Source organism: Sarcophilus harrisii, chromosome 5 (genome assembly GCF_902635505.1).
Source record: "Sarcophilus harrisii chromosome 5, mSarHar1.11, whole genome shotgun sequence".
Lineage (NCBI taxonomy): Eukaryota > Metazoa > Chordata > Mammalia > Dasyuromorphia > Dasyuridae > Sarcophilus > Sarcophilus harrisii.
The window spans coordinates 89,866,994-89,934,409 of record NC_045430.1 but is presented as its reverse complement, the minus strand read 5'-3'; the positions used below and the strand labels follow the sequence as shown (position 1 = coordinate 89,934,409).

The window sequence follows — 67,416 nt, the reverse complement described above, 5'->3', positions numbered from 1 at the left end:
GAAAAAAAAGAAACTTAAATGACTTCTAAGATCCATTCCAACTAGTGTAGGGATTAAAAATGAATTACAAATCATTCCCTTCTTCTGAGAGTTTACAATCTAAAATTACCTCTTGAAATGCAGATGATCCTGGCAAAGGTAACTCATTAAGTCATTATCAGTCATTACCACCTTAGCTGGAATTAGTTTATCAGATCCTTTACAACCTGCCAGTTAGTCTTAAATAAGAATGAGACACCCAGTGTTTGTTATTATTGCTGCTGCTGACAATAGTGGAGAAAAATAGAGAAAATAGAATTACCCAAGGAGGGGCAGATGTGTAAGACAGCCATATGGGTACCCCAAGGAATGGGCAACAGATAGATGTGTGTCCTGGGGATGAGGTATGGGGGTGGGGAAATGTTGCCAAAAAGAGAATGATGGGGTTGGGGGGGGGCATAACAAAGACAATCTATTCTATGAGAGCAGATATAGTGATTTACTTTATGTTCTCTTCCCAATGTCAGAATTTACTATATACTTAATAAGTGATGAAAGAAAGGGAGGGAAGGAAGGAAGGAAGGAAGGAAGGAAGGAAGGAAGGAAGGAAGGAAGGAAGGAAGGAAGGAGGAAAAAGGGAGGGATTACAAAGGAAATCAATTATATAATAAAATCACTTTAAGTGCAATGGTGCTCAATCCCATAGTCAAGAATTTCTGATTGGTTAGTGATTAGGACTTTTATTTCTGGATGGGACCTAATTTTCTTGTGATCAAATTAGTAAAACTTGTCTTCTCCTTATCCATTTTGATACCTTCAATATTCACCTTTTAATTCTCTAGTAATAATGGCTAGGAAACACACCCAGGAGACAGACAGAAACAGACAAGGACTTATGCTGGGGGAAAGAATATAAATTAAGGATATCCCATCAAGGTAAAGGAGAGGGGAGGAGAGATTTAAATTAAGAAATAGAGTTGGGCAAACTAATTCAGGAAATTTCCCTTGAAGGAGGCTATTTGGATCCAATCCTTTAAGGTGGGTTGGCAAATAGATTTAAACAGAGGATTCTAGGCTAAAGAAAGGTTCTGACTGAAGGATTAGAGGCAAAAACAAGCAAGTCACTTGTGTGGAATGGGGGAAACAGGTAAGTAACCTCAAGTAGAGTAGACAAACCATGTTGGCATTACAAACATCATAAAATAAACAAAAACCATGAAAGTGCACAAGATGCAGCAGAAAGAAGTTGGGGTTTGGAAACCAGTAACGGGTTCAAATTGGATTTGCTACCTACTAGGCAAGTCATTTCTCTCTGAGATATCCCTAAAACAAAGATCTGCCTGTCATTTCCCTACTCATAATTATTGAGTAACTTTCTATTGCTTCTAGAATCAAATATAAAAATCCTTAGTCTGAAATCTAAAATTCTCCATTATATTAGTTCTAGTTCACCTTTCCACAAAAGGAAAGATTTAGAGTTGGAAAGTTTTTTATTGAGTCAAACCCTCTCATTTTTCAGATGAAAACTGAATCACTGAAAGGTTAAATAAAGTGCCACACAGGTAATAAGTATCTGAGGCAAGATATAAATTCAGATTTTCCTGACTCCGGGGAGAGCCCTAGTCACTGAGCCAGCCTTTGAGCCTTCCAATCTGTTTCATATCAGTCCTCTTCATGCACTTCTTGTTCCAATACAAATTAGCTGGCTTGCCCTTTTCTATACATGACATTCTGTCTTATCTCTATGGCTTTGCCTAGTGGCTTCCCACTTCTGTACTGCTCTTTCTCTTCATCTTCTAGAATCTGTAGTTTACTTCAAACCCCAGCTAAAATACAGTCTCTTAAACTAGGCTTTTCTTATTATCCTCGAACTGATTGTTCTCCCCACTTTTTCTCTCTCCTTTCTCTTCCTCTCTTTCCCCTCCTTTTCCTCTTCCTCTTTCTTCCTCCTTCTCCTTCTCTTCCTTCTCCTTTCTTCTTCTTCTTCTCCTCCTCCTCCTCCTCCTCCTCCTCCTCCTTCTTCTTCTCCTTCTCTTTGTCTCTGTCTCTCTTCTTCCTTCCTTCCTTCCTTCCTTCCTTCCTTTCTATATCTCTCTGCCCCTCTCATTTTCTTAATATATTTGAATGTATTCAGACTATAAAGAAAGAAAATATGAATGTATGGGTGTATATAATTATTTGTATATATGCTTTATCACTCCAGGAAAATGTAAACTTTTTTTGAAGGCAAGGGTTGAAGGAGGGAGTGTAAGCTTCATATTTCCAGTGCCTGGTATATAATAGATATTTAATAAATGTTAAAAATGAATTGAACTGAGAGACTGAACTTAGATGTCCTGTAAGCCCCCTGATTGTTATAAATCCTTTAACCTGGTTGAGTCAGAATGTCCCACAGGTTGCTAAGAGAAGATGAGGGGCCCCAATTCAAAGTTTCTGAATACCCTCAGTGTATATACATGATGGATGGAAGAGGATTCAAGAGTGTGAAGAAGCTGGAGACAACAAGAAGAGAATAAAGCAAATTGTTTACTAAGCAAATAGTTGCATACCCCCTCCCCAGAAAAAGAAATTAAAATGAATTAATGATGATAATCTCAATGACCTCAGCTCCTATCCCTACAGTTTCTCATTGCTTTGAAAGACAGAATTTAAAGTGTTTCATTCCCAAGTTGGGTGAGACCAGCACACCTCAGCAGCCCACGTTGGGTCTTTCAAAGCCCTTCCTTCATCCTGTAGTTTCTGGCAAGAGCCACTGAAGATTGGCTCAGCTCACCCCACTCCCCCTTGGGGATCACCCCCACAATCTGAGCAGCTCATCTATGGGGCGGACCCAGTCACTCAACAGGTTTAATTCTGGCACTACGGTAGGTGGGTGACCTCATCATGGAAGAGTGTTGTATATATCACTAGTGCTTTAGGTTTGGGATTGGAACAAAAGAAGACCCTTGTAGAACATCTGTTAACAAAAGGAGATTTACATTATTCTCCAAAACTGAAGATGAAACATGCTACTCTGAGAAATGACGGACTCAAGATACAGATTAAGGCAGACATTTTCAATTCAAGAAATAGGTATCTTTATAATATTATATATTATAACACAAAAATATTAAAATATAAATTCCCACATTAGCTATATAAGTAGTGTGTATATTTATATAGATAGATAAACATATACATATGTGTTGGCCATATGTACATGCATATACATATATATACATAAATGGTGAGTATATATGTATTTGTGTATGTATATATATATACATACACAAATACACACATTACCACATTGGATATTTATTTATCCCCACATTGGGGATCTATTTTGCTTGACTGCACATATTTGTTACTGGGCTTTTGTTTTTCTTCTTTTTTCCTCCAAAGGCAATGGGTAAGAAGTACTTCCTGATTGATAAAAAATAAATTAAACAAAGAAACAAAAGCAGGTTTCCTTGACCATAGTAAAGAAAGGAGAGTCAGTAAGAATACCTTGTTGAAAGACTATAGTGCTGATTCAAGGCCTATGTTGGCCATGTTGGTATTCTTGTCAAGCCTTCAGGAGCTACTACTTTTCCTGGACTGGTTTTTGTATAAACCAACTGGGAAGCTAAGCCAAAAAGCTTAAGCCTTCATTCCCTGAGCCATTTTAAGTCTTGAGGAAAGCCTCAGTACTTTTCTTTGGTTTTAACATGTAATTTTTAGTTGGTGGAGCTGTGAACAAATCCAACCATTCTGGAGAGCAATCTGGAATTATGCCCAAAAAGTTATCAAACTGTGCATACCCTTTGATCCAGCAGTGTTTCTGCTGGGCTTATACCCCAAGGAGATACTAAAGAAGGGAAAGGGACCAGTATGTGCCAAAATGTTTGTGGCAGCCCTGTTTGTAGCGGCTAGAAGCTGGAAACTGAGTGGATGCCCATCAATTGGAGAATGGTTGGGTAAATTGTGGTATATGAATGTTATGGAATATTATTGTTCTGTAAGAAATGACCAGCAAGATGAATACAGAGAAGCTTGGAGAGAATTACATGAACTGATGCTAAGTGAAATGAGCAGAACCAAGAGATCATTATATACATCAACAACGATACTGTATGAAGATGTATTCTGATGGAAGTGGATTTCTTTGACAAAGAGACCTAATTCAGTTTCAATTGATCAATGATGGACAGAAGAAGCTACACACAAAGAAAAAACACTGGGAAATGAATGTAAACTGTTTGCATTTTTGTTTTTCTTCCCGGGTTATTTCTACCTTCTGAATCCAATTCTCCCTGTACAACAAGAAAACTGTTTGGATCTGCACACATACATTGTATCTAGGATATACTAGGACATATTCAACATATATAGGACTGCTTGCCATTTAGGGGAGGGGGTAGAGGGTGGGAGGGAAAAATTGGAACAGAAGTGAGTGCAAGGGATAATGTTTTTAAAAAAAAAAATTACCCTGGCATGGATTCTGTCAATAAAAAGTTACTATAATAAAAAAAAACATGCAATTTTTATTTTATATTTTCTTAATTACATGTAAACAATTTTTAAAATTAAGTTCCATATTCTCTCCCTCCCTCCTCTCCCTTTCTTGAGAAAGCAAGCCATTTGATAATATATAAGCAGTCAGGCAAAACATTTCCACATTAGCCATATTGCAAAGAAAATGCAGACGGAAAACCAAGAATAATAAAGGAAGAATAATAAAGGAAGTAATAAAAATGTGCTTCAATCTGCATTCAGTTCTTTCTTGAGAAATGGATAGCATTTTCCTCATAAGTCCTTTGGAACTGGCTCAATGTCTCTGAAGGAAATTTACCCACCACACAGGGTATTGGAAGTGTTCACCTGCAGTCTAGGGAAATAAAAAGGACAAGTAGAGAACTTCCTTGCCACAGGGCGTTGAACTCTGTACCTGGTTGGAGAGAGGGCATCAGAAGGTTTTCTTCCATTACCTGTTCTATTTCTCCCATAGCCTTTCTCACTCCTACATGAACAACTTTCCATTTATGGGGTGTTCCAAAAGTCTTGGTGCACTTAAAAGCTATTGTGCTAGTTCGTGACTGTGATGTATTTTTGTTTGGTGTATGAATGTTTACATATGATCACACACCTATATCCCTGGTCTCCAAGAACTGAAACTGTTTCTGAGGGTAAGCCTGTCTGTATATATCTAAGCAGACTTATGTCAGAAGCTTTACAGGCAAGCACTCAGCATTGAATTCCATTTTTGACACAACCCAGAAACTAGCACATAATAAGCACTTAATAAATTCTTATTGACTAATTAGCTGACACTTGGGCAATCCTTAATCACTCTCTAAATTTCAATGTCATTCTCTGTTTTCTTTCTTTCCAACATTAGAGTATTAAAGTATTAAAGAAATGTGAGTGATTCTTCTGGATCTCTTTTTGTTTTTCCAAGTGACCATGATTGTGTGACTGAGTAGTAATATACAGATTCCAGTGAATCTGTATATCCACAGCTGAGAAGGTTTCCCTTCTGCCCTACTCCCAAAGCTCAGTCCTCATTCTCCTGCTCCTCTCTCTTCAGCTACTTCTTCATAATGCTTACCTCTTCAGGGTAGCTAGATTGCATAGTGAATTAATCTCTGGTCCTTAGGTCAGGAAGACCTGAGTTCAAATAAGGTTTCCAACCCTTACTAATTGTGTGATATGGAGGAAGTCGCCTTAATCTCTGTCTACCTTGGTTTTCCCATTTGCAATATGGGAATAATAATAGCACTCATCTCCCAGGATTGTTATGAGAATCATATGAGATAATATTTGTATAGCCCATCACATAGTAAGTACTTCATTCCTCTCTTGATTACAACTGTCCTTACCCTCAACTGAGTTCCACAATCTTATCTTCACTTGTCATAAGATATTTCAACCTAGAATGTTCTACTGCAATCAAAAACTTGACATACCAATAACTAAATTTATTATCTTCTTCTCTACAGAAGCAACCCCTAGCAATTTCTCTTTACTGCCAATAAAACTGCCACTGTGCCATCCAACTAATAGAAATTCACTACAAAGATAAGAAGGACTCAGGAGTGTATGAAGTAAGTTGATTTAATTATAATTTTTGCAAGAAGCAGCAGTTGTCCAAGGGGCAGTTCCTGGGAAGGTCTGCCCTAATAGACATGAGAATGAGCCTTTTATTTCCTATCCCAAAGTGCAAGATTCCTCCCTCATCATCTCATTGGCTGGGGATGACAAAGTTAACAGATTTCCTGGTCCTCCCATTGCAAGTTCCTCCTTAACATGTTCCCCTTCCTTCATCATACAACCTATGTTCCAAAACAGTGACAAACTCTTCCTTTAGGGAGAAGTTACTATTACTTAACTCATTAAGCATGCTCACTCAATGCTTGCAGTTACCTTTCACCCACTTCTTGTTTTTTGTTTGATTTTTATCAGTTTCAGTTCAGTGACTCAATATCTAGTTTTGTGCAACTAAGTCAACTAACATGGCTTTACGTCTTTGTCCCTATATGAAAATATAATTCTATAGTTTGCTCACAATCCTGTATACTCAATCACCTGCTATTTCTTTTTGTGAAGTGTCTCACATATATACCCATCCCTTTATCTCCACAGACACCATCCTACTTCCACATGCTCATTATAACCTGGCTCCTTCTTGCCAATTCCTCCCCCACTGAGCAGTCTAGATAGTTTTGTCAGATGCCATTTTGAATTTGTCACTTCCCTGATCCAGAGTATATAAGTTCCTTGTTAGATCAGACCCAATTGTCCTGTTAGATCCAACTCAGAAGTCTCAGAATCTAACACTCAAAACATTCTATCGAGGTGGACCATGTCCCATGTGGAGATGGAAAGCACATCAGTGTGAAGACCAGGCTTTGAACTATTTTGTCTTTTACTATCATTAAGGGAATTTTTCATTTCATTTTATTATTTAGGACTCAAGGCTCTTGAAATTTTTGGTAAGTAAAAAGCTGTTTCAATATTATCCTCACCTGAACAAAAGCTGTTTTATGGAATGTAAATTTTACTTCAAGCCTTAAGCATTTCTTATATAAGAAACTGGAGAAAGAACCTCAACTGTCCCCAACTGTTTGGCAACATGTAAATCCTCCTTCTCAATCAGCCTATTTATGAATCCTTTAAATATAGATTAATCTGTAACTTGACTCAGTTTACCTACAGTTTGTATGATAAAGTTTGTTTCCTTAGGTGATGTATGAGATTATGACTGTTTAAATTTGTTCAATTGAAGGAAGTATGGAATTATTCATCTATTTTCTCTATAACTTTTATTGCCTAGGTAGAATGTTGTCATTCAGTCATTTCAGTCATGTCTGACTCTTTATTAATCCATTTGGGGTTTTCTTGGTAAAGATACTCAGGTGGTTTGCCAGTTCCTTCTCTGGCTCATTTTACAGATGAGGAACTGAGGTAAACAGGGTTAAATCACACAGCTAGTGTGTGAGTCTAGATTTGAATTCACAAAGATGAGTCTTCCTGACTTCAAGTCTGGCACTCCATCCACTGTGCCAACTATGTGCCAAAGGGAAATGTGCAAATGTGTAACTATATATAATATATATTCCACCCGTTTTTCTCTCTTTGGAATGTTTGTATGCACATTTCTATGTATAAATAATTATATATATATATATATATATATTATGGATATACATATAGAGACATGTGTATTGAGACAAGAAAGAGGAGAAGAGAAGAGAAGAGAAGAGAAGAGAAGAGAAGAGAAGAGAAGAGAAGAGAAGAGAAGAGAAGAGAAGAGAAGAGAAGAGAAGAGAAGAGAAGAGAAGAGAGGAGAGGAGAGGAAAGGGGAAAGGAAGGGAGGGGAGAAAAATAGCCAAATGTGTGTTTATGTGTGTATATGTGTGTGTGTGTGTGTGTGTGTGTATATATATATATATATATATATATATATATATATATATATATACTAACTATATATATATGTGTACTAACTAACTAAGAGGAAATATGAGAAAGATATTGTAGAGAAACATGTTTTTAGGCAGTGGATCATATATGAAGAGCAAGTGAGAGATGAGTGGAGGGTGACATCAAATCAAGGTTATAAATCTCTATGATGGGGAGGTTGGTGGGACCCTTGGCAGCAATGGGGAAGTTCATTTTATAGGTGAGAAAACTGGGGACCCTTGGCAGCAATGGGGAAGTTCATTTTATAGGTGAGAAAACTGAAGCTGAGAGAAGTGATTTTCCCACAATCAGCTCGGTTCCTGATTCCCTGGAAAGCAAGAAATGTCAGAATGATAGGATCTTTGAACCAAAGACAAGATGCCAGAAGGTCATCTGGTTCATTTTTATCATTTTATAAATGAGGAAACTGAGGTTAAGTTATCCCTCAGGATAGCACTGAGGAAGCAAATGTTGGAGCAAGAATTCAAACCCAACTGAGATAATTGTCAAAACCTGACTGAAATCTGGTAACTGTTAAGGAGAGCAAACTTCCTACTAGGGTGTAGGCTAGCTATCCCAGCTACTATTTTATCTTGCACATCTAAAAGGAAAACAGCAGAGGACCATGGCCAGTGAGCCTCCAAAGGATTCTCTTGAAGGAAGGAAATTGGTCCACAAGAGGTAACTAGATCTAGTCTTTTTCCTTCCTTGAATAGTATGTGCTGCTCCTTTTTGTCCTTTTCTTGTCTTTGCCTTTACTGTAAAGCTTCAGAAGAGGGCCCAGGAGCCATGGATTTATGGCCTTCTTTTTTTATTAAAGCTTTTTTATTTACAAAAAACATATGCATGGATAATTTTTTCAACATTAACCCTTGCAAAACCTTTTATTCCAAATTTTCCCCTCTTTCCCCCCACCCTCTCCCCTAGCTGACAGGTAATCCAATACATGTTAAATAAGTTGAAATACATGTTAAATCCAATATATGTATACATATATAGTTATCTTGCTGAACAAGAAAAATCAGATCAAAAAGGAAGAAAAAGAAAAACTAAGAAAGAAAACATAATGCAAGCAAATAACAGCAGAGAATGAGAATGCTATGTTGTGTTCCACACTCTGTTCCCATGGTTCTCTCTCTGGGAATAGATGGCTCACTTCATCACTGAACAAGTGGAACTAGTTTGAATCATCTCAATGTTGAAGAGAGCCACATCCATCAGAATTGATCTTAGTATAGTCTTGTTGTAGCATGTATAATGATCTCCTGGTTCTGCTCATTTCACTTAACATCAGTTCATGTAAGTCTCTCCTGAAATCATTCTGCTGATCATTTCTTACAGAACAATAATATTCCATAGCATTTACATATCATAATTTATTCAACCATTCTCCAATTGATGGGCATCCACTCAGTTTCCAGATTCTTGCCACTATGAGAAGAGCTGCTACAAACACTTTAGCACATGTGGGTCCTTTTCCATCCTTTAAGATCTCTTTGGGATATAAATCCAGTAGAAACATTGATGGATCAAAGGGTATGCACAGTTTGATAACTTTTTGAGTGTAATTGCAAACTGCTCTCCAGAATGGCTGGATCCATTCAGTTTCACCAACAATGTATCAGTGTTCCAGTTTTTCCACATCCCCTACAACATTTGTCGTTATCTTTTCCTGTCATCTTAGCCAATCTCACTGGTGTGTAGTGATATCTCAGAGTTGTCTTACTTTTCATTTCTCCGATCAACAGTGATTTGGAGCAAAAGATGCTTCATCTGAATTTTCTTCAGCTCAAAATTGTCTGTTCATATCCTTTGGCCATTTATCAATTGGAAAATTGCTTGAACTATTACAAATTTGAGTCGATACCCTATGTGTTTTAGAAATGAGGCCTTTATCATATCCTTTGGATGTAAAAGTGTTTTCCCAATTTATTACTTCCCTTTTAATCTTGTCTTCATTAATTTTGTTCCTACAAAAACTTTTTAACTTCATATAATCAAAATTATCTATTTTGTGATCAATACAAATTTTGGTATGTTGTCTCATGATTGTCATTCTCTTGAATGAAATTATTTACTGTGTCTGTGATTTGCTTTTTCACCCATTCATTCTTTAGGATGAGATTATTTAGGTTCCAATTATCTTTTGGTCTATTTTCCCCTGGTCTTTTATTGAATATAATTTTTATTGCGTTGTTATCTGAAAAAAATGCATTTACTATTTTTGCCTTTCTGCATTTGATTTTAAGGTCTTTATGTCCTAATATATGGTCAGTTAGATTCCATGAAGTGCCAAGAAGAAAGTGTACTGCTTTCTGTCTCCATTCAATTTTCTCCAAAGATCTATCATATCTAGCTTTTCTAGTATTATATTTACCTCTTTAACTTCTTTCTCATTTATTTTGTGATTTGATTTAGCTAGTTCTGAGAGAGCAAGGTTGAGATCTGCTGCTATTAATAGTTTTGCTGTCTATTCTTGCAAGTCTCATAATTTTTCCTTTAGAAATTTAGATGCTACACCACTTGGTACATATATGCTTAATATCTATATTGCTACATTATCTATGGTACCCTTTACCAATATCTAGTTTCCTTCCTAATCTCTTTTAATTAGATCAATTTTTGCTTTTGTTTGATCTGAGATCAAGATGGCTCCCCCTCCTTTTTTTTTTTTACTTCACCTGAACCATAATAGATTTTTGCTCCAGCCTTTTACCTTTATTCTCTATGTATCACTCTGCTTTAAATGTGTTTCTTGTAAACAACATATTGTAGGATTCTGGCTTTTAATCCAGTCTGCTATCTGCTTACGTTTTATGGGAGAATTCACCCCATTCACATTTATAGTTAAAACTACTAAGTCTGTATTTCCTGCCATCTTATTAACCCCATATTATACTTTTCTCTTTTCTTTTCCCCTTTCTTTCCTCCCCAGTATTTTACTTATGAGCACTACTTACCTCAAGCAATCCTTCCCTTTTAAAGACCCTTCCCCTTACTTTCCCCTACTATTTCTATTTTCCCTTTTATTTTATTTTATTTATTATTTTATTTATTATTATTCCCTTCCCTTTTTGCCTTTCCCCTCCCACTTTTCTATAAGGTGAGAAAAGTTTCTCGGTGAAACCAAATATATCTAATATTCTTTTTTTTGAGCCATATTGGATGAGAGTAAGATTAACACAATATTTATCACCCTTCCTTCTTTCCTTCAATTATAGTAGGTTTTCTTTGCCTCTTCCTGAGATGTAATTTCCCTTATTTTACCTCCACTTTCCCCCTTTTTCTGTTACAATCCCCTTTCCACCTCTAGTTTCTTTTTTATAACAGTAAAATCAAATTATACATGTATTCTCTATGTATACCCATAACAGAAATAGTCCTCAAGAGTTTTTTTTCTTTTTACGTTTTTATGCTTCTCTTGAGTTCTATATTTGGAGATCAAATTTTTTGTTTAGCTCTGATCTTTTCATCAAAAATAAATGGATTTCACCAGTTTCACTGAATGTCCATCTTCTTCCTTGAAAGAAAATGTTCAGTTTAGCAGGGTAATTTATTCTTGGCTGCATTCCAGGTTCCTTCACTTTTCAGAATATCAGATTCCAGGCTCTTCAAGCCTTTAAAGAGGAAGCTGCTAGATCCTGAGTAATCCTTATGGTGGCTCCTCAGTATTTGAATTGTTTCTTTCTGGCTATTTGTAATATTTTTTCCTAAATTTCTGAAATTTAGCCATAATATTCTAGGGGTTTTAATTTTGGGGTCTCTTTCAGGACGTGTTAGTTGAATTTTTTCAGTGGTCATTTTACCTTCTGATTCTATGACATCCAGGCAATTCTCTTTGATGATTTCCTGAAATATAGTGTCTAGGCTCTTTTTTTTCATCATGGATTTCAGGGAGTCCAATAATTCTTAGATTGTGTCTCCTAGATCTATTTTCCAGATCAGTTGTTTTCCCAATTAGGTATTTTATTTTTTCCTATCTTTTCATTCTTTTGGTTTTGCTTCAATGATTCTTGTCTGATTGAGTCATTCATTGCCATTTGTTCAGTTCTGAATTTTAGTGAATTATTTTCTTCATTTACTTTTTTTTACTTTTTTTTGTATTTGTCCAATTGAATTTTTAAATGAGTTGTTTTGTTCTATAGATTTTCTTCCATTTCACAAATTCTGTTTTTTTAAGGAGTTATTTTCTTTTTCTGTTTCACAAATTTTATTTTTCTGGGAGTTGCTTTCTTTTTCCATTTTATCAAATCTATCTTTTAATGAGTTATATGCCTTTTCCAAACCCTCTTGCAAAGTGTTCATTTTCTTTCCCCATTTTTCTTCTAGCTCTTTTTTAACATTGTTTTTAATTTCTTCTAGGAAAGCTTTGTGTGATGGGGATCAGGTTATATCACCTTTTGGGGCTTCATCTGGAGACAATCTGCCTTTAGTCTCCTCAGAGTTTGATATCTATTCTTTTCTTTCACCATAGAAGCTGTCTATCATCAGAGTTCTCTTTACTTTCTTACTCATTTTTAAAACAAGTTAAAGTCTGCTTCTAGGGCAGGAGAGGTTTTCCAAGCTTCCTCTGCAAGCAGCAGCTTCCTCTATACGAGTTCCACAGCTGCGCTGGGTCAGTGCTGACTCACTTGTGGTGCTGTGTGGGTGTGGCCAGGTCCCATGAGACTCTGTGTTTCAGGGTTCACTGTCTTTATCTTTTGTGTTTGTGTTGGATGTTTTATAATTTCTCTGCTGATCTACTAGCTTGCATCTAGGACAGAGTGGCCAACATTGCTGTAGATTCCTGTAGATTCCTCCCCATAGATCCTTCACCATGCAAAGTCTGTACCACCTCATGGAGTCCACACCTTCCTGGGGCTCTGTACTGTCTGTGCTGGCATTTGTGCTCAGCAGCTTGTGCTTGTCTGTCTCCCTCTATTTCCAGTTGAAATAGATCTTTTCTGGCAATCTTCAAAATAATCTTCTGATAATTTGTTGCAATCCCAATATTGGTGGATTCTGCTGGTCCAGAGCTAATTCAGAGGCTGGATTTGTTCATTAATCTGAAGTTGTAGGAGGTCAGAGAGAAACGTGTATCACCTCCACCATCTTGGCTACACCCTGGATGTCCAGATTTATGGTCTTCTTAATGAAATTTTTAATGCATATAGAATGCCACAGATGCTATGGAGCACACATGGCAGGGAGAAGAAAGAATGAATACAGTGGTCTAGAATTGCTTTAGTAGATCACTTTCTGGTTCTGGCCTATACATTTAAGTAGATTTTCTGAATGAGAACTCAAACACATTTTCATGCAGACAAATAACTTTATGATTAAATCAAAAGTCTGTTACTGCATTAAATTACTGGATAGGATTCCACCACAGGTCAAGAGAAACAATGGGAATGGTTTTCTTTGGAAGCACTCAGCCATGTCAGTCCAGTGGAATTAGGCCAATTCTCAATAATGTTTTGATTGTTAATTTTATCTATCTATAAGCTACACTGAATCATATTAAAACAGACTAATTAAATGCTTTTTTTTAATTTTTTAACTTTTTTTTAATGTTTTATTTTTGGACAACAAAGACTTGATAATTTTTCACATCTTGGGACAACACTCCCTTGTCTTTATTCATTGTTGCCTTTTTATGAACACCTTGATCCTGGAGGGGACAGTTTCAGACAGAACTCAGGTAATTGCTGACTCTGCAAAGTACAAAAAACTGACATAGCTACAAATGTGTCTAGTTAATATGTACTATTAGTCAATCTCTCTGGGCAAGTTTTCTTAGACTCTCTGTTCATTATGGCTCACATTTATGTGCTGAGTAAATAACTAGTAAATATTTCCAAAATTTATGAAAATTAGACCTTCAACTTTGGAACATATCATATAGTTAAGATGTCATGTGGAATAAATAACACTTAAGGGCTATTTTACTCTGGAGTCACATGTAAAACTACTTTACCTCCTTAAAATGTCAAGTTAATTTATCCAATAAATGTCTAGTCTTCAAACTCATAATGGCTTTTTATAGAATGGGTTATAAATGAGCATCAAGGAGATCATTTAAGTCTCCCATCTGCCATATGCTGCCTGAGCTACTGCTTAAGAAATCCGTAAGCAAATTTCCCCTTAGTGCCCCATGTTACCCTCCATAACAGTTTGTGAAATGTTTTATTTCATACTCTCCAGAAGCTTCATGAGTATGAACGAATAAAAAGAATGTAAACTCTTTGAGAGTAGGGATTGTCTCAATCTTTGTATTCCCAGCACAGTGCCTGATACATAGGAGGTGTTTAATAAGTGTTCATTGATTCAAAAAATAAAAAAAATCAAACCTCAGTACCTTTGCTCCAAATACAAATTGATTTCCACTATATCACATCCTCACTGAACATCTGAGGTCCTTTACCACTGCAAGCTTCTACAATTTTATAATTATGTATGTGTGTATATGTGTGTGTATTTTTAATTATATATTATATTATATATTATATTATTGTATAATATGGAGGCAGCTAGTAGATAGAATCAGGAAGATATGAGTTCAAATCCAACTTCAGACACTTACAAGCTATGTGACTTTGGGTAAATCACTTTTCCTTTATGTCTGTTTTCCTTAATCCATTAGAGTAGGAAATTTTTTTTTAATTAAAAAGCTTTTTATTTTCAAAACATGCATAGATAATTTTTCAACATTGACTCTTGCAAAACTCTGTGTTCCAAATTTTCCCCTCCTTCCTCCCACCCCTTCCCTACACGGCAGGTAATCCAATATATGTTAAACATCTAAAATATATGTTAAATCCAATACATGTATACATAATTTATTCAGTGATCTTGTTGCACCAGAAAAATCAGATCAAAAAGGAAAAAAATGAGAAAGAAAACAAAATGCGAGCAAACAACAACAAAAAGAATGAAAATGATGTATTGTGATCCACATTCAGTCCCCACAGTTGTCTCTCTGGGTGTAGATGGTTCTCTTCATCATAAAATCATCGGAACTGGCTCAATCATCTCATTTTTGGAAAGAGTCGTGTCCATCAGAATTGATCACTGTACAATCTTGTTATTTCTGTGTATAATGATCTCCTGGTTCTGCTCATTTCACTTAGTATCAGTTCATGTAAATCTCTGCAGGCCTCTCTAAAATCATCTGGCTGATCATTTCTTATAGAACAATAATATCCCATAACATTCATATGCTATAACTTATTCAGCCATTCTCCAGCTGATGAGCATCCACTCAGTTTCTAAATTTTTTGCCACTACAAAAAGAGCTGCCACAAACATTTTTGCATATGTGAGTCTCTTTCCCTTCTTTAAGATTAGAGTAGGAAATGTCAAAGCACTCCAGTATCTTTGCCAAGAAAAAGCCCATGAACAGAATTGCTGTGCCATGGTCCATGGGTTCACAAAGAGTCAGGCACAACTAAACAATTACAATTATATATTATGATATATTTTGTAATTGTATATATATATGTAATTTTATAACTGCATATATATGTAATTGCACAGGCACACCTCATTTTATTGCTCTTCACTTTATTGCACTTTGCACAGATTGCATTTTTTACAAATTGAAGGTTTGTGGCAATCCAGCTTTAAGCAAGTCTTAACAGCAGGATGTTCACACTGTGTATCTGTCATATTATGGTAATACTCATAATATCAAGCTTTTTCATTATCATTCTATCTGTTATGGTGATCTGTGATCAGTGATCTTTGATATTACTATTGTGATTTTCTTAGGGTACCATGAACCAGGCCCATGTAAGATGGTGAACTTAAATTACAAATGTTGTATGGCTGGCCCTTCTGGAAGCCTTTCCCCATCTCTAATTGAAATTAGACCAACTTATAATGCTACTATGGCCTCTAGGTGTTCAATTAAAAGGTCAATATATACAGCAAACTTGATATTTGTCTTATTTTGAGAAATTGTACAACCACCCAAACCTTTAGCAATCACCATGCTGATCAGTCAGCAGTCATCAACATGGAGACAAGACCCTCCACCAGCAAAAAGATTATGACTAATTAATAATTATAAATTTTAGCAATAAAGTATTTTAAGCAAGATATGTACATTGGTTTTTTTTAAACATATTATTGCACTCTTAGTAGGCTATTGCATAGTGTAAACATAACTTTCATATGTACTGGGAAACCAAAAAATTCATGTGACTCACTTTATTGTGATATTCATCTTGTTCTGAATCCACAATAACTTCAAGTAATACCTGTGTATTTCCCTCAGTTTATGCCATATTAATATATGTCTGCAGGTATCCTCCACCATGACACTGGGAGTTCCCCAAAAGCAATGACCTTATTTCTTCCTTCCTATGAAACCTTTCCCCTCATCCTGATTCTCATCAATTTTTATCTCCAAGACAAAATGGCATATACATAAGTCCATCGGATGCCAGCTCTAACATTTCTTCCATGACTTTGGGGCAAATCACATAATTTCTATTAATTTTCATTTTCTTATCTGTTAGACTGAGATAGTATCTTCATTCCCTATGTCACAGGTTTGTTGTGAAAAGAGAACTTTTGAAAATTGTAAGCCCTCTTAAGTGAGTCAACCATAAAGTTTGACAGAAAGTTGGGCTAATTGAAAACATAACCCCGTTGAAGTTACTCTAGTGCAGTTTATTTAATATACAGTAGCTGTAACTTAGAATCATCAACAATAAGCAAAGGATAACAATAAGCAAAGAGCACACTAGTTATTTAGGGAATATTTACACACAGAGTTAGAGATGCTCAGATCTGGGCATTACTGCCCAGGGGCCAAAGGAGAAAATTATATTCACTGAACACAGCTCATGACTTTCTCTAGAAGCAAAAAAGCATTGAAAAACTAGGAGTTATTGAGGGGATGACCCCAGAGAGATCAAGGACAAAATTCACAGACCCAAAGACTTTAAGATGACCTGACCTACTGAACGTTGCTGAAGTTGCCAATCATTTTTTCCATTCACTTTATGTTAAGGGAAAAGAATAAATAAAAACATAGAAAATCCAAAACATTTTTGGACTGGTCTTTGTGACAATGTATATATCTGATGGGCTGAGAAATCACAGCCTTTCACAAGCAATAACAAAATTACCCTGTGAAGGCTTGAGCCATGGAAGCTGGCCAACTTTTCCCTCATTGACCCACTGCTTCCTTCTTCCTGCTAGTAAGGGGCAACATCATCTCTCAAACAGTTATTAAGCATCTTCCAAGTTATAACTGTTCTCCCTCTCTCTTTTTAAGTATCTATCTTCTTTAAAAATTCTTTAGGACAAAGGATATACTTATAAATTTCACTTTTAAAGGTTTACTTCAGTATTGAAGTCTCCAAAGAAATAAAAGGCAAAAATTTCAAAGGGAAGATATTTGTAATCAGTGACAATTTGGAATCATGATAGGTCACACAGTAGAGTGACCAAAGTTGATTCTAAATGCTCTAGTGACTTGGGAATCATGGGTATTTTAGGACAGCAACAGTTAGAGTAGATATCATCTTCAGGCTGCGGGCAGAAAGCATCGTCTTCCACAGTGCCATCATGAATGGGACCAGAAAGCTTATCTGGTAGTTTTCTTGGCTGGAGAACTGGCCGAGGAGGTCCTAGTCAGGGAGTTCTTGGGGTCACCCACTCCTTCTCCTTTTGTTTTGGTTTCAACACTTCGGGCACTGGTAGAGCTGCTTGACCTAATTCCACTGCCATAGCTGGTGCTGATTGAACTAGGCCGGTAGCCATAACTACTCCCGCTGCTGCTACTGATCACAGCTGTGGAGACAAAACCAAAATTAAAAAGGCCAGTGGTAGTGGGCCAGACTGTATGACAAACAGTAAAACCAAGAAGGGATGCTGGGTAGGCAATAGGAGGTGGAAAATAGATGGTAAGTTTACTTTATTCCCATAAGTGAATTAGTTTCCTTTGCAGCAAAGGGCTTTTGATTAGAAATGAAGTTAAACTTTCCAACCATAAAGATTAGGAAATCATGGGAAGCTGTAGAGTTTACTGTTCTGGATCTTAAAAAAAAAACAAAAAAAACTCTCATGCAGCAACAATATTGGAATCAACAGTTCTACTAATGGAATCATAGGCAATATCCACATGAGCTCATACAACAGTGTATTGATTAAAAAATATCAAACAAATAAACGGCTATGTTAGGAAAATTCATTTGTGGAAATAGAGGCCTTTATGAAGGCAATTCATGATTAGGTCATTGCCACTAAAAATTACAAAAAGCTTATCCTTAAAGATCCAGGACTTAGTGGTCAATGTAGATTATACAAGGTACCAGAAAAACTATGAAACACATTACTGCAAGCCATAAAAGATTGGCACTAACTGAATATCTAGCAAGATATGGCTTCACAATGTTTCATTGATTTACGGACCACAAATTCCCATACTACAAATATATACTCAAAATATTCTTGATAAAGTACCTAATAAACTGTGTTGGCAGCAGACTCAGACCAAATTGTTGCTCTTAATTGTCCTAATCAAAACTTAAGAACAATGTTTTTAATAGCTGTGGCACACTAAAGAACTGCTCCTAAAATGCATGGAAGAAATAAAAAGCTTCCTAAATATAAAGGCCTAACAGAGGAATTCAAAACCATATGGGAACAGGAATATGTGTGTTCATGTACATATGTGTATTTTCAAATATCCCCATCATCCAGTTGTCTTTTTAAAGTTCATCACGTTATACCTGGATTGTGATAGCTTGCTGGTGGGTCTACCAGTCAAATCCATTTTCCATTCAGACACTAAAGGGATTTTCCTAAAATTCAGGTCAGATCATGTCACCCCCTTAATAACAACATGGCTTCCTGTTCCCTCCAGGATCAAATGCAAAATTCCCTATTTTATGTTCAAATCATAACCCCCTCCTACCTTTCTAGTCTTCTTATTATCTTACTCCCCGACATGTATTTTTGATTCAGTGATACTGACCTCCTTGTCAATTCTACAAACAAAGCCCTCTATCTTTCAATTCCTAGCATTTTCTCTGCCTGTCCTCCATGCCTGAAACACAATTCCTACTCTATGCCTTAGTTTCTTTTAAGTCCCAACTAAACTCCTTTTTTTTACTGGAAATTCGTTGATGACTTCCTATTGATCCTAAGGATAGTGATTGACCCCTAGAACATTTCCTTCTGAATTTCATCAAAAAAAGAATAGACTTTTTATATAATAATAGTAACTTAAAGTTTATAGAAATAAAAAGTTTGTGAGCATAATTAAGAAACAGGTGACTATCATAAAAAATTATAGAAAAATGATCTTAAAATAGTCCAGATTCATTGATTGATGTGGATCATTCAATGAAGTGGCAGAAACTGCAAGAAAATATTTAGTATCTGCCATACACTTAGAAAGTCCCATTGAAATTACTGAAATTCTATAGCAGATGTTCACTATTCTTTATAAAATCACAGATGACAATTCCCATTTTACAAAAAGAAATTTTGAAATGTTCTTGAGAAATCAACAAATAAACTATTGAAAATTCAACATCATTACAAAAAAACTGATACCCTCAACCTCCTGGACATATTTGATCTATTAAATTTTAAGAATAAAGATTTTAATAGTGTTTGCCGCGCTGACGACTTATAATATCCCAATTAGATGGGGTGAAAGGCTTTCAAAATATAGTCATAGGAAGAGATTAAAAACATGTGGGGACAGGACAAGATACATATCACCCCACTTTCATCATTTACTGGAGCTATCTCAAAGGTTCTTTCAGTGAGTTGGCAGAATTTAAGTTTATACCCCAATACTATTATTCAACTACAAGAAATAGTCATTTTACCCATCTGCAGAGCAGGGCACAAAATGTTAACTATAAATGAATAATAGGAGAAGTGACACTTCACCTCTGCCTGCCTCAGTTTCCTCAGCTGTAAAATGGGAATAATAATAATATCCACCTTCCAAAGTCTTTGCAAGTATCAAACGAGATAATAGTTATAAAGTGCTTAGCACAATGCCTGACACATAATAAGCATTTAATAAATGCTTGTTTCCTTTCTTCGTATAATAGCTCAATGGCCTCAGGTAATTTCTAAAAACTCTTTGAGTTGCACAAGTAGTTGCTACTTGCATTGGTAGAGGGAGTTTCATCACTGGGAACTACCTATATGAAATCACAAGTCCAAAGGAGGTGGGGGGGAGGGTAGGAAGAAGCCTACTCATCCTTCCTTATGGTGTGTGTGTAGTTGACCCTGGGTCCTTGCCAGTTCTGTACAAGTACCGGCAGGCCCTTCTAAACAGGATGGATTCAGTGCCACACTAGCTCACCACCAGAGGGTGACAGTTTGCAGCCGAGACTCGGGAAGACCTCTCCCAAGGCCACAGTAACTGGCAGGTGTGCCCAAGTTCACAAAGCCAGAGATCACCTGGAGCATCACTGACAGCAGCTCACCTTCCTGGGAGGTGTTATAATTTACAAAAAGCTTTTCTCAAAAAAACCTAGGGAGGCGAGCATCCTATAAGTCAGTCTTGCCTGGGAGCAAGAAGAAAGAAAAAGGGATCCCAAGGCTTCTGACTGTCAGAACAGTCTGTCTGTCTAATTTCATCTTTGGATCCAGTGTGAAACACAGTGCAGAGAGGAAGGAATTTCTTGTTCTTAAAGTTGTTATGTCATCTTTGTTTCTTTCCAGAACCCTAAAATCCATACATCTTCTAATCAAATACTTACAGATGCTCACAGAGGAGGGATTCTCACCAGACATCCTGTAAAAGAGAACAACATGAAACTCCAAGAAGTATATTGACAGATTTGATTTAAATTTGGGGCCATGGCACTTTGAGGAAGAGCCCAAGAGTGTCCAGGAAACTACTGTATAATCAATTAGCCAACAGTATTCATTTTCTCTTTTTTCCTCTCTTATCCTTCCTCCACCTTTCGTTCTTCCTTTCTTCTTCTCCATCCTTCTTTCCTCCCCTCTTTCTTCCTCCAGATTTCTCTCCTTTCTTTCCGTTTCCCTTCTTCCCCTTCCTTCCCTCTTTCTTCCCTTCCTCCTTTATTCCTGTCTCCCATCATTCTTCCTCTCCATAAATTATCTTTTCCTTTCCTTCCTTTTGATTCCTCTTTCTCCTCTACTCCCTCTTTTCCTTCCTTCTTTCCTCTCTTCCTCCCTCCCTCCCTCCCTTTCTTCTTCCCCTCCTCCCTCTTTTCTTTCCTTACTTCCTCACTCCCCTCCATAACTTATCTTTTCTTTTCCTTTCCTTCCTTCCCTTCCTTCCTTCCTTTCTTTCTTCCTCCCTTTCTCCCTTCTTCCCTCCCTCTCTCTTTCCTCCATTTTATCTTCAAGTGTTTTGTCTGTTGATTTTCATGACCCTACTTCAACCAAGCTAATTATCATACAACAAAGGAGTCAAGAGACCTTGATCTCACTCATTCAACCCCATTTCACCTGCACTCCTCTCCCTCCAGAAGTTTCCTGTAGGTAGCAATCTCCACATCCAGAGCCAGTTTGGTGCTCATCAACTCCTGGTAGTCCCTCAGCAGGCGAGCCAGCTCCTCTTTGGCACCATGCAAGGCACCCTCCAGTTCATCCAACTTGGCTCTGGCATCTTTTAGAGCACAGTCACCTCTCTGCTCAGCATCTGCGATGGCTGTTTCCAGGTTGGAGCACTGTGGAATAAAGAGGAGGCAATTGATTATAGTCAGTATTTTAAAGCTGAAATATTAATAGCTCACATTTCTTTATCACTTGAAACTTTACAAAATGATATCCTTTCTTGTCTGAACAGATGCAAAGAGAAGAAAGCAGAAGCAGAAGGATAATATACATAATAACTATAATAATGTAAATGAAACAATTTTAAATGGCAATTTGATTCAGATTAAATGTAATTAACCAATAATCAATCAATAAGTATTTATTAAGCACCTTTAAGTACCAGATGCTATGCTAGGCACAGGGACTATGAAAAAAGACAAAAGACAGCTCCTCCCTCAAGAAGTTTACAATTTAATGGAGGAAGTTACAATATAATTATCAATATGACCCAGAACAAATGTTCTTGATCTTTTTTTAAAAAAATATGTCTTTGGCCACTTTGGAAACCTGTTAAAACTTCTATCCACTTTTCAGAACCATTTTTAAATCTCTGAAGAAATTACCAAATTTACATTTGATATTAGCAACAAATAAATGTATAAATTAATAAATGAAGATTGAATGAATGAATGAACTAATGAACAAATAAATAAATACATGAATGAATAAATAAATAAATGGATAAGTAAAAGTAATTTTTCCCATCCAACTTCACGGACTTCCTGAAATCTAAACATGTTGACCATGAACCACTGGTCTACATGATGAAATACACTTCTTTCCTGTGCAGGTGAGAATAAAGACTGGATATCATAGATATCATAGAAGCTGAAAGATACTGTAACTAAATCCATGGGTTTTACATGACTGTTACATGACCAGATGATTCTATCACAGGATTTGGGAGATGGTATATCCTGAAATGACTATAGGATAAAAAGAAAATACTTTTGCCTTTAAAAATAATGCTTTAACCATCTCCTGACATAGAAAGTACAAATATTATTCTTATTTTACACATGAGGAAACTGAAGAGCCAGAACTAAGCTGAGTCAGGAAAATCTGAATTCAAATCCTATCCTCAAACATTTAGTGGCAGGTTCTTTATCTGTAAAATAAAGCTAACAATAATAACATTTCACAGGGTTGCTGGTGGATCATATGACTGTACATGTAAAGCACTTTGCACCTTACAATGCTATACAAATACTAGATGTTATTGTTCATAAAAGAGACTAAATGACTTTTCCTTGGTCACAAAGACAGGAAGTCAGAGTCAAGATTGAAATAAAGTCAGGTCTTCTGATTTCAAACCTAGTGCCCTTTCCACTATACATGCTAAGACAAGTGGAAGGTAGAAAGCCTGGTCTTGCTGCTCCCCATTCTGGAAAGGTGAGGATATAATCATGATAAAGGAGAACCCAGTAATACATCAATCAGTCAACAATTATTAAGCCCAGGCTATGTGCCAGTAACTGAGCTAGATCCTGGGGTTATAAATACAATAAATGAAACAATTTCTACTCATATGTGTTCAATTTATGTTGCAATCCCACCCCATCTCCCCTCTGTACCCCATTCTGAGCCCTGTCCTGAGATCTCAAAGAAGGGTGAATTATGGGCCTTGCATTCAGGGGGCTCCTATCTTGTGGGGTTCACTCTAGAGAGGCAATCTGGATCAAGCCAGTAGAGTTTTTAAAAGGCAGCCCAGGTTCTGAGAGTGTGAGATTGTAAAGGGGTCAATCAATTCTTCCTGGAGGAGTAATGTGTGGAGGAGGCATGGGAAAGCCAATGAGCAAAAGGAAGGAGCAGAAGAAAGGGCATGATGCAGCCTGCTCAGACTGGCTTTCAAGAATTAATAGTTTCAGTTTCAGTGAATTTATATTCAGTATTCAGTGTATTTCAGAGTACTTATACCTCAGAAAAGGAATTGACTTATTGTTTTGTTGATTGTCTAGACTTTTAAAAGTGATAGAAAAAAAAGTTTATAATGTAAATTAAGTTTTAAAAAGATGTTAGGTGTACTTTTTTTTGAAAGTTAGTTGTTAAACATTTACCAGCACACCTCTGGAGAAGGGATGGAGGACCATGTGATCAGAGACACTTATGTGTACAAGTACAAGGAATTAGTTTACCTGAGTGAAGCAGTGATTCTATATTAGAAAATTTAGGATGTCGAAGTATAGGTTCTGGAGGCAGTAAGTGAAGAAATCCTGAACTGGGAATCAGGTCCTGAACACCAAGGACTTCAGCTGCACCTTGGTCATTTTGTTCCTTGTGGTGTTAGAAGAAGAGCTTCAACCTACCTGCTTTTTCACATTGCCAATCTCACAGCGAAGTCTTTGGATGAGCCGGTTCAACTCTGAGATCTCATTTTTGGTGTGTTTGAGGTCATCCCCATGACGTCCAGCAGCCAACTGAAGCTCCTGGATCTGGTTTTCAAAAAATAGGAGATGGTGAAAAAAAGCATGACATGATTTGCTCTGGGAGCTCTTCCAGAAGGTTGCTGGGGATGGGTCAGGCTGCCCACCTCTCAACAATGTATCATAAATAAATAAATGGTTGCACAGGGACGGATCCAAGAGAGCAATTTGTTTTATACAGAGAAATTTGAGGACCCAGGAACATGAGCCTCCCAACAAGCTTTCTATCCATGTGGTAACAATGCCTCTGACTATAATGGGACTTATAAATGGTTGAGTTTCAGTGGGGTCTTTTCTGATGCCTTCATTTTACATTTATTGAAACCCAATGATTTGCCCAAGATCACATAGGTAGCAAGTATCAAGATTATAGCAAATGTTTTGTTACTTTTATCACGATGTCTTTCAGTGTTGTGCATATTTTCCCCCATGGTGTGTCTTAGATTTAAAAATCAATGAACATGTTCTTTGTGAGTATCACAATGGAAATTAAAGGAATAAGGGATAAGAAGAGCTCACACATTGTTCCACACTGATATGGGCTAAAATTCCAAAAGACACCAGAATAAAGGTTTCAAGGCAAGCTGGGAAAGGACAGAAAGATGGTTTGTTACTGTCTGATCTGGATCCGGGGAATTCTCTTTGAGTGGCCCTCCACACAATACCCTGAAGAATTAATGGGGCTCTATCTCCAATGGCTTCCCATTGACTATGCAAATTCCTTTCACATTCAAAGGGATTCAAAGGTAGCATTGACTCCCTGGAATCTGTTCCATTTTCTCTTCCTGGATTTATTAAATGTTATTCCCCTCCATGAAGTCTATATTCCAACATATTTAGATTACAAATAGATCTGTCCTCTATGTATTCACACAGACTGTCTCCCACACCCTCTACATCTCTACCTCCTGAAATCCCTCTCTTTCTTTAAGGCCGAGCTTTGGAATCACTTCTATCACGAAGCCTTCTCTGATATCTCCCATCCCAAATCTTCAGCTAGAAGTAATCCCTTGTTCTCTGAATACCTGTTTATTCCTAGCCCATGGCACTCCCCATCACTTACCTTGCTCTGGTACAAGCCTTCAGCATCTGACTTGCTTCTTAGAGCAATCTCCTCATACTGACTGCGGACCTCATCAATGATGCTATCGAGGTTCAGTTCACGGTTGTTGTTCATGGATAAGATGACAGAGGTTTCACTAGCATGTGTCTGAATCTGGGCAATCTCCTATGGAAGCAAGAAAGAGTTAGGTCTCTCTCTCCTCAACCCTTTCTACTCACGTCCATTGGGATATTATTCCTACAGCTTGGGGAAGAGTAAAGGTGGGTCGAGAGCCAGGATCTGTGGGGCTCAGGCCAGAAATCTATACGGAGAGGATCTTGTTAGATGGGAAACCTCCTTTCTAACTCTCTTTCCTCTGGAAAGGGAAAATCTCATTGAAAACAAATAGATACCTGAAGAATGAAAAAAAGATATTAGGAACAAAGAAAACAGAAGAATGAATTTCCTAGAGTCTTGCAGAATCCCATAATCTCATAACTGATAGGACTTTAAAAGTTCATCTTCCTAACTTTAGGAAAGGTAGCCATCTCAACCCCAATGGGATTATTTTCTATGGGGAAGGTTGTCCAAAGAAAAGTGACATCAAACCTCTCTTTATTATCTGCTGCAGGAATTTTTACATCAAGGGCATGTATCACAAATTTCTTTTGGTGTAAGTGATATGAAGTGAGTTCTAATTTGGGTGGGATGGAAGGGATACTGCCTTATGAGAGACCAGCTCCAGGATACTTCTGAAGGAGCCAGGAACTAACTCACCCAGCCTTCCATCTGGTAGCCTCCTAAGTATTCTTTCTAATCCTATTGTTTCTTTGTTGCTGATGAATTTAAAGGACTATCAGTGTCCTTTAAATATGGCACCCTGGAGGTAAAGCTCTGGTTACCCTACCTTAGTAATGGCTCTGATTAGGAAGTCCTTCTATCATTATGTACTGATATCCTCCCACTGTAGCTTATGTTTTTCAGGTGAATGACTGGGAGATAAATGCTATCTATATTAGTCCCTAGTTGGACAGAAGTAGCAAGTAGAGTATAATAGGACCTTACCGCGTCATACAAGCATTTCAAAAACTTGATCTCCTTGTCCAGAGATTCCACCTTAGACTGTAGTTCTATCTTGACAGTATAGGCAGCATCAGCATCCTATGGTAAGTGCACAGAGAACCTGGAGTTAAAATGTTCCATATACCCACAGTTTCCATTTCTCCCGACCCCAGATTTGGTTTGTTTCTCTGTGACATAGAAAAGACACTGGACTTGATTTCCTGATTGCAGTCCCTCATCTAATAGTCACCAACTCTGTGACCTTAAATGGATTACTAAAATTCTTTGTGTTTTAGTATTCTCATCTATAGAAATGGAATGAAAATGGGAATAGACATTTTTACCCAACTACTGCATGTAGTCATTGTGGGAAAAACAATAAGAAAGTCTTAAATAGTAGAAATCTGATTTTCTTTAATTTTCAGTTTTCAATATTATACTACCCACAAAAAATATAAATCAACAGTAACAAATTGTAGTAATGTGACACGTTTTCTATAAATCTTTGAGGCCTAAATGCATCTTCTCAGGAAGGGCTGGGGTGGGGGAAAATAAGTCCTGTCCTCTCCATGTAAGAGCTAGAGAAATGGAGGTATTACATGGTACTCCTCATCACATGGAAAGCCCAGCATAGACTTAAAAGTTTTTGACTCCCAAGCTAGAGGGTTTTTTTCATTTCATATACTTGTCTATGCTCCCAATATTTCTAAACCTCATCTTCCCTGACAAAGGGGGAAATAAACTTTGGAGCAAAGGAGTAGGTATCTTCCAACTGTCTTCTCCTCAGTCCCCAGGACAGAGTTCTGAAGAGAACTGGTTTGGATATATAATTGAACCAGAATCATATGATTTAGAGCTAGAAATGATTCTATAAGGGACAGGAAGAGAATAAACATTTGTTAAATGCCTACTGTGTGTCAGACTCTTACTAAGGGCTTTGCAAATATTATCTCATTAGATTCTAATGAATCATAGAATTTTATAATGATCATTTGTTCCAACCCTCTTACTTCTGAATCTGAGGAAATCTAGGCCCAAAGAAATTAAGAGATTTTCATATTGTTAATAAAAAGTAAGTGTCCAGAACACTGACTGCAAACCCAATATTCTTCCCAGTAGACTTCATAACACCTGGAACCTTCTATTTTTTTTACCTTTTTGAGAAGAACGAACTCATTCTCAGCTGCTGTGCGCCTATTAATCTCCATCTCATACCTGCAGACAGGGAGAGACATTGGATGCATTTATCTCCCCCCAACCTCTTCAAGGATAGGATCAAACAATATAATCACATCACATTATATATATACACATACATGTATGCACATACACAGAGAGAGAGAGACAGATAGACAGACAGACAAATATCCTGATTGCAATTGGAACACTATCTCTTTTCTCAATTTTTCTTAGTACTTCCAACTGAATCTTTTTTTGCCCCATCATACTTCTTACAATATACTTCTTTGTGTACATGTTTTCTTCCTCCTATTAGGCTGTATCTAATTTTATATTTGTATTCCTAGTACCTGATATAGTGCCTGAGACACAATTTAAACTCTAAAAAAAGTTTGTCACACTAATGTATTGATGATGTTTCCATAAATTAGTAAAACCATTTTGAAAATCAATTTGAATTACATAAAGTCAATAAAATGTTCATAACTTTCACCTAAAAATTCTATTACAAGGTATATCTTCCAAAGAGGAAGAAAGAAAGGAAAGAAAGAAAGGAAGGGAAGGAGGGAGGGAGGAAGGAAGGAAGGAAGGAAAGAAGGAAAGAAGGAAGGAAAGAAGGAAAGAAGGAAAGAAGGAAGGAAGGAAGGAAGGAAGGAAGGAAGGAAGGAAGGAAGGAAGGAAGGAAGGAAGGAAGAAAGGAAGGAAGGAAGGAAGGAGGGAGGGAGAAAATACAAAGAAAAAATAAAGGAAGGAAGGAAGTCTTTCTATACAGCAAGCTATTTATAGCTATTTTTTAGTTCTTTTTTTGTGGTTAAAAAGAACCTAAAAACACAGCATGTACCCAACATTTGAAGAATGGCTTAAAAAGAATGATAATCCAATATAATGGAATATTTTTGTGCTGTAAAGAACAATGAAAACTAGGAATGCAGAGAAGCACGGAAAGACTTAAATGAATTTATGCAAAAATGTGAAAATTATGTATGTAATGCCTACAACAAAGAGAAAGAAAAAATATAAAATAATAAATAATTTTATAAAGTTGCAAAGAATTAGCCCCAAAGATAAGATAAAGATTGCCCAAATTCCTCTAGAGAGATCATAGGTTGGTATTTGAGGTAGGAAACAGAGTATAAGAGTGGAGCTTACATAAAATGTCCCTTTTTTAAAACTCATTGATCTGTCTTGCTAAATTGTTTTACCTATTCTTTCTCTTAAGAAAAGAAAAATTTGTGATAAGGGATGGCTTTCTGGTATACAGAGATAAGTCTATGCAATGGGATAGGGAGTGAGGATGGACAGATATCAAAGTCTATTTTAAGAAATAGTTAAATAAATGTTGACTGAATGTAATTGATGTCCAACCAAGGTATTACCGATGTATGGTATGAGGTGAGAACAGAGACACTACAGTTTTCTATCTCTGACTCTCTAGGCTCCTCTTGCTAGATTAAATAGAAGAGCAAACAACCAAATGTCCACCTGAAAACTCAGGTCTGCCAGGCTATGCCATTTCATCAATTATCCAAACGCATTTGAATAGCTTTCCAATCTCCCTCTAAGGTTCTCTCCTTTAAATTAGCTTGGCCATTCTGAGAAGTCCAGGTCACCAGGCAGGATCTAGGCAAGGCTTTCCCTACCCTATCTCTTCCCCCTAAAAATATCCCAAAGGTCAAAATGCCCAGAGACATCTTGGTGCATGTTGTATTTGCCAGCCAGGGGAAATTTCACCCATGATTTCTCACCTCTTCTTGAAGTCCTCCACCAAATCCCTCATGTTCCTCAACTCTGAGTCCAGTCTCAGCTTGTCCCCTGACAGGGTGTCCAGCTGCCTCCGCAGGTTACCAATGTAGCCCTCAAAGATGGGCTCCAAGCTCTTCTTGCAATTGCTCAGGTCCAGCTGCTGAAGCAGGTTCCACTTGGTCTCCAGTACCTGGTTCTGCTGTTCTAGAAATCTCACCTAAAACCCAAGAAGAGAGTTACTTATGGCCCATTGTTGAATACCTATATGACAGTTCTCTGTGTACAAAGCAGGATCATGGAGCTGAGGACATTAAGAACTCATTTTTCCATTTCTCTTCCTTTGTCTACTCTTATATAAGAAAACCTTCATAAAGAAGAGCCTCCAAAGTAATTAAAGCAATTTTCATCTATGTGATATTGTCTCCCTTGATCCTGATAATAGCCCAGAAAAGTACACAATGCAAATCTTATACTCCCCATTTTGCAAAATCATGAAATAAATATTTCCTGATAAATTATTAAAAAGTTTTTGAAAAAAATATTCAATAGCATCCCTGAGCCACCTGGTTTAAAATTCCCAAACCATCTCAGGAAGTCCTTTCTTAGGTCTAACTTTAATCTTGCTTGCCCCCTTTGAATATTCCTGAGGTCTTTAGCTTTTTTCCATTGACAACCAGCCCTCCAGAAATCATTCACTTCCTTTACAAAGCCATTTCATTCATCCAATCTCACCCCAATTTTGCCTTTCAAGGCAGCTCCTCTTCATCTACCTCAGGTCTAAGCCATCTCATCAGTTGCTTATCCAAACACATTTGAATAGCCTTCCAATCTACCTCTAAGGCAGGGTGTTCTTCTCTCCTTTAAATTAGCTTGGCCATCCTGAGAAGGCTGCACCTGCTTCCTCTTGAGGTCTGTAAGTCCTTCCTATTATATAACCTTAGTCCTCTAGAACATTTTCTAGGTAAAGAGGTAAAACCACCCATTCCCCCAGCCTCCCCCTGGAGATTTAGTGGCTCACCTTGTCAATGAAGGAGGCAAACTTGTTGTTGAGCGCCTTAATCTGCTCCCGCTCCTGGGTCCTCACTTTCTGGATTTCAGGGTCCAGCTCCACATTGAGGGGAGCCAAGAGGCTCTTGTTGATGGTCACCTGGTGTATGCCCCCTGGTGGGCACAGGGATGGGCACACAGATCCCAGAGCCACGTTGCCAAAGATACTCCCTGCAAAGCCAGTAGCCCTGGCTCCTCCGTACCCAGCCCCATGCCCAAAGCCATACCCCCCTGTTCGAATATTGAGAGGGATGCGCCGACCAGTCCCTAAGTTGTAGAGACTCCGGCTGCCAAAGCTAGCTCCAGCCCCTTTCACCCCTGCCCGATAGGAAGATGAACTGCCCCCTACTTTCCGTGGCAAAATCGCAGAGTATCCGCTGAAGTCACTCTTCTCACCACCAGTCTTCAGGCCTAGCTGCCGGCTCATGGTGTGGGAAAGAATGGAGACTGTAGAGAAGACTATCAGAAACCAAGAGGGCTGAGAACAAAGAGTACTAATAGAACCACTGCCATATCTATCTCCTTATATGCCAATCACATCCAGGGCAGCCGGAAAAGGGCGTCTCTCCCCTATCTCCTCTCCTCCTCCCAGTGAGCCAGGGGGCGGTGGGCAATTTGCTGAAGAGGTATAACTAAAGTCTTTATACCAACAAAGCCCATCCAATCTACAACTGGATATGCTGTCCTTGCAAGCTGCAGTGGTCTAATTTGCACTTTATCTGTACTCTCTAATTATGGATTAGAAGGGTTATCCCCCAAAGATCTCTAGGATTTATTTTTCTAGCTCTGCCTCCTTCTTGTTTGAACTTTTTTGAGATCTCTGGGTTCACTCTAAGAAGATTTCATCTCTCTCCTAATTCATTCCTTTCAACTCTACTAGAATTTCCTCCAATCAAGTTCTCCTTCCTCCACAGAGGTGGGACATCCTCCATCAGATTCAACTTCCCCTAAAGTCTAATAAACAATATTAGAACTAGAAAGGACCTTACAGACCCAGTCAAATTATCTGTCTTAAAGATTAGAAAACCAAGCCTCTAAGCAGTAAGTCATAGTTAGCTTTTCTATAAGTCTTTTAAAGCTTACAGAGTATTTTCTTTATTAATGTATTTTTTCCATACAGTTTTCAGATATCATTTTCCAGATTATAGTTTTCAAGATTCATCTTTGCAAAATTTTGTGTTCCAAATGTTCCTCCTTCCTTCTCTCTTTTCCAAGAGAGCAAGCAATCTGATACAGGTTAAACATGTGCAGTTCTTCTAAATATGTTTCCATATTCATTATGTTGCACAATCAGAGCATATCAGAAAGGGGGAAAAAACACAAGAAAAACAAAAACCAAGCAAACATAAAACAATCCTCCAAAAGGTGAAAATACTATACTTTAATCCACATTTAGTCTCCCTAGTTATGTCTCTAGATGTTGATGGCACTTTCCATCACAAGTCTATCGAAATTGCCTTGAACCATCTCATTGTTGAAAAGTACCAAATCCAACTGTAGTTGATCATCACATAATCTTGTTATTACTGCATACAGTGTTCTCTTGCTTTTGCTCACTTCATTTAGCATCAGTTCTTAGAAGTCTTTCCAAACTTTTCTGAAATCAGCCTGCTTACCATTTCTCATAGAATAATAATATCCCATAACATTCACATACCATAACTTATTCAACCATTTCCCAACTGATGGGCATCTACTCAGTTTCCAGTTTCTTACCATTATAAAAAAAGGGCTACCACAAACATTTTTGCACATGTGGGTCTTTTTGCCCCCTTTATGATTACAAAGATAAGATTTCTTTACAACATTCCCTTTTACAGATGACCCAGTAGCAAAGTTAGGATTTTAACCTCATTCTTTAATGCTACTTTCCAGTGCTCTTTGCATTATATCATATTTGTTTTATATAATTCACAATGTCCAGCAACATTCTGGACTGAGGAATCTTCAAAACAGATTTTCTGAATGAATGAATATGCAGAGAGGGTAACTACCTGATGATGCCTTTCTAAGATTCCTTCTGTTTTTTAGTCTGTGTTGTCCAATCTGGGTTTCTCCCAGAAAGTTAGTGAATCAAATTACCTTATTTAGAACCAGTTACGGTAGGACAGGATGAAAAGATGGGTTCTGTGGCAAAAATCAATGGGGGAAAGAAAATACAAGATTAAAAAATGATAGGATGGGAAGGAGCCAGTGTGGTATATTGAAAGTAAGGGCTCTGACTTACATGAACTGATGCTAAGTGAAATGAGCAAAACCAGGAGATCATTATACACTTCAACAACAATACTCTATGAGGATCAATTCTGATGGAAGTGGCCCTCTTCAACAATAGGAGGATCCAAATCAGTTCCAATTGATCAGTAATGAACCAGCTACACCCAGGGAAAGAACACTGGGAAATGAGTGTAGACCACAACACAGCATTTACACTCTTTCTGTTATTGTTTGCTCACATTTTTGTTTTTCTTCCCAGGTTATTTTTACCTTCTTTCTAAATCCAATTTTTCTTGTGTAGCAAGACAGCTGTATAAATAAGTACACATATATTGTATTTAACATATACTTTAACATATTTAACATGTATGGGACTACCTGCCATCTCGGAGAGGAGGTGGAGAGGAAGAGGGGGAAAGTTGGAACAGAAGTTTTTGCAAGGGTCAATGTTGAAATTACCTATGCATATATTTTGTCAATAAAAAGCTAATTTTTTTTAAAAAAGTAACTAAGGGCTCTGGAAAAGTGGCAGCTATTGTTGTGGTTGCTCAATCATTTCAGACTCTTCGTGACATCATTTGGGGTTTTCTTGACAAAGAAATGACAAAGACCACAAAGAGTGGTTTACCATTTCCTTCTCCAGCTCATTTTACAAATGAGAAAACTGAGGCAAATAGAATAAAGTGACTCATACAGGATCTCACATCTAGTAAGTATCTAAGGCCAAATTTGAACTTGGGAAGATGAGTTCCTGACCAAGAACTTCTACTTGTCTGGAGCAGCAGACATGAGTTCAAAACTTGACTCTGATGCCTACTAAGTAATAAGGTTCACATAATCTCGTCTTCAGTTTCTCCAGCTGTAAAATCTAAAAGTTGGACTAGATAGCCCCTGAAGTCTTTTGCAACTCTATGATCCTACAAGTGATTGCACTTTTTAGTAGGTAAAGTAGGGATGAAAGTAAATTCATTATAAATGAGGGGTATAAATTCATTGGAAGTAAAAAATAAAGACTTTCATTATTAATCAGAGAAATACAAATTAAGACAACTCTGAGATACCACAATACACCTGTCAGATTGGCTAGAATGATAGGGTAAGATAATGCGGAATGTTAGAGGGGATATGGGAAAACTGGGACACTGATACATTGTTGGTGGAATTGTGAACGAATCCAACCATTCTGGAGAGTGATTTGGAACTATGCTCAAAAAGTTATCAAACTATGCATACCCTTTGATCCCAAAGAGATTTTAAAGAAGGGAAAAGGATCTGTATGTGTAAGAATGTTCATTGCAGCCCTCTTTGTAGTGGCCAGAAACTGGAAACTGAGTGGTTGCCCATCAGTTGGAGAATGGCTAAATGAATTGTGGTATATGAATATTATGGAATATTATTGTTCTGTAAGAAATGACCAGCAGGATGATTTCAGAAAGGCCTGGAGAGACTTACATGAACTGATGCTGAGTGAAATGAGCAGGACTAGGAGATCATTATATACTTCAACAACAATACTATATGATGATCAAATCTGATGGACGTGGCCCTCTTCAACAATGAGACGAATAAATCAGTTCCAATGGAGCAGTAATGAACTGAACTAGCTACACCCAGTGAAAGAACTTTGGGAGAGGACTATGAACCATTACATAGAATTCCCAATCCCTATATTTTTGCCCGCCTGCATTTTTGATTTCCTCCACAGGCTAATTGTACACTATTTCAAAGTCTGATATTTTTTTGTACAGCTAAATAACTGTATAGACATGTATGCATATTTGTATTTAACTTATACTTTAACATCTTTAACATGTATTGGTCAACCTGCCATCTGGGGGAAAGGGGTGGGGGAAAGGAGGGGGAAAGTTGGAACAAAAGCAATTGTCAATGCTGAAAAATCACCCATCTATATATCTTGTAAATGAAAAGCTATAATTAAAAAAAGACTTTTGTAAAAAAAAATGGAATTAAAGCTAGAACCATGGATTTGAGTACTAATTCTAAATCTAACTAGTTAGGTGACTATTATAAAATTACAAAATCTCAGTTGGAAAGAACCTTAGAAATTATTTAATCCAATCTGCATCTGAATAAGAATCCCCTGAGCAAAATTTCCAGTGAGTAATATTCCAAGCCCTGGTGGGGAATTCACCATTACCTAGATTATAAGGCTTAAGAAACTTTTTGACAGCTCTAGTTAAGAGGAAGTTTTTCCTTATATTGATTTTAAATGCTATCTTCAGATTCATTCTCTCAGTGTTCTTGATCTGCCTCTGGGACTAGGCAGAACTAGATTAATTCTTCTTCCACTTGACACCCTTCAGATACTCAAAGTCTACTCCTCCAGTCATGTTGCCTACCCCCAATCTTCTCTTCTCTAGGTTAGATATTGCCAATTTTTTCACAGATGCTTATGTGGAATGGTATTGAAACTTCTCATTCTTATCATTTTCCTTTGCATGTATTCCAGATTTTTAATGTCTTTCCCAAAATTTAGTGCCCAAAACACAAATGACATACAGATATGGTATGATTAAAACTGAGCCCAGTGGAATAATGCTGTCCCTCATTCTTGACCATAGATATGCAGAGTAAGAGCCAGGTGTGTGTGTGTGTGTGTGTGTGTGTGTGTGTGTGTGTGTATTTAGGGTGGGGGTAGGAAATAACAGATCCATTGCCATTGACCCTTCCCAGAGAGCCCATGCTCTATGTACAATGTTTTGAACCCAATCTTTCTGCTAATGTAAACTAATCTCATTAGGGCTTGGGGAAGACCTATTCATTCTGATGACTCATGTTGGACTGATATCCTTCTGTCTTATCTCCTCTCCTATTTTAATCTTTTAGATCCTACATTCCAATCTATATGGCTCCATGTTCTCTCCTTTCCTTCCTTTCCTCAGTAGAGTCCTACTTTAGACCTTCAAGGAGAGATTCAGAGGGAAGAGGAAAGAGACACGGTCCCTTCCTAGGAGAGCTCTTAGTGTTAAAGAAGGATTCAGAAAACAAGTTCAGCATGAACTGAACACATTCAATGCTAAAGAAATGCTGAGTAAAGTAGGAATGATGAGGTTACAAGGAAGGTAGTCATTCTCTACAGAAGTCCTCTGATACCGATGAAGAAGGAGGAAGAAAAAAATGTTCTTAAAAACAATGATGGGAGCCTCACCTCACTCTGATTAATGGCCCCACCTAATTGGATCCCAGGGAATTTAATTGCATTGAAATTGTTCTTGTCCTAAATGATAATATCTCTGACACCTCTGTTCTGTAAAGTGCTTGGCCATCATCTAATTAGCCATTGCATAGCACAGTCATGGTTTCTGAGAGGGATACTTAAGGCTTTCAAGAACTAGAAGCATTCATTCATTCTTTCACACAGAAACACACATTCAATAAAGTATTCTATCTGCTACCTGCACAGCTCATGCTGGGGAAGGGGGAGAAAAGTATGCAAAAGGAATATAAGACATAGGCCATTTGCCTCCAAAAGTTTATAATCTAGCTGAGGAGGCAATATACACATGGCTTGGTAATAATACGTTAGGAGATGACTAACCACTAAAATGTGTGGTATAGACACTAATGTTACAGGCATTCAAAGAAAAAGATTAGTGTGAACATGAGTTGCTGGGAAAGGCTTCATGGAGGAGATGGAAATAAGTCTGGACTTTGAATAATGGGTGAGATCTAGATAGATGACTGAGAGAGACAGAAACAAAGAGACAGAAACAGAAAAACAGAGACAGAGAAAAAGAGAGACAAACTCTATTAGCAGGTCCAGATTATGAAGGATTTTGAATGCCAACAGAAGGAGGAGGAGGAGGAAGAAGAAGAAAGAAGAAATGGTAGTAGTAATTATAGTAGTAATAATAGAATAAAAAGAAGTTTAATAAGATTTTATAGTTTAAACAGTATTTTGTTTTTTCATTAAACTTATAAACTAGAGATTGGTGACTGAGCCTGTAAGAAATTTTCAGATGTGGGTTGGGGCCTTCTCTGCAATTTATAATTGCATATACACACACACACACACACACACACACACATATGTATATATATATGATAGATTATGTTTGTTTATAGATTAGGAAATTAAAATTCCAAGTAGTCAAATATATTGTTCACAGTCACAGATACTAAATAGAGTCTGTGCCTCTTGTTCAAATACAAAAAGCAGTTTACTTCTCTAGGGGAGGTGGGAAGAGGAAGGAGGGGAAAAGTTGGAACAAAAGGTTTTGCAATTGTCAATGCTGAAAAATTACTCATACATATAACTTGTAAATAAAAAGCTATAATTAAAAAAAAAGAAAGAAAATAATCCTGTAAGGTTTGTATTCTAGACTTTTCCAACTGAGTGTAATTATCCTATGATTCTTTGTAGTTTAGTTTTCCATTCTTGAATGGGATTAAAAACTGCTTATTCCTTATGAGAAGGGGGAAAATGCCTACTATAGAAAAGACACTGAGCCAGACCTGGGGGATTCAGAGATAAAATCCATGGAATGATAATTTTATAGGACTATTGTAAGAGAAGCCCTTTATAAACTTTTTTAAAGGACCATGGAAATGAGAACTACCTTTTGTAATTGTACTCAGACTAATAGATAGGAGTCCTCATTTCCCAAGATGTAGCAGGTGATACAATAAGTAGACATTAGAACATCATGAGGAAAAAGAGAAAGGGATTTTCAGTTAAGGATTAGTTGTGGATAAATATGAATATGTGGATAAATGAGTAGTGTCTAGAACTCCCTACTCATCCCAGAAGGCCTACCTTCTCTTCCATGAAAGCTTCCTTTGGTCAACATGACTTTCTCCACAGACCTCTCAGAACACTCTGTTTTCCCTCTGTTGAGGGAATTGTATGTATGTACATACTGTATGAATAAATTTATCAAAGAGTAATGTGAGTTAGAGTTATTAGCTTCAGTTTTTAGTTTCCTTACTAGATTATAAATTCCTTGAGAGTAAGGACCATCTGTATCTTGCCTAAATTGCATAATTTAGTTCTTTGGCCACAGTGATGACCAAATATTTGATAAATGAATGCATGAGTCATAAAATCTTCAAGCTTTTCACATTTCCTTCAAGAACGAATTTCCCCAGGCAAACTGACTTCTGCTGCCTGTCTACAGGAGTGAAAAATGAGTGAGATGTTTTGAATGATTTTCTTTTTTAAAATTATTTATTTTAATACACATTGCTTTATGAATCATGTTAGGAGAGAAAAATCAGAGCAAAAGAGAAAAACCACATGAGAGAGAGAAAAAAACAGAAAAAAGAAATGAACATAGCATGTGTTAATTTACAATCAATCTCCATAGTTCTTTTTCTGGGTGCAGATGATATTTTTTGTCCAAAGTCTATTGGGATTGCTTTGGATCACCAAGCCACTAAAAAGAACCAAGTTTTTCATAGTTGATCATCACACATTGAATGACTTTCCAATGCCAATTTAAATAATAATTTCTCTCTGTTGCTTCTCATACCCTTCCCTCCCCAGTGCTGTGTCCCTTTGAAGATCAATCTCTGTCCTCAACACAAGGGAGATCAGCGCTTCCCCTCCTTGATAGGAGAAATGGGAAACTTGGTGAAGACACTTTCAAAGTGACCCCACTAGCTAAAGTGGGGTAGGCCTCTCCAGGGATTATTAACTTGAAGTCTATGGACTTGTTTCTAAAAACATATTTTATGTAATTAATTTCCTTTGTGAGCTTATTAAATATTTTAGTTTGCATATTTAAAATGCATTATTTTGTGTATTTAAAAATTATTATTCTGAGAAACAATCTGAAAGTTTTACCAGACAGCTAAAGGAATCCTGCCCCAAAACCAGAGATGAGGGAGGTCCTGACATGGACTTGCCTTCCTCCAAGTTAGGCTATCCAGTTCTGTTCTTCCCAATTTCTCTGTCACTCCTCCTTCTTCTATCCAAAGTTGTTTTTTTTCTGGTTGGCTCTTTCTCCAGCTCTTCTACTTGGGATTTATTTACTTTTATCTATCTGCCCCCATAGTTTTATAACTTTGCTTTGTTCTCTTAATTTAATTTATTTTTTCTCAATTATATGCAAAAAGCTATCCACATCATAGAAAAGATTGATGCAGTCTGAATGCAGATTGAAACATATCTTTTTTTTTTCTTGGGGGGGTTGGGTCTATGTTTTCTTTCACAACATGACTAATATGGGAAATATGCTTTACATGACCACATATATAACCTATATCAAATAATTCTTCTCATTGAGAGAGGAGAAGAGAGAGAGAAAAAATTTGGAACTAAAAAAAATTTAAACAAATATTAAAAATTATTTTATGTGCAATTGGAAAAAAATAAAATCTTTTAAAACACTAAAAATAAAAATATTTTTAGCATTCATTTTTTAAAATTGTAAGTTTCAAATTTTCTCCTTCCTTCAATCCCTCTTGAGAAGACAAACAATTTGATGTGAATATGAAGTCATGCAAAACTTATTTCTGTATTAGTCATATTATGAAAGAAATTACAGACCAAAAAACCCCAAGAAAATGAAGTTCTTTTTTTGACAGAAAGATGAAAAAGTACTATCATAAGCCCTTCAGAATTGTCTTGGAGCACTGTATTGGTTAGATTTGGTCATTCACAGTTTATCACCATATGATATTGCTATTGTTATATACAATGCTCTCCTGGTTCTGTTCACTTCACTTTGCATCAATTCATATATGCCTTCCCATATTCCCAGACAATCTGAAATTGTCTGGCTCATCATGTCTTATAGCACAATAAAATCACAATCATATGGCACTTTTCAGCCATTCCTCAACGATGATCATCCCCTCAATTTCCAACCCTTTGCCACCACAAAAAGAGCTGCTATAAATATTTCTATACATGTAAATTCTTTTCCTTTGACTTTATTTGTGACACAGACCTAGTAGTAGTGTTGCTGGGTCAAAGGGTAGACAGTTTTGTAGCCCTTTGGGCATAGTTCCAAATGTTCTCCAGAATAGTTGTACCAGTAAACAATTTCACCCATAGTGCATTAATATCCCAATTTTCCCATATCACCTCCAGCACTTGTCTTTTCCTTTTCTAATGTTAGTCAGCAAGAATTATTTCAATGCTCTTCTCTTCTCAAGGGTGGTTTAGAACATTTTTTTCAGATAACTTTAGTTTTTTGTTCAATATTCCCTTAGCTTTTTACAATTCCATCTATCTCCCAGAGGCATCCATCCTTTAGCTCTATTCCAGAGCACCCCTCCCTCCCTTTGCAAAAGATTTTTTCTGCTCAGGTGAGTTTCTGTTAAAGACAGTCACCATCTTCTTCATTAGGACAGAAGGTCCTCAGCATGATGCAGTGGCCAGAGAACCAAATGAGAAGTCAGGGACTTTGGGAACAAATCCCAATTTTTTTCTTCACTTGCTACCTGTGGGACTTTGACAAATAGTTTCCCTGTCTGGGCCCCAGTGGCTTCCTCCTTAATAAAAGAATGGTTTAGACTAGCAGACCTCTAAGGGCAATGGATAAAGGTTTGGACTGAGAATCAAGAAGACTCATCTTCTGAATTTGAATCAGCCTTAGACTCTTACTAGCTGTGTGATCTGGTACAAATCACTTAACTTTGCGTGCCTCAGTTTCTTCATCTGTAAAATGAACTGGAGAAGAAAATGGCAAACCCTTCATGGATCTCTCCCAAGAAAACTCCAAATGGGGTCACAAAGAGTCAGACACAATTAAAATGACTGAACAACAATAAGATCCCTTATAATTCTCTGTCCAGTATTCCCACTGAAGAAGCCACATTTATAGACAATCTCCCACAAATTCCTCTTGTCACTCAGGAAGATTTTGTGAACTCATTGGTCATAGCTCCCCTTCTCTAATGGTTCTTTTTGGACCAGGGATGAGGACAATGAAGACACAGGTGATCAGGGGTTGTAGGGTTTGATGCTTGGTTTGCTGATCTCTCACTTCCTCTTCCAATCTCCAGAACAAACAAGTTGAGCTTCTTTCTAGGTTATTATTATGGCAGTTGTCATCACATTAATGATATGCTGTCTTCCATGGGGGAGTATGTGTCACTGTCCAAACAGGAAGGAAAATATCCCCTCCTCAATTCCCTTGCCCTAAGGGGTAGTAAGGGTGATGAGACTAGCCTGGGGTGGCCCATAACTCAGGTGTGGGAGTGGGAGAGCCTACTATTTTCCCTCTATTTGAACCCCGATGGGAACCAGAAATAGAAAGGAACAAGGACCAAGGCAACAAAAATGCAAAAGAGTTAGGAAGGGAAAGGGAACAGAGGCTAAGGAAACATGGGATTTTTCAGAAGAGAAATAGGAAGTAGAAAAGAAAGTACTCAGGAAGTGTGTGTGGTCAGGAAAAGTGAAGCTGGTCTATGAACTTCAAATTCTTGAAAACAGAAAATTTGTGCCTACCAGCCCTTCATTTCCCCCCTTCCTAAATGTCCTAAACATCCTCAATTTTTCAAGGGATTCCCATAGCACATGATCTCCACTGCTCTCCCTGTCTTGCTTATAACTCCTCTGGATGTCCTTCAGTTTATCAATATCCCAGAATTGAACATAATCCTCACCAAATGGGACAGACCAGGATTGACATAGATATGGACTTTCCTCTCCAAAGCCCCATAACGAAGATTACATATGCATTATTATCCCATTTTACAAGTGAGAAAAAACTGAAACTCAGAAAGATTAGGATTAATGGTCATGCCTCCAGTAAATGAAATCCAGGTCCCAAGTCTATCATTCTTATCAGCCACCACGCTGATCAGCCTGGGAGTTATTATAGTCAGTGTCAGAAAAATACTGGGACAAAGCTGATTGACCCCAGAGAAACTGCTCAGAAAGAATTAAGGCTAAGACTGGAAATGAGGAAACAATGTTAGTTAGAGAACTGAGATATATTAAAATGGGAATTAATTCAAGATCAGACTAGGAGGTCTGCTGAAGCTTCATGACTGTTGCACACCAATATCATCCATGGATTATTTTTTTTTCCTTTTTTTAAACAAGGTTTTATTTTTCCTCAATACATGTAAAAACAATTTTAATATTTTTTTAATTTTTTGAATTCCAGATTCTTTCCCTCCAGCCCTCTCTCCTCCCTCCCTGCCTGAGATGATAAGCATTTTAATATAGGTTATACAAGTGCAATCATGCAAAGCATTCAATGAGGGTTTTTTTGGCAAAGGTATTGAAGTAGTTTTCTATTTCCTTCTTCAATATCATATAACTATTAAGTGTCTGAAATTAAATGTGAATTCAGATCCTCCTGACTCTTGGTCCAGCACTCTAACCAGTAGAGCTATCTAGCTGCCCTGCTGAAGTTTCTATCAGTGCCCAAATTTTGTGCTTTTATGATAATATAATACAAGAGCAGAAGTTTCATTGATCCATGAGATTAGGTAAATTAAAGTGAGATTAAATAAATTAAGACTAGACATTGAGAGCAAGAGGGCCTAAGAAAGGTTGAATAGGACAAGTAGAATGGAGGGGCTTAATGGAAGGATTCCTAGGCTGGAATTCAAAAAAAAAAGGCAAAAAAAGAAAAAGAAAAAGAAAGGAAAAAAAGGCAGAATTTAGGGGAAGAAGAGGGGGGAAGGAGGAGAAAATCTGAAACACAAGGCTATGCAAGAGTCAGTGTTGTCAAATTATCCATGCATATGTATTGAAAATAAAAAGCCTTAAAAATTAAAAAAAAAAAAAAAAGGAAAAAAGGCAGAACAATTATCTAAGTTCAAAGGTCTGCAATGTGTGGAATTTCAATATGGAACTGGGTGTCAAACTAGCTGAAATTGCCAAGGATTTGGCTGCAGAGGCGGTCATTTAGCTGACTGGGCTAGGGACATGTTTTGTAACAGAAAAAGCCAGGCTTAAGTGTTAAGCTCTGCCACGCAGAATCTGTGACTCAGCCGAGTCCTGTAATTTACCCATTGGTGTGTAGTTTATACTCTTGCAAATTCCTAAGCTTGACACTGTAGTAAAGTAGCCCTTTTTCTCTAAATGGCCGTCTGAGATCACAGTGACTCACTGATGACTCACCGTGGAGGGGAGCTACAGGAAAGTTTCTCCATTGGGTTCAGGCTGTTCTGGTCTAAAGACAGACTCCCATTCCTTGGGTGGTGGCAGTAAGGTTGGCCAGAGGCAGAGATGAGCTGATTCCCATTGGAGAGTGTTTATTGTCTCACCCCATCATTTGCCACCGCTGAAGGCATGGGGAGGTGCAACCTGACTGGATGTGCGATGGTGGGGAGCAACCGGCCAAAAAAAAAAAACTGGGGTTCTACCCGATAAAATTTCTTTAAAACTTTCAGACCAAATCTCCTGTCTTTCTTTTTCTCAGAGTCAGAAAACCTGCATCCCCATCATAGCTCCTCAACTGACTGTGTGATATTGGACAAACCACAACCTCTCTGGGCCTTAGTACACTCCCATGTTAAATGAAGACTAAAGATCAATTCTTTTGTCTAACTTCAAGTTCTTTTCCTCTAGGAAAGCATCCCAGATGTCCCAATCCTTCCAATCACACACACACACACACACACACACACACATGTTTTCAGTCATATATAACTTTGTGATCCCATTTGGCCTTTTCTTGGCAAGGATGATAGAATGGCTTACCACTTCCTCCTCCATTTCACTTCACAGATGGGGAAATTGGGGCAATATTAAGTGACGTGTCCAGGGTCACAGAGCTAGTAAGCATCTGAGGCCTGGATTTGAGCTAAGGAAGCCCAGGACTCTATCTATTGGAATATCTAGACACCCTAGCAATACCTCCCTGCAAATGCTGCACACACTTTCTCTCTATCCCTCCATTCCTCTCTCTCTCTCTTTCTATCCCTCTTTGTCCCTGTCTCTGTCTCTCTGACTGTGTGTGTGTCTATCTGTCTGTCTCTGATCTCTCCTTTCTCTGCACCAAAGGCATTAAACTCTTACAAACAGCACCTGTAAAACTGTGGTGCGAACCATAACTGGGAAATGTTTAACGAAACATTACAATACAACAAATGTTAATTTGTGGTTGTTTAACTTACTCTGAAGCCTGCAGGGATCATTTCTATCAGTTTGACATCAGTGTTGTATACAATCTCAATACTTATTAATTTTGATGAGGGATTCTGGGTCTGGGTCCTGTGAGCTTTGTCTTTCCTACCAGCGTGGGAGTTGACAGGGCAGGGCAGGAAATGAGAGTTTTCCCTTAGAATCCCTCATTCTATCCCCCAGAAGGTCCAGGATAATTTTTGCACAAAGCAAGTGTTCAATGAATGTTCCTGATTCAGTTCTTCTCTCAGAAGAGCCTTAATTGCCTCAAAATTCTCAGTTTTCCATTATAATTCCTTCCCCTAAACCAGGGATTCTTTTCTTAGTAATGAAAAGGGAACTAGAAAAGAGTGGCTATAGTTTTACTTCTCCTCTACAACCATTCCTGACCTGTAAGGTCCCCATGGCATAGTGGAAAAATCACTGAATCTGGTCAAACAGCATGGGTTCAATTCTGATCCTTGCTACTTCCTGTATTTTACACAAAACAAATTTCCTCTCTGAATCTCAGAGTCGTCATTTTAAAAGTGAAGAGGTGAGATTAAATGATCTCTAAGCCTATGTGTGAGAAGTCTCTGGTCTTAGAAGGTCAGAGACAAGAAGAGCAGCCAAGTGGGATTTAGAACCCTAAAGGATAAAAACAGGTAATGGATGATCAAAACAGGGTCCAGAGTGGCCCAGGGATGAAGAAAAGGCCAGGGAAGGCCTGAGAAAATACTTGCTCAATGCCTAATACAGCTGGCACACCAGTGATGAGCACAGACTCTTTTGCCAAAACATCCCAGACATTTAGCAGGTTTGGGCAGGAGTCTCAAGTTTCTGCCTCCCTTACTTAACTATCCCTAGATTTGCTTACTAGGCACCCAGATCTAATTGCAATACCTGGGAAAGATCATAGAGGGCAATGTTAGCCCAGTAAAGACCTGAAAAGAGAGATTAAAAATACTGACTGGTATTTATATAAGAGCAGCACGTATTCCACAATCGCAGCACTGAGGTGTTTCCTTCACAACAGCCCTGTAAAGGAGGCAAGGATTTGAGCTTTACATTTCCCTGCATCTCCCCTGTATTATACACAGTAAGTGCTTTTAAAAAAAATTGAAACATTTTTCCTATTTTGGATTTGAGAAAATTTAAGTGACTTGCCTAGAGTCAGCAATTAGGCAAAATCTTCTGATTCTGAGATTTTTATATAGCACACTGCATTTTATGAAGGATCCCAGGGTTAGATGGGAACTGAGGTGTCACCTACTATAAACTCCTAATCAATGTAGGAATTTCCTTCTACTACATCCCCACAAACATTAAGCATGTTAAATAGAAGGCCTTTGACTCTACACTATCTGTTCTTTCCAATTTATTTTGTATTAATTTACTATTATTTTTAAACAAATATTTATGCCAGGTGTTGTGCATATGCATGCATGGGTTTGTACCCACATAGGCAGTTGGGTGACATAATTGATGTAGAGTGCTGTGCTGTATTTGTGTTCAGAATGATCTGAGTATAAATACTGCCTCAGTAACCCTAGGGAAGCATATCATTTAACCTCCCTCAACTACAGTTTCCTCATCTGTAAAATGGGAATAATAATATTCCCTACTTCAAGTTTGTAGGAATCAAATGAGAAAATCATACCTGAAGTGCTTTGCAAACCTGCAAGTGCTTTGTAAATGGCATATATTTATCTGCCCTGTGCCTGAATCTTTCTGGTGACAGAGGGCTCACTATCTCACAGCCTTTCCACTGAAAGAGCTGTAATTATTGGAAAATTTTCCATACCAAACAGTTAATCCAGATTATTAGGCAAATGCTTTTAGGTCATTTTAGGAATATATCAAGGTATGACCTCCATTCTTTATATATAAATATATATACTACATAAATGTATATATATATATATATATATATATATATATATATATATACCATTGAGTGTTTAATCGATTTGTTTTTGAATTTTCTCATTTCCCTTAATTCTTAGGAAAGTCTTTTGGGAAAATGCAACTTCTGTCCTGGTGCATAGAGAGAACAGCCAATCTGAGTCAAAGGCTGGTAGCAGTCATAGAAAGGGAAGACTAGTACCCAACAGCTCAGAGATGCTGCCTAGTACAGAGGAGAAAAGGCAGAAAGGCAGGAATGCTCTCAGAAGGGCTTCAAGAGGCAGTTTTGGTCCAGCCTACCAAGGTCCATTTGGTCACATAGGAATAGTAAGAAGAGAACGTTTGGGGAAAATAAATGGAAAGGGGACACCAAAACTACCACATGAAACTATGGTGAACTTTCCAATATTTATGGGGAAATAGACTGGCTATCATAGAGGGAACACAATCTTACCAAGTTTTGAATACAAGGATCCATAATGGACTGCTTATTTCACCCGACTCTTACAGGACAATGGTGGTTAGGAGAAAGAGTAGAACTATAATCTCTCTGCCTTAGACCCCTCTCAATTCCTAATCAGATAATATTTGTCTATAGAGAATTCTATATGGGAGGTTGTCTTGGGAACCTGAAAAAAATTTGAATATAGGGTATATGCATGTGTGTGTTTTCCAAGCATCACCTAAGTATGGAAAGCATCTGCCACAGGACATCCATGAGGTGATGAAATTTTTGGTTGTCAAACTCACAGACAGGGACAGTAATCTGCACTGTAGAGGGACATTCCGTATCATAGAAATCTCAAATCTTAATCTCAAGAGAAATTGAGAGAGATGACAATGGTGTCCCATCCAGAAGCAGATCGTAGGGACCCAGGAAGGCAAAGACCAGATTATGCTTGGAGCATTTCACATGGTGGCCACTGGGAAAACCTTTCTTTGGGGTATTTAGAGTCACAGATATTATTTCAAACAACAAAATAGCATATAACATTTATTTGGGAGGCAGCAGAAAACTGACAATGATCAACCATAGTTAGGCAACAGACACAGCATCAGGACAAGCATATGGACAGCCCATGGCAAGAGTTCTCTTTGGCAATCTAAAGCTGGCAATTCTATGTATATAGGGATTGGGGCTAGGGGCTGAGGTATCAGGAAATACAATGGCTGGAGGGGCTGAGCAGCATCCAGAACATGTAAATCCTTTGTACTTTGAGAGGCAGCAAAGTAGAATGAATGGGATACTAAACCTGGTTTGGGGAGTGCCCTTGCCATTTAGTTATATGACCATAATGTGTAGGCAGTTAAGTGGGACATAGTAAATAAACTTCTGGATTGGAGTCAAAATGACCTGAGTAAAAATACTAGTTGCATAATCCTGGGAGAGCAAGTCATTTAACCATCCTAGATATTAGTTTCCTCATCTGTAAAATGAGAGGAAGGGATAATATCACCTACTTCACAGGAGGATCAAATTACTTTTCTGAGCCTCAGTTTCTTCAAGTAGAGTAAGGATGAGAGTATCTATAATATTCCACAATACTGTTGTGAGGCTAAAGACAAAAAATGTCTATAAAGCACTTTGCAAGCATTAAAGTTACATAGAGATGCCAGCCATTCTTGAGTTTGTGGCCCTGTGAAGGTGGCCCACAGAGGAGCAGCAGTAATCAGAGTCCATAGCTAGTCTGGGCTGGATCCCCCTCCCAGAAGATACAGAGAATGTCGAGAAAGGGAACCAATCAGGCCTTTTGAGAGCAAAGAGAACTTCCTGACCTGGGAGCCCAACAGGGGGTTGCTGGGTAGCAGCAGGGGCCCAAAGATTCCTTGCACATATTCTGAACGAGGACACTAGACTGCCCAGCCCTTATCTGGAGCCCTTTTTGGCTGGAGGGCTGCCGCCCTTGGTCATCGGCTCTTTGTAGTCACTTCCACAACTGCCCTTGGTTTTGACGTCAGTAGTTCCTGGCTTATAACTGTAAGTGCTCGAGGTTCCAAAGCCCACACTGAAGCCCGTGCCTCCTGGTCCAGTGTTGGTACTGCTTATAACCGCTGTGAAATCATACACATATTAAACTGATGCAGGACAAAAAAAAGCAGAACTGGGAGAACAACACATACAGCAGTAATAATGTTGTAAAGATCTTTGATTGAGGAAATGATCCATCATGATTTCAAAGAATAGAGGGTGAGAGCTCACTACCCATCTTCTGCCACACAAATGATGGACTCAAGATGCAGAATATGATAGAGATTTCCAAACATGACCAATGCAGGCATTTGATTTGCTGTACTATGCATATTTTATATAAAGGTGTTCTGTTTGGGTTTTTTCCTCAGGTAATGATAAAAGTGGAAAGAGAAAAGAAAGGGAGACTCTGAATAGTTTTTGAAAGGCCATAAAAGAACAGAAAAGGGTTAGAAGAAATCACAAATAGGACAGCTTTAAATATCAAAGAAAATATGTTATGCTTAAAAAGAAACACAAACTGTATAGAAGAGATTCAGTTTCATGTAAAAGTCTGTCCAAATAAGCATATGAAAATACTTGTATTTTTTTTAAGTTCAGAATTTTAGATGAAAAACAAAGAATAAAGAACATGCAGGAAAGAAAGGAAAAAGAGAGGAAGGAAAGAAGGGAGGAAGGAAGGAAGGAAGGAAGGAAGGAAGGAAGGAAGGAAGGAAGGAAGGAAAGAAGGAAGGAAGGAAGGAAGGAAGGAAGGAAGGAAGGAAGGAAGGAAGGAAGGAAGGAAGGAAGGAAGGAAGGAAGGAAAAGGAAAGGAAGGAGGAGGGACTTGCCCCAGAAATGATTGTCCTATCCTATATAAAGGAAAGTTACCAAGAAAAGGGCCAAGGTATGGATTTACTTACAGATGCTCACAGAATTGGGATATTCACCAGACATCCTGCAGAGAGTAAAACACAATCAATAAAGTGACTGTGGCAATTATTCTACCTAGCCCGGTGAATTTTATTCTTAATTATCCAATTGCAGGGAAGGCATAGTGGGGCATTAGGGATCAGTTTGGGACACTGGAAAAGAAAACAGGACTGAGTTCAGATGCACAATTCTACTGCTCAGTTCTATTGGGTAGACTGTTGTAGTCAACTAGGTTCTCTCAGTTTCTGTCTCTATCTCTGTAAAATGAAAACAGTTTGATGATTTCTAAGGTTTCCTTCCAACTCTAAAACTATGAAAATTCCCACCTCACTCTAGCCCCCTTCACCATTCTCAGTAATGTGGTGTAGTAAGGTAGAACTCTAAACTTGAAGTTGGGAGACTGGAGCTCTAGAACTGGCTCTTTGCCACTTTCTCAAGTCATTTGGTTGTCTCAGTTTCTCTTTCTGGAAAATGAGAAAATTGCACTAGGTGAGCCTTAAAGAGCTTTCTATCTATAATATTCAGTGCCTAAACTCATTCTCACCCTAAGCTCCATTCAAGGCTCAGTTTCATTGCCACTTTCTATACAAGGTCATTCCTGATCCTTTGCACCCCCAAATACTTTGTATTTCATTTTTATGTATTTCACATTTATTTATCTGTGTATATATTTTTCCTGACAGAATGTAAGCTCCTTGCACTATTTTGTTGCCTCTTTTATCTTCTCAGTTAAATGTTTATTGGTTAATTGATTTGGTATTTAACAGATCCTGCAATCTGTCTTCCCAGACTAATTCTATATTTTCCCTCATTGTGTAGTATAGTTTCCTCACTGTTTATTACCTACATTTCATCTGCTTTCTCCAAGCCTTTATCTAGGCTGTCCCTTATCCCTAGAATGTCCTCCATCTTCCCCTCTGCCTCTTAGAATGCCTAATTTTTTTTTTTCCCAAGTGCACCTGAACATGACTTCCTGCATGAAGTATTTCCTAATCTCCAGCTACTAGTTCTTCCCCTCCCCAAGGACAATGACAAATTTCTTGACATTTTCTTTTGTATTTGGATACCCAGCCCCTAGTCCAGTACCCAGAAAATAGATACTTTTAAAACATCTGCTGATTTGTTTATAAATACCTGTTTTATTGTCCTGATGTAGAACCTGACCAATTGCTAGCCTGTACAAAAGCAACATTGCTCTCCCGCTCTCCTCACCTGCACTCCTCACCCTCCAGTAACTTCCTGTAGGTAGCGATCTCCATGTCCAAAGCTAGCTTGACGCTCATCAGCTCTTGATAGTCCCTCAATAGGCGGGCCAGCTCCTCCTTGGCGCAGTGTAAGGCGCCCTCCAACTCATCCAGCTTGGCTCTGGCATCCTTCAGAGAACAGTCACCCCGCTGCTCAGCATCCGCAATAGCTGTTTCCAGATTGGCGCACTATGGGGCAAAGGACTTAAGGTCTAAATAATTTTCGCCTACAAAGTTTTGATGTTAGAAGAGAGTAGCTTTAGAATTGAAAGGCACCTTAGAAGTCATCTGATCCATAAGTCTCATTTTATCAATGAGGAAAGTGATTTCTAAGAAAGTGAAGAGATTTTTCCCATATCATGCACATCTGAGCTTTTAGATTCCCCCACCGTGGGAAAAAGAATCTATTCAACACAGAGTGAATCCTAGAACTTCATACCTTTCTTCATCCCTCTAATAACCCTGGCCTGAGGACGCCATCACATCTTGCTTTACCGCAGGACCAGGGATTGGCCACATGCCCTATGACTGTGTAATATTATCCCTTTCCCTGCCACCCTCAATCCCCATCCTTCTACCATTTGCGAGGGAATTGTTAATAACATTAACATTATTATTGCTATATGAAGACCATGACTGTCTTCTGTCCCATGACTCCACTCATAATCCTTGTGTTTCTGAGTCATAGGAAATCTGGGTTAAAACTCCCTTCCCTGAGCATCACTTTCCACTCCCTCACACCTACTCACCTCAGTCCCAAATTTATTCTATGCAATAAACCAAGTGTGAGCCAGGAGGAGCCCAGCTTCCATGGGCAGGACAGTCAAAGCAAGGTAACCCATTGCTAATAAAATACCCTTCACATTATATCTGTACTCTTCCCAGAGGAACTGCTCAGTGTGTGTGTGTGTGTGTGTGTGTGTATATATATATATATATATATATATATATATATATGTAATATTTAAATATTGTTTAGCCTTCTCCCTCTATTTTTGGAACACCATAGTATGTTCATGATAAGCACTTAATAAATGGTAGTTGAATTTAATTGAATTCAATTCCATATTCTCATTTATTTAAATACTATAAGGACCAACATTAAATATTTTGAGATCTTCATACTCAATATCCATTGACTTCATTCTAGGTTTGTTTAAACTTAAATTTATATAAATGGACTCAGAAGAACATAAGGCTGAGGATGCCACAGAAACATGGTAAAATGATTTTCTCGTTTGTCCTGAATAGTAAAAATATGTCATTTTGATGACAAAAAGTCAATTTCTATTTGATATCCTTGCCCCATCATGCAAACCTATCATTTCATCAATTAAATATTATAATCTAGTTCATGGTTGCTTCAAGGGATTGTGCATTTTTTGCATTTATGAAATTCTTGGATCTTGGGGGGAAAAAACACTGTCAGCTCTTCATTTTCCATGTAAGTATTATCCATTTGTCCCAGCCTTTTTTCCTTGACTATTTTGGCCCTACTCAGTCTTCAGAGGTTGAGAGTAGATAGTTCAATTGAGGTAGGAGTTGGGAGGGAAGAAGAACTGAGAGCTTAGGTGGAATAGGGCAAAGGATAAGGGATTGAAAGAGCTCTTATCAGATGTCTATTTTTACAAACCTATAGTTTGGCCTGCTATTTCCAGACAAGAGGGAAGCAAGCATCAAGTGGAGTAGTAAAACCAAATCTCCAAATTCATGAAGATATGCAAGTATTGTACCTGGTCACAGACAGCAAAGTGTAGGGTGACCCCATGCCAGCTCATACCATAAGATCATACATAAAAATCTGGAAAGAACCCTTGAAACCATCTAGTCCAATTCCCTCTATTACCTACCAATTTAATTTTATTTCTTGGTATTCTCCAACACATACCATTTGACTATTCAAATCCATCTCCTTACCTTTCCCATGTTTCTGCTACTCATATTGTTCCACTTGTCTGGAAAACCCTTCAATCCTTTAAGGCTCAATTTGTCATGAAATTCTATGAGAACCTTTGATCTCCCTTCTCCCCAGACTTCTACAACATTTATCATGCCATATGGTTTAGCAGTTAATTATATACTGTCTTAAATTAGTCATCAAATAAGCTAGTCTCTCCAACTGGACTGAAAATTTCTTGAAGGCAGGGGTTATCTATTCTTTGCAAGATCTTGGGTTATGCTGAGCACATAATAAATATTCAGCAAATACTCACTGCTTGATTTAGGACAATAAATCATATTTTTTCACCTGTTTCTTCACGCTCCCAATCTCTGAACGAAGTCTCTGGATCAGTCTATTGAGTTCTGAAATCTCGGCCTTGGTAAGTTTAAGGTCATCACCATGCCGTCCAGCTGTGACTTGTAGTTCCTGGATCTGAGGATAAGCAGCAAGGACAAGGGATAGGGAAGATTTATTCACAGGGTGTAAACTGATTAAACCAGACAATTCTGTCTCAATATTGATACAAACATAGTGTCAGGGTCTCAAGGACAGTAATTTTAAGAGTGCATGACCAGATATGTCCAAAAGAATGAGGAAGGACCATGGAATACTGTCCCAAGCATGGCTCTTACTGACCTTGACAAAGAGTCATCATTTCTCAGCTCTTTGGTGTTCTCTATACCAAAGAACTCAATCAGCTTACAACCCAGTCCAATGTCCAAGGCTTTACATAAAGATAAACACAACATAGAGAAACACAAACTTGTTTCATTCACAGGCACACAGGAAAAATACTCACATAATCAGAATCCTTTAGACCCACACTCCTTTGCCATAAAAAAAATTCATCTGGTTCTCTTCTTCTCCCTCCTTTCAACATCTTCAATTCTATTATCAATTCTGAGTCAGTTGAAGAATACCAGTCTTGGTGCCCTGCATGTTTTTATATACTACCTAAAGCCACCATCACAGTGGGAGAAAGATCACTGCCCATTTGATTAGTTGACTACTATCTTTCTTTCCACAACTCAACTATTCTCCCTTCCTGATCAAAATAACAAAAACAATTAGAAAATCAGAAAATTATCCCAAGAAAACCAATGGATCATAATGACTTTTTTTTTTTTTTTACCAATAGGGATGTTTATTTAGTTGACCTAAATCAACCAAGTTTCTTTGGTCCATATTCATATCTAGAATGGATACTCATATTGTCAAAATAGAAAAGACTTCAAAGTACCACTTCTTTATCCATCAATCAATATTTGTTGAATGGATACATGAATCTGATCCCAAGCAGGAAAATTCTTGTTCTGCTCTAAGGGAGACCTCTGATTCTCCAAGGCTTCCAGGGAATAGAAATGCCTTCAGCCAGCATTCACAATCACAGTCAGGAAGTATTTATTTACTTAAGTTTGTACTATTTGCTTCCAAGAAGGAAAAATACCTGAGGAGAACTTTGATGGAATTTGAGTTTGCTCTCTCTCCCCAGGGATTTAGAAAGTAACCCCAAGGTGAATAAGAAACATGAGACAAGCCAATGTAAAGGGCCTGGCTATGTAAGAGTCTTGCCAAGCTTGGTGAATTAAATAGAGGTAGAGTACCTCACCCCAGTGCTACAAGTCCAATACTACAAATTCCATCTGAGTCCACCATGTCTGTAAGAGAAACATCATCTAATAAGAGAATCAGGTTAAGTAGCTATTGCCCACCCCAATATTATAGTGGAGTGGAAAGAACAAGATCTGGGTCTGGGTCTGAGCTCTACCTTCAACTTGCTTCAGGCAAGTCTTCTAATCACTCTGATCCTCAATTTCCTCATTTATGAAATGGGAATAATACCTGTCTCAGAAGGCTGGTCTAAGGATCATATGAAACAATTAGTGAGAAAATCTTTACAATCTCCCACCTTGCTCTGATAAAGGGCCTCAGCCTCAGTCTTGCTTCTCATGGCAGTCTCCTCATACTGGGTTTTGATCTCATTAATTATGCTGTCCAGGTCCAGGTCTCGATTATTGTCCATGGAGAGGATGACAGATGTGTCACTGATATGGGACTGGATCTGGGCAATCTCCTAAAAATGGACAGACAACAGGGAATTTAAGAATATCTTTCTTTTCCTAAATAACTTCTTACGTACCCTTAATGCAAATGTCCTGAATAATGCAAATATTAAGTGTTCTAGGAAATATTTAATAATCAGCTTTCTAGAAAAAGAATGTATTTACAATATACTTTTAAGTTTAGTTTGCATCATTAACATTGTCTCTACAACTTTCTTTTTTTTATTATAACTTTTTATTTACAAAACATATGCAAGAGTAGTTTTTCAACACTGACCCTTGTAAAACCTTCTGTTTCAACTTTTCCCCTCCTTTCCCCTATTCCATCCCCTAGATTACAGGTAGTCCAACATATATTAAATGTGTTAAAGTATATGTTAAATACAATATATGTATACATATTTATACAGTTATCTTGCTATGCAAGAAAGATTGGATCTAGAAAGAAAGTTTAAAAATCTGAGAAGGAAAACAAAAAATGCAAGCAAACAATAGCAGAAAGAGTGGAAATGCTATGCTGTGGTCCACACTCATATCCCCATAGATCTCTCTCTGGGTGTAGCTGATTCTCTTCATTACTGAACAATTGGAACTGGTTTGGATCATCTCATTGTTGAAGAGACATGTCCATCAGAATTGATCATAATATAGTCTTGTTGTTGAAGTGTATAATAATCTCCTGGTTCTGCTCATTTCACTTAGCATCAGTTCATTTAAGTCTCTCCAGGCCTCTCTGAAATCATTCTGCTGTCTACCACTTTATTAAGTCTAGACAATCCACAAAGCAATCATTTAAGTCCTGATTTGTAGCCTTTGTTTGTTCTAAGTTTTCACCCTGAAAATTTAACAATCAACTCTTGAGAGCCAGCAATTGCTGACTCCAGCAATATTCCTCAGTCTCACTGTAATGATCCAAGACTAGGACAAGAATCAGAAGACCTGAGTTTTGTTCTCAGTTCTGCCAGTAATTATTATGATTGAGAGTCACTGTTTAAAAAAAACAACTCAGTTTTCTTATCTGCAAAACTGCACTGGACAAGGACTATTTTTTAATTTTCTTTGTACTTCCAATCCTAACCACAGTGCCAGATACATAATAAGTTCCTAATTATTTTTTAAACTTAAATTATTTCCAAAGCCACTTTCAGTACTAATTTTTCAAAACTCCTTTGTCCAAATGTCCTGTTCATATGTCCCCTTGGATTTATCTATAATAATAATAATAATAGTCACTAAAGGTGAGAAAACATTTGTCATTCACTTTTGTCTATTTCTAGGCACAATCTGTGCCCTCTCCAGTATATCTGGGAGCATTCTTAATATTTCTGTTGTTGAGGTGAATTTTCATTCTTAACAAAAACCTTGCAAATAAATAACCTTACTAGTCCACTTTTCCTTACTCCTTCCAACTAACCTCCTTACCATGGCATCTGCTTTGGCTACCTCACATAATTCCAAATTTCTAGATATTGGGCAAGGAGACATATGACATCAGTGGAGCCGCTGGTCTGCATGTTTTACTTATGTGAGAGAGGGAGAGAATGGATTAGGATGCTTACCCCTTCATACAGGCACTTAAGGAATTTGATCTCATCAGTTACGGCATCCACCTTGGCTTGGAGCTCTATTTTGTTCATGTAGGCTGCATCTACATCCTGTGGAAACAAAATCCCAGGGAGGTGTAATCTCTTCCCTCATGTTCACCCCCTTGCTCCTGATTCAACTGCCTCAGGATGCAGGGGAGGAATCCTGCTGGAGCCATGATTTCAACATCACATGGCAAGGATGAGTACCTCTAAAATCTCTCATTTCTGCCAACAGAACATCTCACCTTCCCTGTGTTTAATGGGGAAAGGACCCAGGAGCTCAGAGGACCACAAACCTGTACAAGATCCAGACATGTCCAATGTATATGGTCAATCAAACATCTAAATTTTGAACCAATTAATTTATATCTTGTTTTCTTCTAAGTAACATGTCAAGAACTTATTCCTTTCCATACCTTCCTCTGAACTTTTTTCACCATGCTACAGAAACCTCTATACCCTGGAAGATCACTCCACTCTCAGACTTCACACATTGGGAAGTATTCTCCATGTCACTGACTTCTCCTTCTCATTGGCCACTTCCTCCCAGAACCTTTTAAGGAAGATGACCAGGTCAGTTATATCTTCATTCACCTTCTGGGCTTCTGACTCTTCCAAGTTTTCTTTTCAGTACCTCTAGTAACTTAAAGTCTTCTTTCCAACTCTCTTTTTTGTGTTGTCTTACCCTTTCACCCTACTCCCAATATACTTCATTAGAATGTAAGTCTTTTGAGGGAAGGATCATCTTTCTACTTATATTTGTATTACCAGAATTTAGCATGAAATTTCACACATAATTAACAAATGCTTCTACAGTTGACTTAAGACAAAATACTTGGGAGCAATGGACTTAAGAATTGTTTGGACAAAATTTCAATCAATGACCCAGATCCTTCCTCAGCTGCTCACTAACTATATGATCCTTGGCAAGTGACTTATGCTTTCTTAACCTATTTCTTCTTCTGTAAAATGGGGATAATAATATCACTTTCTTTCCAAAGTTGTTGTGAAGATTAAATGAAATAACATAGGCAAAGAGCTCTCAAACTCAAGCTCCCACAGAACCCCCCAATTTTATTGGGTGCCTGAAGTGAAGAGGTCAGTGGTCAATGAGCCTCTTGGTCCCCCCAGGACTATTCTCACTTTGTTTCCCTTCTTACATCCCAGCAGTCACTGTCTTACCTTCTTGAGCACCACAAACTCATTCTCAGCAGCTGTTCGTTTATTGATCTCCACTTCATATCTACATGGGAAGAAAAATAAGGGACTGCAAATGAGATTCATAAGAAAATAAAGAAAGGCAAGAAGAGAAGCTCTAGACTTTAACAACTTTGGGGTTCATTCTATGACCCACAGGTAGTCTTCTTCAGTAAAAGTTCCTCTCCTTCCAAACTTTATGCAAGATAATGATCACATTTATGTAATAATGTTTAAAAATTTTATGTCACAATATGTCATTTAATAATTGAATACCAACCCTCTGAAGTATACAAGACAGATATTACTATCCCCATTTTAGAGATGAGAAAATTGAGGCATAGATAGACAAATAAAGTGACTTGCCCAAGATTACAACTAGTAAATGGAACAAGTGACACGCAAATCCAGGTCTCTCCTGACTTCATAATGCAAAACTTTCTTCCAAAATATGTGTGGTTGTTATTCATTTGATGAGTCATGCCTGATTCTTCATGATACCATAGACCATGATACACCAGGTTCTTATATTGTATACTATTTCCCAAAATCTCTCCAAGCTTATGTTTGTTGTTTCCATGATGTTGTCTATCTCATTCTTTGCCATCCCCTTCTCCTTTTGCCTTCAATCTTCCCCAATATCAGAGTCTTTTCCAATGAATCTTGTCTATTCATTTGATGGCCACAGTATTTAAGCTTTAGCTTCAGTTTCTGAATGTTACTAAAATATACTCCACTTCAAAACTACTCTTAACTTTGATTGCTTTCTTTCCTCCACATTCCCTCCTACTGAGTTGATTAGCTTACCCTCTTTTCCTTTGGGTGATTTTATATATTGTTTCTAATCAATTTTAAGTCTTTGGTATATACCCCATTTCCCCCATTCACCCATCAAAACCAACCATACAAACAATAAAATCTGCTCTCCCTAAATTGAATGGATTTTCCCTTTCTTTCTATGTCCAGTTTCTGGGGAAAACTTAGCCATGCAGTTAGAAATCGATCAGAAGTACAAGATGGCACTGAATGGTTTTCAACTGTGACTCTCTATCCATTATACTATAAATAGTGAATTTGTCCAAAAAGATTTCTGCCAGGAATGAATTTTGATCTTAATTCAAAAAAATTGTAGGAAGGCACCCAAGAAATTCTAATGCACAATTAACCAGAAAATTCTCAGGTTTCAAATTTAGCCCTATTCTAACATCAGCTTTGTGTTAGTAATGAACAATATCATTTCTCAGAACAATAACCAAAAAGAAAAATAATAGCTTGAGCAAAACTAATACTCTCTCTCTGTGTCTTCCTCTGTGTGTGTGTCTCTCTCTCCTCATCTTTATATCTGTCTTTGCCTCTCTTTCTATCTGACTCTGTCTCTCTGTTTCTTCCATCTATTTGTGTATCTATCATTCTCTGTTTCTCTATGTTTCTTTCTCTCTGTCTCCCCCTTTTAGATTCTCTGATTCACACATTTTCTGAAAGACTCTGAAAGACTATTAGAGAAAGGAAGGGAAGAAATGATGGGAGTGTCAACAAAGGGTTAATATTGGCATCAAATCTTTAAATATGGGCAAAGAGCTGAAATTTTTATTTTTTTACTAAAAAAATGCCTTCTTTATTTACAAATAAAATATTTTCCTCCTGTTACTTCTTGTTTTTTAAATTTTATTCATTTTGTTTTTTTATTTATGAAATGAAACAAACATTTTCATAAAAATTAAATTTTAAAGATGATTATACATGAAACAGCAAATCAGTTATGTACAACTTGCTATTCTTACCTCTTCTTGAAGTCCTCCACCAAATCCTGCATGTTCCTAAGCTCAGAGTCCAGTCTCACCCTATCTCCTGACAGTGTCTCCAGCTGTCTCCGAAGTTTGCTGATGTAGCCTTCATAAATGGGTTCTAGATTCCTCTTGCAGTTGCTCAGGTCCAGCTGCTGCAGTAGGTTCCATTTAGTCTCCAACACCTGGTTTTGTTGCTCCAGAAAACGTACCTAAAAACCCATGCATTTAACAATTAGAACCTAAAACTTCGATTAGATGCTTTCTGAGTTACTTTCTAGCTCTGTGAATACTATAATGACACTATAATTCTTTCACTCCTTCTAAGGTAGAAAACTAAAAATAAGAGTCAAGTGACCATAGCCATTACTAATTAGAGGTCATTGTCGAGGTCATCAAGGAGGTAAAAACTGATCCAAAAGAAATCAGGCAGTAAACCTGAAGAAAATAGATGAAATGTAATGGTTTCTATGTGGAGGTAAGTGGGGAAGCATGCTATCTGCTTCCTGACAGAGATGATGGACTGAAGATGTAGAATTAGACAAATAGTGTTGGATATGGGCAATGTGGGAATTTTTGTACATTTGTTACCATGGTTTTGTCTTTTTCCTCAGTGCAGAGAAGGATAGGAGATGGGAGAGGGAAAAAAGCTTATTCATCAAAAATAATATTATTTTGAATACATTGTTTAAAAGGGATAGAAAAGGACAGAAAAATAAAGAGGGTACAAAAATTCAATTACTGTCTTCAAGGAGATTAATTATATGGGTTATTTTCTCAGTCATTCCCCTGGCTCTATAGTCCTTCCTTTCCATTAACTCTCCCTCTATTTCATTCTACAATTTCTTTGTGACTTCACAATTTAGGGTCCAGACAGAAAAAAATATGTCTTCTTTTTTCTTCACAAAATTTCTCTTTCCCATTTTGGAGACTTCACATGGGCTAGTCTCCCTTACCAGGCTTGTCTTTCAATCCAAAGAAACCTTGCACCATACCCCTGCTCCTTCCTCACCACCACCAAGAAACCAAACTAGATTGATTCCCTCATGATGCTTCAATATCCCTACCAAATTCTTCTCCAGTTCTGATTTCTATAGCTATGCGTAGCTGCTTCTTTATTTTTGTGTCTCTTTATGAGCCCTGGAATACATTGGACATCTTTTTTTTTTAACAGAACTTGATTTTTTCCAGTTATTTAATGTATTTTACTTTCCATCAATTGCATACTAAAATAATTTTTAATATTTTTTTTTACAGTTTTGAGTTCCAAATTCTCTTCTTCCTTCCCTCCCACCCCTCACTGCTTCCTGAGATGGTAAGCAATCAGATATAAACTATACATGTATAACCATGTAAAACATTTCCATATTAGCACTGGATATTATTTAAAGCAACAGTTCTCAAAAGTATGGTCCAAAGATCCCTGGAAATACTGAAACACTTTAAACAATTTTTCAAATATTAAAATTTTTAATTTCATGAATATTAGTAGATAAACTCATACAATCAAAAGCTTTTTGCATGTGGAACTGGGATCTGAAATGAAAAAGTTTGAGAACCATTAGATTCCATTGCTTATCTCCAATTTATCATTTACACAATTCATTTGTGCAGTTATTTGCATATTGCCTCTCTCATTAGACTGTGAGTTCCTGAAGAGCTGTCTTTTATTTTTCTTTATTTCCCCAATGCTTAGCACAGTACCTGGCACATAGTATGTCCTTAGTATTTATTAATTGACTGGTTCAAATTCCAGCTCTGCTACTTAACTATATCAAAAAATATATATGTCACTTCCCTTTTTAAATTTTTTTTAATCTGTCTCCTCATCTGTAAAATGAGAAATCTGAGTTAAAAGATGTCTAGAATCCCTTCCAATTCTAAATCTTCTAGTCTCTCATTAGATTAAAGGCTCTTCTATCTATCTATTCTGACTCCCCCACAAATGCCCACTAGTACTTAAGATGGGATTCTGCTTTAAAAAGAGAGAAAGGATTTTCAAGACAATGCAGAGAAGTCAGCTCAACCCACCTTGTCGATGAAAGAGGCAAACTTGTTGTTGAGTGCCTTGATCTGCTCACGTTCCTGGGTCCTCACTTTCTGAATCTCAGGATCCAGCTCCACATTGAGCGGGGCAAGGAGGCTCTTGTTGATGGTCACCTGAGGAATGCCTCCGGGAGGACACACTGATGGACACACAGGTCCAAGCCCAGCATTTCCGAATATTGTTCCCACAAACCCACTCATCCTGCCTCCCCCAAATCCAGCCCCATGGCCAAGGGCATAGCTCCCAGTCCGGGATGCCCCTGTCGTGGCACTGATGGAAATGCGACGGTTGCCACACAGGCTGTAAAGACTTTTGCTGCCAAAGGCTGCTGCCCCTACTCCCTTCACCCCACCTCGGAAGGAGGTTGAACTGCTGCTAAGCCGACTTGAAATGATAGCTGAGCAACCACTGAAACCAATGCGGTCCCCACTGGGATAGTGATTGAATTGACGACTCATGGCAGCCAGGCAAAGATGGCAGCAGTTGGAGACAGAGAGGTGGGACAAGAAGTACAGCTCAGCTGTTCTACCTCAATAGACTCTCCTCTTATATAGTCTGGACAGTTGGGATCGGAGACAATGAAGTCAGCTTAATTTATGGGTCAGAACATCCTTCAGGTCACTCTGGATTAGTTTGTAAATTACCTCTTTGGTTCTCCATTTTGTAAATTATCTGTCACCCCGCCTCACAGATTTTTGTCTCTTCCAGCCTGGCCTCTGATGATTTGATTTCCTCGTAAAATGACCCAGAACACAGAAATTACTTTGGTTACATGTTGCATTATTATAATTTGGGCTTATCTATTCATGTTGCCCTCCAATTACTGGGGTTATCAATTCCTGGATCTCTATAGTAGGCTCCCAGATTGTCTCACCCCCTCAATGGTTTGTGGGTTGGGTTGATGTTAGGGCCAATTCTGGGTCAGAAGTGGAATGAGTAGTATTGGGAACCATTTATTTAGATTAAATTTAGATTAAATGTCCTCCTTACCTTCCACTGACTACAGATACTGACCAAAATTCTTACTTTCATCCTCCTTGCATGGTTCCTGTTCTGGTTTGCTGAGGGATGAACTAAAGGAAGAAAGTCCTTTTTTGGAAAGTTCAGAGTCTAAAAGGGGCCCTATGACACATACACAGGACAGAGAACTTTTTTAAAATAAGATAGAACAACTGGTCAAAGACATCATGACTACCTGAGGCAGAAGAAGGGAAAATTGCTGATAAGGGTACAAAAGAAAAGCAAAAGGAGGGAAATGGAGAAAGAAAGAAAGAAAGAAAGAAAGAAAGAAAGAAAGAAAGAAAGAAAGAAAGAAAGAAAGAAAGAAAGAAAGAAAGAAAGAAAGAAAGGAAGGAAGGAAGGAAGGAAGGAAGGAAGGAAGGAAGGAAGGAAGGAAGAGAAAGAAAGAAAGAAAGAAAGAAAGAAAGAAAGAAAGAAAGAAAGAAAGAAAGAAAGAAAGAAAGAAAGAAAGAAAGAAAGAAAAGGTTATCCCAGGTAAAAATAATTTGTGTAACACCTCTAGAGACAGGTTAAAGTAGGGATTCTTAATCTTTTTTGTATCACAGAACCTTCTGGCAATCTGATAAAAACCTTTAGACCCTCCTCGGATGTATATTTTTACTTTACAATTGAAGGAAATGCTTAATTTCAATTAGAGATTAATGAAAATAAAGGTGTGAGCTTCCCCTGAAAGCTATTCATGTGTACCTTGGAATTTGTGGACCCCAAGTTATGAACTCCTGAGTTGAGAAACGTCCTTCCCTGAAGAATTACCCAAATGAAAGAGATTGAAGTCTGTGTCTGGACACAATCCACAAGCAGAGGATTGACTGACTCCTTGAGGTCATTTACAATCCCCAAAGACTATGATTCAGAACTTGGAACTAGCTAAACACCATGAATCTTGATTCTAGGATCTGATAGGAATGTTAGCTTGTAATGACTCCATTTTTCACCTGAAGGCAAAGCATTAGAGTCAGACAAAATTTCAAAATTAGGACCAAAAAAAAAAAGCTCCCTGGCACCTGAATTGAGAGCCCATTCTCCTCTTCCACCCCTCATTACAATAGGGAAATTCTTCTTTGTGTGTAACTGAGCTTCCTCTGGCTGTAACAAGCCTATTATTCTAGAAATTCTCTTTAGGGATGAATAACAGATGCTCCCCATAAGTTAAATACTTTATTTGTTACAAAGATTTTGCTTGTTATTTTTCAGTATAGGAAGGAGGAAATGAAAATAGATTTTTGTTATTTAAAAATTTAAACAAAAATTAATAGGAAACTTAGACAGTATCTGCTTAAACCTGTCTTCTCTAAAAAGTAACTTCCTTCTCTGTCTCAGATTAAATCTTTTCCACTGTGTGCAATTTAGACTATATTCAATTGCTCTTGTCTCTGTCTTTGTGTTGCTGTATGTCCCCTCTCTCTTGTCAGACTGGAAAGTCCCCCAAAATAAGGTCCATGTCACCACTCAGAATACACTTCTATCCTTCCCTCAGCCAAGAACCTGAATGTGGAGATGACGGAAGAAGCAAGAGATAGGAGGCTAGCAGCATAGGAAGAGTGGGGAGATTCTGAGGACTTATTGACACATGAGCTACTGAAAGATTTCCTAATACATGAGAATCTGGAGTCTCTCTTTTAAAAAAAGGTGATAAAGTTAGTAAGAGAACTCAAAGTCTGTATCAAGATAGACTAAAGGAGATAAGGAAACTTAGCCTGGAGAAAAAAAGCATCATGAGGGGAAAACTGTAGTTATAATCTAGTGCTGGCAGGGTTATCATGTGGAGAAAGAACCAGGATTATTCTATTTTGTCCAAGAGGACAGAATCAGGGGAATAAGTGGTTTTAAAGAGGCAAATTAAAGCTCAATGTCCTGGGGTAAAAATCCTCAGTATTAGATCTATTCAAAAGTGAAGCAGACTACCTACAGAGGAAATGGATTCCACAGGTTGGACAATCAGCTGGTGGCTGTTAGGAGAGGGATTCCTTCCTCACTGGGTTAGGCTAGATGATGCTGAGATCCCTTCCAACTCCTATGATTTAATTGGAGTAAGAGAAAGGTAGAGAAGACATATTACTCTTCAAGTCTTTGAAGAGTTGTCACATGGAAAGGGAATTAGACTTGTCCTAATATAAATTCTTTGAAGGTAAGAACTGTTTTGTTGGACACTTTTATATCTCCAGCATCTAATAAGAGACCTTGCACATAATAGGACCTTAATAAATATATTTTAAGTTGAATTGTTAGATTGTTCTGCTTAGCTGCAGGAGAAAGAATTAGGACCAAAGACTGGATGATGGTTGATTTGAACCCAATATAAGAATTTTCTAATCATTAAAGCCATCTGAAGGTTAAATGGGCTGCTTCTTAAGGTACTGATTTCCTATCATGACTAGCAATTTGGGACAATCACTGAAATTCAGGATGTGAGAGAAGAAATTCATTCATTTCACAGGAAGTTAGGCTAGATAACATCAGGGAGGTCCTTTCCAACTTTGAAATTCTTAGTGAGAGGCAGCAGGGTACAATGGAAAGATCACTAGTCTATAAATCACTAAATCTGGGTTTAGATCCCAACTCTGTCACTCTCAATATGGTCTTAAGAATCATTTCTCCTCTCTAACTTTGGTTTTCAGAACCAACGTTAATTAATTGATCAGTCAAAAAAAGAGATTGGCTGAGGTGATCTCTATGGGCACTCCTAGCTAGACTAGCCCATGAGTTGATCTTCATGGCTTCTTTCTGTACTGTCTGAGATTCCTCTGTAGTCTTGGCTCTGCCTAGGTACTTCTGAGGAGTCAAATGGTGTCCTGTGTATCAGAACCAAGAGTCCTATGTAATCATAACCAAAACTGTTTACCTCCCAGGGAATGTAGTTGTTAGAACCTTGGCAATGGAGGCAAAGAGAGAGGAAGGTGCCAAGGTGATGGGAAGATTAAGAAGTCTAGGGCTGAGTGGCATAGAAAGATTTTGTCAGATTTATGTGCTTCATTCTTCTGAGAAACATATATGTCCAGACTCCTATAAGTGGTCTGGGGGAAGCCCTTCTCAAAGATTCATATGAACTACTACTTTGAAGTAATACTCTGTATGTTCAATCCTTGGGAGATTGGGGGGAGATCTATATGTCCAGCCCCAGCAAGTGTTTTGTGTCACTGGTTCCTTTTTGGAACAGGTATCTAGTCTTTCTTTGGGGGATGTATAATCAATACCTTGAGTTCTCTGCCTCCCATCTCTCCCAAAAGGAGGACTGTCTTTCTATGTCTGTGTTCCCATTAGGGGATTCTATACATTCAGATCCTTGGAAGGAGACAGCACTAAGGGAACTATATATTCAGTTCCCTTGGAGGATCTGTGTCTAAATAACTCTTCCAAGGCCTTTGTAACCAACTTCTTCCTCTGGGTGTTCACTTCCTTTGGGGAGAAATGGTCCATAACTGGCTCTCTGCATGTCTACCTCAGGGGCGTGGGGGCTATGGAAGTTGTATGACCTCTATGAACTACTGGGAAGAGAGTATCTCCCTTCTTTGTAGTGCTCAAGTAGTGGTACTGGGGAGTAGCAAGAATTCTGAAGAGATCTGGGACTGAATCCCAACTCTGACACCGATGAGTTTTGTGATCATGGACAAATCACTTCATAAGACCAGCTATCTTACCTGAAAAATGGAAATATATTTTCAGTACTTGCCTGACAGGATCATTATGAAGAAAGCTTCTAAGTACTATGGAAATATGAACTATTTTAATTAACTCCACCCTAACTATTTCCAGTTTTTTATGTTTTTTAGCTTCTTTTCCCCTATTTTAGCATGTTTTATTTCTGAGGACAAAAATACATGGAAGGGATTTCACTTACAGAATTAGGTTGGACAAAGGAAGAAATTATCTCTAGCTATGTGAGACAGTAGAAAAAACTTTTGAGGGTTGCTACAGGAATCACTTTTTCTGGAAACATTGAAAAACAATAGAGATGCTCCATTTGTCTGAAATAGTAGTTCTGCCCAGAACCAGGGGATGGATGAGATCATCTTTCAACATCTTCCTGAAAGAGGATGAATAAACATACAGGTGAGCTAATGACCTGTCTTCTCCCAGAATCTACTTATTTTAAGATTCAAAAGTGACTCAAGGGAAATAGCTAAAGACCAGAGGTGAAAATGAAGTACTGGAGTGGGAGGATCAAAGGGGTGAAGGGAGAGACCTGAAGGATAGCTTTCATCAGTGTCCCAGCCTGTATCACCCCAATGGCTAGGTCATGAATTATTATTTATTACGTCCCTAGGCTACCCTCTGGTCTGAAATCAACACAGAGCCCCCAGAGCTATAGTTCCCAAAGGAGGGGGTCTTTAGAGAAGAGGACAAAATACTCTTAGGAAATTAAGAAGAAAAGTAAATAAGATGGCCCTTGGAGATAATTTATCTAATAGATCTTTAGAGAAGGGAGGGATTTGTAACCAAAGAAGAATTAGAGAACATTAAGAAATGCAAAATGGACATCTTTGATTATATTAAATTTAAAAGGTTTTGCACAAATAAAACCAACAGAAACAAGATTAAAAGGGAGGTACAAAGCTAGAGGGAAAATTACAGCAAGTGTTTATGATAAAAGTCTCATTTCTAAATATATATAAAGAACTGTATCAGATTTATAAGAATATAAGTCATTCCCCAATGGATAAATGGTCAAAAGATAGGAACAGATAATTTTCAGATGATGAAATTAAAGACATCTACAGTCATATGAAAAAATGCTCTATATCACTATTGATTAAAAACAACTCTGAAGTAATACATACTTCTTAGATTGGCTAACAGGACATGAAAAGCTAATGATAAATGTGGGGAAACTGGGACACTAATACATTGTTGGTGGAGTTGTGAAATGATCCAGCCATTCTGGAGAACAATTTGGAACTATATGCAAAGGGTTATAAAACTGTTCATAAACTTTGACCCAGCAGTGTCACTGCTAGGTCTGTATCCTAAAGAGATCATAGAGGAGGGGAAAGGACCCAAAAATGTAGCAGCTTTTTTGTGGGAGAAAAGAATTGAAAAATGAGTAGATATCCATCAATTGTGGAATGGTTGAATAAGTCATGGAATATGAATGTAATGAAATATTACTGTTCTATAAAAAAATGATGAATAAGTTGATTTTAGAAAGATCTAGAAAGATTTACATGAACTGATACTGAGCAAAACAAGCAGAACCAGGGATACAGTGTACATAGTAACAGCAAGATTGTGCATTGATCAATTATGAAAGATTTGGCTATTCTCAGTGGTTCAGTGAAACAAATTATTTATTGGATATTGGATAAAATTTATTTATCCAATAAATTTTGGATAGAAAATGCCATCTGTATCCAGAAAGAGAACTATGGAGATTGAATGTAAATTGACACATGCTATGTTCATTTTCTTTTTATGTCCTGTGGTTTTTCCCTTTTGTTCTAATATAGGAATGAATATGATATGATAAATGAATATAAACATGACATATGAAGAAATGTGTATTAAAAGAAGAAAAACTCAAGATGGCCCTTTGGTCAGATTGTGGTCCCCATTTTATGATTGAAGAGCTCATCAGAAAGTCAGTGGACATAGCAAATGTGCCTTCCCTCAAATCTAAATAGAAACTCCCCCAAAGGACAACAAGTTTCATACCTAAAATCTTTGGTACTTTTCACTGAAAAATGATATTAACTGGGACCTTATCCCCTAACCCATTTACTGATGTTAAGCTTTTAGCTCAAGATCCAGCACTACTGATTAAAGGTGCTTATCTGCTTGGTGCTATCACTTGGGCACAAAGCATACCAAACAAGAAAGGTATTGGGTCTGCTTTACTTCTCATCCTCCATCATTTTGAAACAGAGTTTTAGATTGTTTAATGAATCTAGTGTTTTTTATCTTGTATGTATGTACATCATTTCCCTCTCTCTCAGCCTGGGAGCTTCCTAAGGTGTCACCCTCTTCCAGCCCAGGTTCCAGGATGGTACTTTTCACAAAAAGGTCCAGAAAGGAATGTGAGGAAAAAAGAATTTCATGATCCTAGTAACAATAAGACTGAATTTAGAAGGCAGACAATCTCTATTCTGATCCTGGTTTTATTTTTAACCAGTATATGAATGAACTCTACTTATTTGATTTCTTTGAGTGTCAGTTTCCTATCAAATGAGAAATTAAACTTGGTGATTTCTAAGATTCTTCAAGCTCAAAGAGTCAATGATTCTGACTGGTGAAGAAGCTTTCATATCAAATCATATGAGTGGGCCAAAATAAGTGGATCCTTCCTTAGATAAATGGTCATTGGTAGATACAGTGGTGTCCCAGGAGCCAATTGTTACATTTTCATTGTGAACTTTTAGACCTTAGAAATTGGCAAATGATTTGTGAATCAATACTTTATTATACTGTTGATCTAGTCTTGAGAAAGCAAATGAGAAAATGTTAATATTATAGATGGAACTGAAAAGTGTGTCATGTAGACCTTCTTTCTCTTGAGAGTCAGTTGTTATCAGCATA

General features: G+C 37.7%; 2 protein-coding genes across 2 annotated transcripts; both read right to left on the bottom strand.

Moving 5' to 3' along the window:
- Positions 1–16,930: 16,930 nt before the first annotated feature.
- Positions 16,931–30,491, bottom strand: KRT74 (keratin 74). The gene is made up of 9 exons (XM_031937824.1): positions 29,960–30,491; positions 28,944–29,158; positions 27,174–27,234; positions 26,023–26,118; positions 24,979–25,143; positions 23,799–23,924; positions 21,343–21,563; positions 20,625–20,659; positions 16,931–17,685 (listed from the first exon to the last, which is right to left on the bottom strand). Exons 1-9 carry the CDS (start codon positions 30,413–30,415, stop codon positions 17,480–17,482), a joined length of 1,581 nt encoding a protein of 526 aa, XP_031793684.1. The 5' UTR covers positions 30,416–30,491; the 3' UTR covers positions 16,931–17,479.
- Positions 30,492–46,129: 15,638 nt separating this feature from the next.
- LOC100916837 (keratin, type II cytoskeletal 72) lies at positions 46,130–60,391 on the bottom strand. Its single transcript, XM_003772227.2, has 9 exons — positions 59,871–60,391; positions 57,837–58,051; positions 56,041–56,101; positions 54,832–54,927; positions 53,119–53,283; positions 51,516–51,641; positions 49,236–49,456; positions 48,014–48,048; positions 46,130–47,194 (listed from the first exon to the last, which is right to left on the bottom strand). Exons 1-9 carry the CDS (start codon positions 60,342–60,344, stop codon positions 47,010–47,012), a joined length of 1,578 nt encoding a protein of 525 aa, XP_003772275.1. The 5' UTR covers positions 60,345–60,391; the 3' UTR covers positions 46,130–47,009.
- Between the last annotated feature and the right edge of the window lie 7,025 nt (positions 60,392–67,416).

Coding starts and splice junctions, on each gene's coding strand:
- KRT74 (XM_031937824.1), bottom strand. CDS start 30,415: ATGAGCCGGCAGCTAGGCCTGAAGACTGGTGGTGAGAAGAGTGACTTC. Junction 25,144..26,022: donor TGAAATGCTTGTATGACGCG/GTAAGGTCCTAT, acceptor TTGCTTCCATAG/GAGATTGCCCAGATTCAGAC. Junction 17,686..20,624: donor TCCCTCCTCTGTGAGCATCT/GTAAGTATTTGA, acceptor TTGTCTCCACAG/CTGTGATCAGTAGCAGCAGC.
- LOC100916837 (XM_003772227.2), bottom strand. CDS start 60,344: ATGAGTCGTCAATTCAATCACTATCCCAGTGGGGACCGCATTGGTTTC. Junction 51,642..53,118: donor AGGCCCTTTATCAGAGCAAG/GTGGGAGATTGT, acceptor GCTTATCCTCAG/ATCCAGGAACTACAAGTCAC. Junction 48,049..49,235: donor CTGGAGGGTGAGGAGTGCAG/GTGAGGAGAGCG, acceptor TACTCTCTGCAG/GATGTCTGGTGAATATCCCA.